The 72,089-nt window shown below is 41.7% G+C and overlaps 1 protein-coding gene and 1 non-coding gene across 3 annotated transcripts; both read right to left on the bottom strand.

Moving 5' to 3' along the window:
• Window positions 1-40,139: 40,139 nt before the first annotated feature.
• On the bottom strand, window positions 40,140-40,246 carry LOC120857168. The gene has a single exon (XR_005719625.1). It is a non-coding gene; the product is annotated as a U6 spliceosomal RNA (small nuclear RNA).
• A 5,070-nt stretch (window positions 40,247-45,316) lies between these two features.
• Window positions 45,317-50,068, bottom strand: S1PR1 (sphingosine-1-phosphate receptor 1). 2 transcript variants are annotated; one of them, XM_040232203.1, is made up of 2 exons: window positions 49,711-50,068; window positions 45,317-48,021 (listed from the first exon to the last, which is right to left on the bottom strand). In XM_040232203.1, exon 2 carries the CDS (start codon window positions 47,857-47,859, stop codon window positions 46,711-46,713), a length of 1,149 nt encoding a protein of 382 aa, XP_040088137.1. In that variant the 5' UTR covers window positions 47,860-48,021; window positions 49,711-50,068; the 3' UTR covers window positions 45,317-46,710. The 2 variants fall into 2 exon arrangements, with proteins under 2 accessions (XP_040088137.1, XP_040088138.1); XM_040232204.1 differs by lacking the exon at window positions 49,711-50,068 and adding an exon at window positions 48,252-49,680.
• Between the last annotated feature and the right edge of the window lie 22,021 nt (window positions 50,069-72,089).

Below are 72,089 nucleotides of genomic sequence, written 5' to 3' on the forward strand. Positions count from 1 at the left end.
ACTCTGATGTAGTATTGCCGTAGCCACTGGGCACCAAACTCTGTGGTCAGATGGAAACTTTTCCCAGTACCTGCTGGCTCTGGGGTCCCCCCTTCCCTCAGAACTTGCCTCACCCCTAGTGTGACAATCCCATTCTAGATCCAAGTCCTTTGCTACAAGTACTTGGGATGAAAAAAAGCTTGTAGTAGTCTCATGACCTTTTGCTTTTCTGTGATGTCAGTTGCAACTTCTCCTTTTTCATTTCTATTTTTATTCATTTGAATAAATGAATTTTTTGTTGTTGATGAGTTTGGCTAAAGGTTTATCACTTTTGCTTATCTTTTCAAAGAACCTTTTTTTAGTTTCACTGATCTTTCCTATTGCTTTCTCCATCTCTATTTCATTAATTTCTGCTTTATGACTTCTTCCCTTCTACTAACTTTAGGTTTTTGTTCTTCTCTCTTTAGTTGTCTTAGGTGAAGTTTAAGTAGTTTACTAGAGATTTTTCTTGTTTTCTTGAGGTAAAGCAGTACTTTGTTTACATGACAGTTAACAATTTACAAAGATCTTTTGCACTATCTCATTATCTCACACCAAAGTCATGATGTAAAAAAGAATCAACATCCCTATTTTATAGATAAGTGCAAGTGACTTAGTCAGGATGACCAACTGTCCCAGCGTACCCAGGATTAAGAGGTTTCCTGGCGTGCAGGACTTCCAGCACTGAAACCAGGACATGCATGCCAGCTCAGTCATGTCTGACTCGGCAACCCTATGAACTGTAGCTTGCCAGGCTACTCTATCCATGGGATTCTCCAGGCAATAAAACTGGAGTGGGTTACCATTTCCTTCTCCAGGGGATCTTCCCAACCCAGGGGTTGAACCCATGTCTCCTCATAGGCAGGCAGATTTTTTACCACTGCACCACCTGAGAAGCCCAAAACAGGACAGTCCTGGGAAAACTGGATGTTAGCCAGGCTAGGTCACATAGCTAGTAAGAGACTGAGCTGTCAATAGGATTTGAAACCAAGGCACCTAACCTAGTACCATAATGTGCTTAGTTGCTCTGTTGTGTCTGACTCTGCAATGCCATGGACTATAGCCCGCCAGGCTCCTCTGTCCATGGGGACTCTCTAGGCAAGAATACTGGAGTGGGTTGCCATGCCCTCCTCCAGGGGATCTTCCCGACCCAGAAATCAAACCCAGGTGTCCCACACTGCAGCAGACTCTACCGTCTAAGCCACCAGGGAAGACCTAGTACTGTAACGCTGCTGCTGCTAAGTCACTTCAGTCATGCCCAACTCGGTGTGACCCCATAGACAGCAGCCCACCAAGCTCTTCTGTCCGTGGGATTCTCCAGGCAGGAATACTGGAGTGGGCTGCATTTCCTTCTCCTTAGCACTGTAATAGTTGCTCTCAATAGGTGAATGAATGACTCCTACCTGGTCTGCTCTCTACTGCATCATACGCCTCTCATAAACAACAACCCCTTCAGTCAAATATAAAGGTCTTATTTGCCTTCTTCTTTCCCCCTGAAATGGCAATGAGAGGAAAGGGCAGAGGAAACACTGTTTTGCATGAGAAAAGCATCCTTGCATTAACTCCCATGTAGGAATAAACACCAAGAGCAATAATGTCAAGAAAGGGATTAATTAAGCAGAGTCTGTGATTATCTTAATAAGAACTTGAAATCAAAAGTGGTTATGAATGGGTCACTGACCCAACCAATATACATACTCTGCCCCAGAATAATCAAAGCTGATGAATATATGAATATTCAGTACATGTAAATTTGAAATCCTAGAATCAGATAACAACACAAGGTTGTAAGAGATATGAAGTGGTCAGTATATCCCTTTAAAGTCATGCCTAGCCTTACGGAAACCATCTCAGAAAAGATTAAATCTGTGCTCCTTTTAATGATCTCTAATGAAAGTCCAAGAGCTTCTTCACATAATGATTTTAACACCTACCCAGGACAGAGGGAGAAGAGAAAAAGAGATTTGTAGAATGCCACCACCTAGCTCACTATGGAGAATCTGTCCCTTTTTCTTCACCCACCAAGTAACTCTTCATCCCTCAATAACACAGAGAAAAAGAAAACACCCAGCAGAGTCTGTGGTCCCATACTGTTTCTGGTGATGACACTTATCTGAAAAGGGGCAAGGGTTTCTATTTGTTGTTGTTGTTGTTTAACAACATCGGCATTAAAGGTATCAAACTGTGGCCCCTCCAGGGCCAAGGCTAACTTGGGATTTTGTGCAAATCACAAAAACTCAGCTATTCCAAGGGGTCCTTTAGAAAAGATGTCCCATCCTCAGAGCTGTCACAGTGCCCCCTCTGTGGCACACAGCTTGACCTCTTGACCAGCTGAAAGAGGGCTGAATGTCAGCCCCACCTTCTTATCCTCTGCCAGACTCTCAGGCAGAGCACAATCTCCAGTCACTGCAACCCCACTCCCCAACTCCCTGCCCAAGCCTCTGCCAGCTCAAGCTCTCCTCTGTCACCCAGAATGCAATTATCCTCCAAGACTGTGTCTAACCTTTTGTCTGACATATTTCCTTTCTTAGCTTATATCACTTTCTGGGATAATTAATTCTCAAGACTCAACCCCACTGTGGCTCCCTGGTGGCTCAGATGGTAAAGAAGCTGTCTGCAGCGCAGGAGACTTTGGTTCAGTCCCTGGGCCGGGAGGATCCCCTGGAGAAGGGAATGGCTACCCACTCCAGTATTCTTGCCTGGAGAATCCCATGGACAGAGGAGCCTCGCAAAGCGTCAGACACGACTGAGTGACTCTGAGCACTTTGAGTGAGCACCTGCTGCACTTTGGGGACACCAGGTGGCTGACAGGGTAGCTGGTCCAGAGGACCCCATGTTTTCTTCAGGCTTCCCAGGTGGCACCGGTGATAAAGAACCTGCTTGCCAATGCAGGAGATGTAAAGGACACAAGTTTGATCCCTGAGTGGGACAATCCCCTGGAGAAGGAAATGGCAACGCACTCCAGTATTCTTCTCTGGGAAATCCCATGGACAGAGAAGCCTGGTGGGCTACAGTCCATAGGGTGGCAAAGAGTCAGATATGACTGAATTGACTTAGCACGATCTCTATATGCATCAAGAAACTTCTGAATATCCATCATTCATTCAACAAGCAATTTACAAGATGCCTATAGATGGTGAGTGCGTCAGTCACTGTGCTGGAGGTTGAAGTTAATAATGAAACAGTTACAAGAGGAGTACTTGAGCTCATTAGCGGAACAGGGAATTTTTAAAAGTCATTCCTGGAAGAGAGAACAGCATCACACACTGAAGAAAACAAATGCTCAGATAACTACAAGTTAGTTCAGAAGGGCTGGAGACAGGAAGTTATTTAGGAGTTGGCAACCATGAGCCTGGATAATTCGGTACTTTTCCAGGAAGTTTTCTCCATCTTATCCCTAGAGAAGCAATAGCTTCAGTTCTCTCACTTTGAATAAACATAAAGCAACCAAGGCTTCCTACTCTTTCTCTTTTATTTTCCAATTTCCAATGCTTTCCACTGATGGAGATATTTTAACCCCTCCTGGCATGTTCTTTTTCACCCGTCTTCTGTACTTACCCTACCTATAAATCCACATCAGTGTTTGCTGCCGATAACCACTGGGAAGGGTGGAGTAGTCAGGGTTTCCTGTTGGCCCAGGAAGAAGAGAAAACAAGAGGTAATTGCTCTGCACTATGATTAAGCCACTATGAGTTTCCTTAGAAGTCTGGTTAACTTATCTCAGCAAAACATCAGATACCTGTCTCTGCTAAGCACAGCCTCTTCACTGAGGGAACAGAATCCTTTACATTCCCAAAGATGCTTTCCAGTGGCAGACATGGAGCCACACAAGGGACTGGCTGCATTCAGCCAATATGAAGAGCAGCACAGAGACAGGGAAGGGACTGGGGGAAAGGCTGATGAGACCTGCCAGGGAGGAGCGGGGAAGAGGCTCTATGGGAAATATCACTGGCTTTGAGCATGATTGTGGGCCTAATGCCGTGTGCCTGGCCTCCCCGTGGGCTCAGCTAGAAGGTATCCCCACAGGCTTTCCCTCACTGCCAACCTGAGCTGGTTAAAACAGGGATAGAATCTGACTCAAGGGCTGTCAACCCAGGTTGGACAGTGACCTGTGATGCTACCCGAGAGTGATGACAATGATGATGGCAACAATGACAGCTCTGACGCCTTGAGGGCTTACACTATGCTGGTAGATAGGTTATCTCATTTAATCCTCACAACAACTCTCTGAGGTAGATACTATTATTATCTCCCTTTTACAGATGAAGGTTCACAAGTCTCTTAAAATCAGAGGATTAAGTCAGACCCTTGTGTGTCTGATACTGGACTCAAGCTCTTGCTTACCTTTCAGTATTGTCATTCACTAATTTATTTATTTCTTCAACAAATGCATCTGAAAACCCATGGTTAACCAAGCACTGCACTGTGTGCAGATACATGGAGCCCCCATGGAGCTTACACTCCACAGAGGAGGTAGATAAACAGCAAATACTCAGCAAAAATAAGTACAGTTTGCATTAAATGCAATTTAAAAAGATAAATGGAATGTTATGGGAGAGACGCATAGAAGAGACCTCATACACTGATGGTCAGAGAAGGTCCCTCATTACACTGAGATCTGAAAACTGTGACAGAGCCAGCTTGAGGTGTCCTGAAGAAGAGGCAAGGGAGCAGCATGATCAGAGCAATCTTTCAATGAAGAGACGAGCTCAGTGTGACTGAGTGTCTATGGAGAGTGGCAGGGACCAGATGGTTGCAGGGAGGGGAACTCCTTCCAGGACCTGAAAGTGGACGCTTGTCTAACACTCGGAAATGAATTGTCCAAGAAGACACGTGTGCCGACAAAGCGATAGGTTTTATTGGGAAGGGATTCTGGGAGGAGAGCAATAGGGTGAGGGGAACTGAGGTGGACTGCTCTGCCACGTGCCTCGAAGTCTTGGGTTTTATGGTGATGGGATTAGTTTCCAGGTTGTCTTTGCCCAATCATTCTAACTCAGAGTCCTTCCCTTTGGAACACACATTGCTCAGCCAAGATGGATGCCAGCGAAAAGAATTCTGGGAGGCGGTTGGACACATGGTGTCACCTTTTGACCTTTCCTGAACTCTTCTGGTTGGTGGTAGTTTATTAGTTCCATGTTCCTTACTAGGACCTCCTGTCATAAAACAACTCATGCAGATGGTTACTATGGTGCCTGCCCAGAGTGGGCGGTTTCAGTCAGTGTGCCTCCCCTAACAAGATGAAGAAGCTTTGTAAATCCCATCAAAAGAGTTAGAATTGTCTTCTAAATGCCATGGAAAGCTATTGGAGGTTGTCAAGAAGTAGAGCTAAGTAGATTTGCTTTTAATTTAAAAATAGAGAAAGCATAGAGTGGTAATTAGAAGTATAGACTCTGACGCTCAGTCTCCGACTCTTTGCGACCCCATGGACTGTAGCCTACCAGGCTCCTCCCTCCATGGGATTCTCCAGGCAAGAGTACTGGAGTGGGTTGCCATTTCCTTCTCCAGGGGATCTTTCCGACCCAGGGATCAAACACTGGTCTCCTGCATTCCAGGCAGACGCTTTAACCTCTGAGCCTCCAGGAAAGCCCCGAAACCAAGATGGCTGTGTTCAAATCCTGACCGATAGTTTACTACCTATGTGACTGTGGGCAAACTTACCATGCCTCAGCTTCTTTATTTCTAAAATGCAGAAACTGGGAATTCCCTACTGGCTAAGACTCAACACTCTTAATACAAGGGGCCCAGGTTCAATCTCTGGTCAGGGAACTAGAACCCATATGCAGAAACTAAGAGTCCACATGGTGCAACTAAAGAACCCACATGCAATGAACACTGAAGATCCCACATGCTACAACTGAGACCTAGTGTAGCCAAATAAATAAATAAATGTGTTGGTTTTTTTTTTATAAAATCAAAATCAAAATTAAATAAAAGCAGAAATTAACAGTACCATGGGGCATCTCTGGTGGCTCAGATGGTAAAGAATTTGCCTGCAGTGTAGGAGACCTTGGTTCGATCTCTGGGGTGGGAAGATCCTCTGGAGAAGTAAATGGTAACCCACTCCAATATTCTTACCTGGAGAATTCCACAGACAGAGGAGTCTGGCAGTCTCCGGTCCATGGAGTCGCAAAGACTTTGACACAACTGAGCAACTAACACACACAACAGTACCTGCCTCAGAGTGTTATTAAAAGGATTAAGTGAGTTATTATTTGGAAAGCACTTAAAATGGTACTTGGTATGAGCTGTGACTGCACAGGTGCAGGAGGGCCTAGAGGAGCCATCCCACGTTGAAGGTCAGGAAGGGCGGCGGTAAGGAGATACCCCTCATCCAAGGTAGCTGTGCTTGCTGGAGCAGCCGTGAAGAGATACCCCACGCCCAAGTTAAGAGAAACCCAAGTAAGATAATAGGTGTTGCAAGAGGGCATCAGAGGGCAGACACACTGAAACCATACTCAGAAAACTAGTCAATCTAATCACACTAGGACCACAGCCTCATCTAACTCAATGAAACCAAGCCATGCCCATGGGGCAACCCAAGACGGGTGGGTCATGGTGGAGAGGTCTGACAGAATGTGGTCCACTGGAGAAGGGAATGGCAAACCACTTCATTATTCTTGCCTTGAGAACCCCATGAACAGTATGAAAAGGAAAAATGATAGGATACTGAAAGAGGAACTCCCCAGGTCAGTAAGTACCCAATATGCTACTGGAGATCAGTGGAGAAATAACTCCAGAAAGAATGAAAGGATGGAGCCAAAGCAAAAACAATACCCAGCTGTGGATGTGACTTGTGATAGAAGCAAGGTCTGATGCTGTAAAGAGCAATATTGCATAGGAACCTGGAATGTCAGGTCCATGAATCAAGGCAAATTGGAAGTGGTCAAAGAGGAGATGGCAAGAGTGAACATCGACATTGTAGGAATCAGTGAACTAAAATGGACTGAAATGGGCGATTTAATTCAGATGACCATTATATCTACTACTGTGGGCAGGAATCCCTCAGAAGAAATGGAGTAGCCATCATGGTCAACAAAAGAGTCCAAAATGCAGTTTTTGGATGCAATCTCAAAAACGACAGAATGATCTCTGTTCGTTTCCAAGGCAAACCATTCAATATCACCATAATCCAAGTCTATGTCCCAACCAGTAATGCTGAAGAAGCTGAAGTTGAACGGTTTCATGAAAACCTACAAGACCTTTTAGAACTAACACCCCCAAAAGATGTCCTTTTCATTATAGGGGACTGGAATGCAAAAGTAGGAAGTCAAGAAACACCTGGAGTAACAGGCAAATTTGGCCTTGGAATGCAGAATGAAGCAGGGCAAAGGCTAATAGAGTTTTGCCAAGAAAATGCACTGGTCATAGCAAACATCCTCTTCCAACAACACAAGAGACGGCTCTACACATGGACATCACCATATGGTCAACACCGAAATCAGATTGATTATATTCTCTGCAGCAAAAGATGGAGAAGCTCTATACAGTCAACAAAAACAAGACCAGGAGCTGACTGGCTCAGATCATTGACTCCTTATTACCAAATTCAGACTCAAATTGAAGAAAGTAGGGAAAACCGCTAGACCATTCAGGTATGACCTAAATCAAATCCCTTATGATTATACAGTGGAAGTGAGAAATAGATTTAAGGGCCTAGATCTGATAGATAGAGTGCCTGATGAACTATGGACAGAGGTTCATGACATTGTACAGGAGACAGGGATCAAGACCATCCCCATGGAAAAGAAATGCAAAAAAGCAAAATGGCTGTCTGTGGAGGCCTTACAAATAGCTGTGAAAAGAAGAGAGGCAAAAAGCAAAGGAGGAAAGAAAAGATATAAGCATCTGAATGCAGAGTTCCAGAGAATAGTGAGAAGAGATAAGAAAGCCTTCTTCAGTGATCAATGCAAAGAAATAGAGGAAAACAACAGAATGGGAAAGACTACAAATCTCTTCAAGAAAATTAGAGATACCAAGGGAATATTTCATGCAAAGATGGGCTCGATAAAGGACAGAAATGGTATGGACTGAACAGAAGCAGAAGATTTTAAGAAGAGGTGGCAAGAATACACGGAAGAACTGTACAAAAAAGATCTTCATGAGTCGGATAATCATGATGGTGTGATCACTCATCTAGAGCCAGACATCCTGGAATGTGAAGTCAAGTGGGCATTAGAAAGCATCCCTATGAACAAAGCTAGTGGAAGTGATGGAATTCCAGTTGAGCTGTTTCAAATCCTGAACGATGATGCTGTGAAAGTGCTGCACTCAATATGTCAGCAAATTTGGAAAACTCAGCAGTGGCCACAGGACTGGAAAAGGTCAGTTTTCATTCCAATCCCAAAGAAAGGCAATGCCAAAGAATGCTCAAACTACCGCACAATTCCACTCAACTCACATGCTAGTAAAGTAATGCTCAAAATTCTCCAAGCCAGGCTTCAGCAATACATGAACCATGAACTTCCTGATGTTCAAGCTGGTTTTAGAAAAGGCAGAGGAACCAGAGATCAAATAGCCAACAACCCCTGGATCATGGAAAAAGCAAGAGAGTTCCAGAAAAACATTTATTTCTGCTTTATTGACTAGGCCAAAGCCTTTGACTCTGTGGAGCACAATAAACTGTGGAAAATTCTGAAAGAGATGGAATACCAGACCACCTGACCTGCCTCTGAGAAATCTGTATGCAGGTCAGGAAGCAACAGTTAGAACTGGACATGGAACAACAGACTGGTTCCAAATAGGAAAAGGAGTGCGTCAAGGCTGTATACTGTCACCCGGCTTATTTAACTTCTATGCAGAGTACATCATGAGAAACGCTGGACTGGAAGAAATAGAAGCTGGAATCAAGATTGCCAGGAGAAATCTCAATCACCTCAGATATGCAGATGACACCACCGTTATGGCAGAAAGTGAAGAGGAACTAAAAAGCCTCTTGATGAAAGTGAAAGAGGAGAGTAAAAAAGTTGGCTTAAAGCTCAACATTCAGAAAACGAAGATCATGGCATCCAGTCCCATCACTTCATGGGAAATACATGAGGAAACAGTGGAAGCAGTATCAGACTTTATTTTTTGGGGCTCCATAATCACTGCAGATGGTGACTGCAGCCATGAAATTAAAAGACACTTACTCCTTGGAAGAAAAGTTATGACCAACCTAGATAGTATATTCAAAAGCAGAGACATTACTTTGCCGACTAAGGTCCATCTAGTTAAGGCTATGGTTTTTCCTGTGGTCATGTAAGGATGTGAGAGTTGGACTGTGAAGAAGGCTGAGTGCCGAAGAATTGATGCTTTCGAACTGTGGTGGTGAAGACTCTTGAGAGTCCCTTGGACTGCATGAAGATCCAATCAGTCTATTCTGAAGGAGATGAGCCCTGGGATTTCTTTGGAAGGAATGATGCTAAAGCTGAAACTCCAATACTTTGGGCACCTCATGCAAAGAGTTGACTCATTGGAAAAGACTTTGATGCTGGGAGGGATTGGGGGCAGGAGGAGAAGGGGACGACAGAGGATGAGATGGCTGGATGGCATCACGGACTCAATGGACGTGAGTCTGAGTGAACTCCAGGAGTTAGTGATGGACAGGGAGGCCTGGCATACTGCGATTCACTGGGTCTCGAAGAGTTGGACACAACTGAGTGACTGAACTGAACTGAACTGAACTGAATGACCACATTTTTTTTTAATGAATAAAAAAAGATTAATAGATGTCTTTGGGACTTTGAAGGTGGCACAATGGAAAAGAATCACCTGTCAATGCAGGAGACACGAGTTCAAACCTGGATCGGGAAAATCCCCTGGAGGAGAAACGGCAACCCACTCCAGTATTCTTGCCTGAAGAATCCCATGGACAAAGGAGCCTAGCAGGGTACAGTCCTTAGGATTGCAAAAAGTCCGACAAGACTGACCATGCACACGCACAATAGATGTCTTTACTCATATGTCAATACAAACACATCATATAATAAAAGCAGAATGCAAGAGAAAAAACACGTTTTTCTTTTAGTGAAGTCTTTTTGCTTTCTTCTTGATTCTTTATCTTTCTTGACTCACGCTACTAACTTGTCCTGCCTAAGATAACATGGGTGAGCAATTCACTGTTTCCTACCACACCATCCTAAAGAGGCACACTTTGGATTTATGGATATATACATAAACATGGCATGCTTTTGTCTTTGTCTTAGAAGAACTAAATCATATTATATACATGTTGTTCTCAACCAACACTTTCTTGTAGAAATCCCTTTAATATAACTGGTACAAGTCTAATTCATCATATTAATCACTCTATCATGGTCCATGGAAACAGATGCATCATAATCATTCAGCTATTCCCTAATTGATGGACATTAATTTGTTCTTGATCCATTTACTATTATTAACACTGCCTGTTGCAACCTCCTTACATTGTGAGGCTTTCACCTCTGTGAGAAAGATTCCTAGGAATGGTTTTGCTAGACTAGAGGACATCAGTTCAGTTCAGTCACTCAGTCATGTCCTACTCTTTGTGACCCCATGAAACGCAGCACACCAGGCCTCCCTGTCCATCACCAATTCCGGGAGTCCACCCAAACCCATGTCCTTTGAGTCAGTGACACCATCCAACCATCTCATCCTTCTCATCCCTTTCTCCTCCTGCCTTCAATCTTTCCCTGCATCAGGATCTTTTCAAAAGAGTCAGCTCTTCCCATCAGGTGGCCAAAGTATTGGAGTTTCAGCTTCTTTAGTTCTTCTTCACTTTCTGCCATAAGGCTGGTGTCATCTGCATATCTGAGGTTATTGATATTTCTCCTGGCGATCTTGATTCCAGCTGTTTCATCCAACCCAGCATTTCCCATGATGTACTCTGCATATAAGTTAAGTAAGCAGAGTGACAGTATACAGCCTTGATATACCCCTTTCCCTATTTGGAACCAGTCTGTTATTCCATGTCCAGTTCTAACTGTTGCTTCTTAACCTGCATACAGATTTCTCAGGAGGCAGGTCAGCTGGTCTGGTAGTCCCATTTCTTTAAGAATTCTCCAGAATTTGCTGTGCTCCACAGAGTCAAAGGCTTTGGCATAGTCAATAAAGCAGATGTTTTTCTGGAACTCTCTTTCTTTTTCTATGATCTAGCAGATGTTGGCAATTTGATCTCTGGTTCTTCTGCCTTTTCTAAATCCAGCTTGAACATCTGGAAGTTCATGGTTCATGTATTACCGAAGGCTGGCTTGGAGAATTTTGAGCATTACTTTGCTAGCATGTGAGATGAGTGGAATTGTGCGGTAGTTTGAGCATTCTTTGGCATTGCCTTTCTTTGGGATTGGAATGAAAACTGACCTTTTCCAGTCCTGTGGCCACTGCTGAGTTTTCCAAATTTGCTGGCATATTGAGTGCAGCGCTTTCACAGCATCATCCTTTAGGATTTGAAATAGCAAAACTGAAATTTCATCACCTCCACTAGCTTTGTCCATACTTATGCTTCCCAAGGTCCACCTGACTTCTCATTCCAGGATGTCTGGCTCTAGGTGAGACCAGAGCCATCACACTAGCACTATTATCTGGATCATGAACATCTTTTTTGTGCAGTTTCTTCTGTGTATTCTTGCCACCTCTTCTTAATATCTCCTGCTTCTGTTAGGTCCATACCATTTCTGTCCTTTATTGAGCCCATCTTTGCATGAAATGTTCCCTTGGTATCTCTAATTTTCTTGAAGAGATCTCTAGACTTTCCCATTCTATTGTTTTCCTCTATTTCTGTGCATTGATCACTGAGGAAGGCTTTCTTATCTCTCCTTGCTATTCTTTGGAACTTTGCGTTCAAATGGGTATAGCTTTCCTTTTTTTCTTTGCCTCTCGATTCTCTTCTATTCACAGCTATTTGTAAGGCCGCCTCAGACAACCATTTTGCCTTTTTGCGTTTCTTTTCCTTGGGAATAGTCTTGATCCTTGCCTCCTGTACAATGTCACAAAACTCCATCCATATTTCTTCAGGCACTCTATCAGATCTAATCCCTTGAATCTATTTCTCACTTCCACTGTATAATCATAAGGGATTTGATTTGAACCAGATGTTCAAGCTGGTTTTAAAAAAGGCAAAGGAACCAGAGATCAAATTGCCAACATCCGCTGGATCATGGAAAAAGCAAGAGAGTTCCAGAAAAACATCTATTTCTGCTTTATTGACTAGGCCAAAGCCTTTGACTCTGTGGAGCACAATAAACTGTGGAAAATTCTGAAAGAGATGGGAATACCAGACCTCCTGACCTGCCTCTTGAGAAACATATATGCAGGTCAGGAAGCAACAGTTAGAACTGGACATGGAACAACAGACTGGTTCCAAATAGGAAAAGGAGTAGATCAAGGCTGTATATTGTCACCCAGCTTATTTAACTTCTATGCAGAGTACATCATGGAAAATGCTGGGTTGGAAGAAGCACAAGCTGGAATCAAGATTGCCGGGAGAAATCTCAATCACCTCAGATATGCAGATGACACCACCCTTATGGCAGAAAGTGAAGAGGAACTCCAAAGCCTCTTGATGAAAGTGAAAGAGGAGAGTAAAAAAGTTGGCTTAAACCTCAACATTCAGAAAATGAAGATCATGGCATCTGGTCCCAGTACTTCATGGGAAATATGGGGAAACAATGGAAACAGTGTCAGACTTTATTTTGGGGGGCTCCAAACTCATTGCAGATGGTGACTGCAGCCATGAAATTAAAAGACACTTACTCCTTGGAAGGAAAGTTATAACCAACCTAGATAGCATATTGAAAAGCAGAGACATTACTTTGCCAACAAAGTCCGTCTAGTCAAGGCTATGGTTTTTCCAGTGGTCATGCATGGATGTGAGAGTTGGACTATGAAGAAAGCTGAGTGCCGAAGAATTGATGCTTTTGAACTGTGGTGTTGGAGAAGACTCTTGAGAGTCCCTTGGACTGCAAGGAGGTCCAACCAGTCCATTCTGAAGGAGATCAACCCTGGGATTTCTTTGGAAGGAATGATGCTAAAGCTGAAACTCCGATACTTTGGCCACCTCATGCGAAGAGTTGACTCTTTGGAAAAGGCTCTGATGCTGGGAGGGATTGGGGGCAGGAGGAGAAGAGGACAACAGAGGATGAGATGGCTAGATGGCATCACCGACTTGATGGAAGTGAGTCTGAGTGAACTCCGGGAGTTGGTGATGGACAGGGAGGCCTGGCGTGCTGCAATTCATGGGGTTGCAAAGAATTGGACATGACTGAGCGACTGAACTGAACTGACTGATACCTGAATGGTCTAGTGGTTTTCCCTACTTTCTTCAATTTAAGCCTGAATTTGGCAATAAGGAGTTCATGGTCTTTGCCACAGTCAGCTCCCAGTCTCTTCTCCATCTTTGGCTGCAAAGAATATAATCAGTAAGTCTGATTTCGGTATTGGCCATCTGGTGATGTCCATTTGTAGAATATTCTCTTGTGTTGTGGGAAGAAGGTGTTTGCTATGACTGGTGCATTCTCTTGGCAGAATTCTATTAGCCTTGCCCTGCTTCATTTTGTACTCCAAGGCCAAATTTGCCCGTTACTCCAGGTGTTTCTTGACTTCCTACTTTTGCATTTCAGTCCCCTATAATGAAAAGGACATCTTTTCTGGGCGTTAGTTCTAGAAAGTCTTGTAGGTCTTCATAGAACCATTCAACTTCAGCTTCTTCAGCATTACTGGTTGGGGCATTGATTTGGATTACTGTGATATTGAATGATTTGCCTTGGAATTGAACAGAGATCATTCTGTCGTTTTCGAGATTGTATCCAAGTACTATATTTTGGAGTGTTTTGTTGACTATGAGGGCTACTCCATTTCTTCAAAGGGATTCTTGCCCACAGTAGTAGATATAATGGTCCTCTGAGTTAAATTCACCCATTCCAGTCCATTTTAGTTCACTGATTCCTAAAATGTCCATGTTCCCTCGTGCCATCTCCTGTTTGATCACTTCCAATTTACCTTAATTCATGGACCTAACATCCCAGGTTCCTACGCAATATTGCTTTTATAGCATCAGGCTTTACTTCCATCACCAGTCACATCCACAACGGGGTGTTGTTTTTGCTTTGGCTCCATCTCTTCATTCTTTCTGGAGTTATTTCTCCACTGATCTCCAGTAGCATCTTAGGCACCTACCTACCTTGGGATTTCATCTTTCAGTGTCTTATCTTTTTACCTTTTCATACTGTTCATGGGGTTCTCAAGACAAGAATACTGAAATGGTCTTCCATTCCCTTCTCCAGTGGACCACGTTTTGTCAGACCTCTCCCCCATGACCCATCTGTCTTGGGTGGCCCTACATGGCATGGCTCATAGTTTCATTGAGTTAGACAAGGCTGTGATCCATGTGATCAGATTGATTAGTTTCCGGTGATTGTGGTTTTCAGTCTGTCTGTCCTCTGATGGAGAAGGGTAAGAGGTTTATGGAAGCTTCCTGATGGGACAGACTGACTGAGGGGGCAATTGGGTCTTGTTCTGATGGGCGAGGCCCATTAAAGCTTTAATCCAATTTTCTGTTGATGGATGGGGCTGTGTTCCCTCCCTGTTATTTCTGTTCGGTTCAGTTCATTTGTGTCTGACTCTTTGCCTTGGACTGCAGCATGACAAGCCTCCCTGTCCATCACCAACTCCCGAAGTTTACTCAAACTCATGCCCATTAAGTCAGTGATGCCATCCAACCGTCTCATTGTCTGTCATCCCCTTCTCCCACGTTCAATCTTTCCCAGCATCAGGGTCTTTTCAAATTAGTCAGCTCTTCTCATCAGGGGGCCAAAGTATTGGAGCTTCAGCTTCAACATCAGTCCTTCCAATGAACACTCAGGACTGATCTCCTTTAGGATGGACTGGTTGGACCTCCTTTCAGTCCAAGGGACTCTAAAGAGTCTTCTCCAACACCACAGTTCAAAAGCATCAATTCTTCGGCACTCAGCCTTCTTCACAGTCCAACTCTCACATCCATACATGACCGACTACTGGAAAAACCATAGCCTTGACTAAATGGACCTTTGTTGGCAAAGTAATGTCTTTGCTTTTTATTTACTTATTTTTTTAATTATTTATTTATTTTTTATTTTGTCTCGGCTGGTCAAAACTTCCCTGCCAAGGAGTAAGTGTCTTTTAATTTCGTGGCTACAGTCACCATCTGCAGTGATTTTGGAGCCCCCCAAAATAAAAAATCAATTCTTCAGCCCTGTTATTTACCTGGGGCCAAACTATGATGGAGGTAATGAAGATAATGGCAACCTCTTCCAAAAGGTCCCACTGCTACACTCAGTGCCCCCAACCCCGGAGCAGGCCACAGTCAACTGACGCCTCCGCTAGAGACTCCTGGGCACTCAGGAGCAAGTCTGGGTCAGTCTCTTGTGGGGTCACTGCTCTTTTCTCCTGTGTCCTGGTGCACACAAGGTTCTGTTTGTGCTCACCCAGCGTTTGTTTCCCAGTCCTGTGTAAGTTCTGGCGGCTCTAGGGTGGGGTTGATGGCGACCTCCGCCAAGGGGGCTTATGCTGTACCCAGGTCTGCTACACCCAGAGCCCATGCCCCTTCGGCAGTCCACTGCTGACCCGTACCTCCAGAGGAGACAGTATAGAGTCTACACTCTTTTAATCTCAGGTGGTCAGTCTCCTAATCTTTATGAGCATCTCTGGTTTCTTTAATCTTGCCTCAGGTGTTTTCTTGGCTGCTCCTCCCTTGATTAGCAACTGTTCCTGTTTGTCTTCAGATCTCATGGAAGGTCATGGAGGCTGGAGTCTTGCCCACAAGGAATGGGGGACTAAAAAGACCCCAGTGCCTGGGAGCCCCACAGAGCCCCACTCAGTTTCAACATCCCAGCGGGTTTATTATTGTAACTCTATAATAAGTCTTGAAATTTGTTCTCTTTTTGTGTCAAGTTTCTCTTGGTTATTCAATATGCATTTCCACATGAATATTCAAGACAAAAAAATCTTTTCAGATTTTGACTGGAATTGCATTATATCAAACTGTATTTTGAAGTAGTTTGTCTTATTTCTGCTTTCATTTGAGAGAACTCATCCTTGAAACTAGCTGGGCTACTTCTTTTTTCATGCAATGTGGATTACTTGATGTATCTCTAACAACTTTTTCCTTTGGGAAGATTTTTCTTCTCCACTGTCTTTCAAGGGCAACTCCGATTGTAGGTATAATGCTGCTGCTGCTAAGTCGCTTCAGTCGTGTCCGTCTCTGTGCGACCCCATAGACAGCAGCCCACTAGGCTCCTCTGTCCCTGGGATTCTCTAGGCAAGAATACTGGAGTGGGTTGCCATTTCCTTCTCCAATGCATGAAAGTGAAAAGTGAAAGTGAAGTCGCTCAGTTGTGCCCGACTCTTAGTGACCCCATGGACTGCAGCCTACCAGGCTCCTCTGTCCATGGGATTTTCCAGGCAAGAGTACTGGAGTGGGGTATCATTGCCTTCTCCAAGCTATAATGCAACTGCTGTTTCTTTTTAGCTGGCAAGCGTAACCAAGACCAACTGTTGACAAAGGAAGCTCAGGCTTTTTCATCCTCCCTCAGCTGATGGGAGATCCCTAATAAGGTTATAGATGTGAGCTGAAGCAGGAACACCTATGCACTCTACAGAGTGACAGTGTTGTGTGCTCATGCCCTCTGGTCACACTCTGGCTTGATCACAGATGAACCATTTTGACAGACTGCTGCTGGTCTGGCCCCAATTTATAATTTCATGAGCCCCATGACTGACATTTCCAGTGTAGTTAGGTGTCAACCATTTGGCCCAATGACAAGGTTGCTGGCACCATAACTTTGACCTATTGAAGTGCTCTTTCCTGCTCTGGGCCCTATTCAAAGCGAGGGGTATTCCTAGGTGTATAACACACTGCCCCCAGAACCCAAAGATACCTACTGTGCCCCAGGAACCTAAAGAAGGCACTATATCTCCTCCTTTGTGGTAGAAGGTACAAGATGTGTCTTTTATTCTGGAGGGGATAGTCCAGCAGACTCCTGATCATGGGAGCCATGAAAACGTCACTGAAGCATCAGGTCCTTAAAACCCTTTTTTAAAGTATTTTAAATTGTAAACCTTGAAGTTATTGGGATTATATATATATATGTATCTACACATATATTCATTTGTATATACATACACCTATGTACAGGAGAAGGCAATGGCACCCCACTCCAGTACTCTTGCCTGGAAAATCCCGTGGACGGAGGAGCCTGGTAGGCTGCAGTCCATGGGGTCACTAAGAGTCGGGCACAACTGAGCGACTTCACTTTCACTTTTCACTTTCATGCATTGGAGAAGGAAATGGCAACCCCCTCCAGTGTTCTTGCCTGGAGAATCCCAGGGATGGGGGAGCCTGTGGGCTGCCATCTATGGGGTCACACAGAGTCGGACACGACTAAGTTGACTTAGCAGCAGCAGCAGCAACACCTATGTACACATACATATATATATACATATACACCATACATATACATTTATTCAGTTTTGGTTGTGCTGGTTCTTCATTGCTGTGTGTGGACTTTCCCTAGTTGCAGGGAGGAGGGCTCCTCTTTGCTGTGGTGCAAGGTTCCTCATCGTGGTGGCCTCTTTTGTTGCAGAGCACAAGCTCTAGGCCCTAGACTGCAGTAGTTGCACCACATGGGGTCAGTAGCGGTGGTGCATGGCACTGCAGCAGGTAAGATCCTCCAGGCCAGGGGTCGAACCCATTTCCCCTAGATTGGCAGGAGGGTTTCTAACCGCTGTACCACCTGGGAAGTCCCTTGAATCTTCATAGTGCGTATTTATCTTCCATGTGTCTTATGAAGTCTTCTAGCGTACTCTTTAGTCTTCCCTAGTGGCTCAGAAGGTAAAGAATCTGCCTGCAATTTGGGAGACTTGGGTTCAATCCCTGGGTTGGGAAGATCCCCTGGGGAGGGCATGGTAATGCACTCTAGGATTCTTGCCTGGAGAAGCCTGGCGAGCTGCAGTCCATGGGGTTGCAAAGAGTCAGATACAACTGAGGGACTAAGCACAGCACAGCAGTGCACTCTTCAATCAGCATGATGTAATTGACAGAATTAAACCTTATCATTTTCAGTGGGATTTCCCAGTGTTCCAAGCATCTTCAGACTACAGAACTAGAGAAAGAAGAGAGTCAGCATAGTCCTGGATGAAAGCTTCAATTGAATATTATGTCACATAAGTAAAAACTATTTCTGATCCTCTTTCTAACTGGAATTTTTAAAAGCATATTTCCTAAATCGATTTCCATATACCATTTATCTAAGGCCTTATTGACCTATTTTGTCCTCTTTATCTAGCAATAAAACCTCATCCAGCCTAGTAGCTGCAATCAGGGTACACTTGTATGAGCTTGTGGTTTTCTGCAACATTCCCAGAAACTTCCAGCTTTTGCAGGGCCTGGTGATTTAAATGAAGATGTGATAGTAAGTAGTGACCATCACCCCTGCATCCTTTAGGCCTTTACTGCTGCTGCTGCTGCTTAGTCGATTCAGTCGTGTCCGACTCTGTGCGACCCCATAGATGGCAGCCCACCAGGCTCCCCCGTCCCTGGGATTCTCCAGGCAAGAACACTGGAGTGGGTTGCCATTTCCTTCTCCAACGCATGAAAGTGAAAAGTGAAAGTGAAGTCCCTCAGTCGTGTCCGACTCAGCGACCCCATGGACTGCAGCCTCCAGGCTCCTTCGTCCATGGGATTTTCCAGGCAAGAGTACTGGAGTGGGGTGCCTTGGAAAAGGTCTTTACTGGTGGCATGAATCTCTGCCCTCTTCCCACTCCCAAGATGCGATTTTCGTTTGTTTTTTTATTTTTGTTGGTGAGGTCTGGGGCAATTTCAGAGGTTTCCACTTGGCTTTCTTTACTGTGATATTTCTTTCTCCACAAGCCAATGACTCAATATGCCTTTAATTGCTGGTGTGTCAATCTACTTGGGGATTTGAGAAATGAATGGATGGGTCTGGGGACCTAGTGGATCCCCTGTCACTGGAATTTAGCCAGGAAATTGTTTGTTCCCCAGCTCTTATAAATCTCTACTCTAATGGTGGGGCCACCAGGATAACACTCCCTGGATCTCTGGGTATCATCACAGACTCTATTCCCTGCAATGTTGAGATACTGCATTTCCCTAGGGAGCTCCTGAATTAAGCTGATCCTTCAGTGCTATCCCAAGCTGGGGTAAGGAGGTCAAGCCAGTTTGTCCCCATGTCGATTAGTGACCGGATGCAAGCTGCCCTGAAGGGAACTTATACAAGGACATGCAATCCTCTGTTCTTGAAGGAACATTTGGGTGGTACGTCACAGTGTCTACCACAGAAATGCTCTTGGAAACCATGTTGGTAAGGGAGTAGGGGAAGTATGACTGGGCAGAAGGAGAAGTTGAACTGTGATAAGTTGTAACAGAGAGCTCTGCCAATTCTACAGGGAGCTCTGCAACTGGCGTGGCCCTTCGGAGTTGGCCTGAACTGATGGCCTTTGTCCCCTTGCTTCAACCATCATTGGAGGCAGGCGTCCTGGGGAAAAGGGTATAATCTTGGGCTGAGGACAATACTCAAGGAGGGAATGAACTGCAAGCTGCCAGCAGCTCAGCTAGAGAAATGAGTGCCTTAGTCCTGAAGGGAATATCTGGGTGGTGAACCACAGTCTCCATAATAGAAGTCATCAGCGTGTAGATGATAATTTAGACCATGGATGGGCTCACTGGGGAGAAAAAGCAGAGAGTGAAATGAAAAGGAGTCAAGACCTAGCCCTACGTCAAACTATTAAAAGCTAGCTAGAGAGCTGGTGAAAAAAATGGAGAAAGAGCAGCCACTATGGTAGAAGAAAACCCAGCAGGTAGGGGTGGAAGGTGCAAAATAGGTGAAGGGGGTTAAGAGGCACAAGCCTCCAATTATGAAATAAGTAAGCCACGGGGATGTAATACACAGCATAAGGATATGGTAAATAATATTGTAATAATTTTGTATAAGTGGATACTTGACTTATCATGGTGATCATTTCATAATGTATGCAAATGTCAAATCACTATTTGGTACACTTGAAACTAACATAATATTGAACACCAACTATACTTCCATTTAAATAAATAAATAAATGACACAAAGAAAAAAAGAGGAAAAGAAAAAATGTTACTAAAACTAAGACGAACGGAATGGTTCACCATGTGGGGTGATGCTGAGAGGCTGAACATATAAGACACAGCATGCCCATTGCCTCGTCAGCGTGGAGATTATTGTTAAGGTGTCGTCACTCAGTTGAGTCCAACTCTTTGTGACCCCATGGACTGTAGCCCATCAGGCTCCTCCATCCATGGGATTTTCCAGGCAAGAGGACTGGAGTGGGGTGACATTGCCTTCTGCAGGGGATCTTCCCGACCCAGGGATCGAACCCAGGTCTCCTGCACTGCAAGCAGATGCTTTACCCTCTAAGCCACCAGGGAAGCCCGGAGATCATTGTTAACTATGACCAAATCTCTTCTAGTGGCCAGTGGAGACAGAGGCCAGATTACAGTGTCTGAAGGATAAAATGCATCTCAAGCAGGAGAAACAGAATATTAGCAAAATGTTTTTGAGTTTTACTGGCAAAGGAAACAAAAATATGTGGGGGTAGTAGCTGGAAGGAGATAACAGTTCAAAGAGGATTTTTGTGTGTTTTTAATTTGTGCTTGCTTTTTCATTTGATAGCTACTATAGGATGTTTCCATGTTGAGGGAAGAGATGGATGATATTAGAGAAAGGGTAAGAGAAGAAATAGAGTCAAAGTCTAGTGGGCAGAGGCAATGGGTCCCAGGGCAGAACTGGAGAGACTAGAGAGATTCTGCTAAGAACAGCAGTACCAGGAGAAAAGAAGATGGGGAAAGATATGAGCAGAAGTAATGATTTGATAGGGAGACAATAAAGACGTTCTGAAATGATGCCTTATATTCTCTGAATAAAATATAACTGCCTTCAGGGTAAATAATATGCTTGCACTTGCAGCTCTCTTCCTACCTTAAACCATCAATATAATGGCCCAAGGCTCTGCTACTTATCACTACACAGGAAGAGAGAACAAGGTGTGGCTTACAAAGCTGGTAGCCCTGGGCACGTCACTTTGGTTTTTTGCCTTCTCTTTTTTCTTCCATTTAGAGTCATCTGTGCCAACTCTCAGATTGGTAAACAGAGGGTGGGGCTAAAGGTCGAAAGGTGACGGATCTCAATCTGAACTCATTGGCTTGATCAGCTACATTTCTTCATTTTAATCAGGAAATCCTGGAGTGACCAAGTCAGCAAGAGCACTTGTGGGGTGACAAAGAAGGGAGGGAGGGGAAGGAGAAGAGGGAGGAGTCCTGTAACAAGGAAGGGAGGGGCTCCTCTCTCTGTCTGGGCTCAAAATGGATCTTCCTTTCTTTAGTACACACTTCAATTTCTGACAAACTTTTTTCCTTTGAGATTCTGTCGGTTTTATCATCTCTTTCCTGACTAGAGGGGATTTCATTGCATTTACAGATAAGATCGGTTGGTTTCCAGATATAGCCAAATTGGTCTACATTCTATCTTGTTACATTGTAAAACATACAGATATTTGTGGTAAGACAAAGGATATAAAATATAACTATAAAATGTGTTTATAGACATGGGAAATAGTCCTAATACATTGTTTAGCAATAGATGCAGATTTTTTTAATGTAGGTCAATACATATGTATGGAAACATTTATATATCTTTAAATGGCTAGCATATATTGAGTGATTATTATGATCTAGATATAAAGTTAGCTCTGAGTATTGAAAATGAAGGTGATGTTTTCATTTCAATATTTTATCAGTAGTTATTAAGTTTTCTATATCCATTACTTTTGTAAATAAAAAAATAACTAGAAGTTCATTTTAGGGCCAGTATCCAGTCCCTGGTAAACCCTATCATTTACATAAAAATTTTGTGGTTCCTCTTCTCTCTGCTTGCAAATTATACTTGTATCAGACATATAAGGTTTAGGAGTTCTTTCCTTCTGCATTAGTGTGACTTTGCTCTGCTCTTTTTAACCTGTGTCATTGCTTTGGGGCTGAGTTTGGAATGCCCCATAGAAGCTGAATATCTCCTGGGTATATTACTAACAACCAACTTCGGAAGCAGAGCAACAGTGTGTGTGTGTGCGTGTGCTCAGTCATGACAAACTTTGCAACTCCAGGAACTGTAGCCCACCAGGCCCCTCTATCCATGGAATTTTCCAGACAAGAATACTGGAATGGGTTGCCATTTCCTTCTCCAGGAGATCTTCCCAACCGAGGGACTGAACCCACATCTCTAGGATCTCCTGCCTTGGCAGGAGTCTTATTCCAAGCAGGAAGAGTTATCCTGGCAACCAAATAACAGTAGAGGTTTTGGTTTTGGAAATTTTTTTTTTTTAACCTCTGTTTTCTATAAATTTAGTTTCCTCTTATAGAGTTGGCCTGCCTCCTAAATGTTGAGAACCGCATGATTCAGTGAAGGCTGCTGACACTGACGGGCATATTGTTAAAATTGCTGGAAATCTTTGTTCTATTTTTCTCTTCAGAAGTTGAGATTTATCTGAATATTGGCATCCCACAGTTCCTATTGTTTCCCTGTTTTCCTTTGGAAATCACAACTGAAAGGGCTGGCAACACATCCCTGAAGGTGACATTTTAAAGAGAGGGAGTGTTTGTAATCCTTGCCAGAAAAGAAAGGCCCAGAGAGCCACTAGAACCATGCTTCCTGATTTGTCCAGTAGGTTTCTGGACCACCCTCTTGGCTGATCTTCCTAATATGATGCTATTTTGCCATGGTTCCCAGGGAGTTATTTTCCTGAAATGATTATGCTTATTTGACTTATAGGAAAAGAAGTCTAAATTTTCTTTTGGGAAGTGACTCCTGGTCCCTTAAGTCCTTTGAATAAAACCCTAATTTGAACTGAAAAGGAAAAAAAAAGTACAAGAAAACACAGAGAGAGGCTAAATTGTTTTTTATTTGCTCCCTTGTACCTCCTCTGTATCCCTGTTTGCTTCTGATTTCTGATTTCCTGGTGATTGTCTGATTGATTACTCCTATTAGTCAACTAGTGTTCCTCCCCTTCAATCCGAAAGTCCATTTTCTGGTTAAGAAGGGCAGGGCTGGACCTGGTAAAGGAGCCTAAGCCTTGGTCACAGCTAGAAACATGACTCAGAATGCAAGCCCTTTTCCAAGGGGATTGATGACTGCTTCTTTGTGAAGCTCGGCAAATTCACTACATTCTGCCTTCCCGCGCCACCATCAGTTCTGGCAGCTCTCAAAGCAAGTAAAGCCGAGTATTGGTGAGACTGCCAAAAGCAGATCCCTACTGAACACACCTCTTCTCTGCTCAATTCTTTGTAGGATATTAAAAGGATAATCTTCAAAAATTGTGACACTGTACTATACACCCATAACTTATATAATGTTGTACATCAACTATACTTCAATTAAAAATAGAGTAAGGGACTTCCCTGGTGGTCCAATGGCTGAGACTCCTGGCTCCCAATGAGGGGGGCACAGGTTCAATCCCTGGTCAGGGAATCAGAACCTGCATGCTACAACTGAAAGACCCCACATGCAGCAGGTAAATGGCACAGCCAAATAAATAAACAAAGTTATTTTTTAAGAAAGAGAGAGAGAAAGTAAACAGTCTCAGCCAGATACACACACCACTGTCTGTCACCTCAGGTTGTACGTCATGGATGGGTCTAAATGTACGTGCAGTTTTGCAGGGACCCTGTTATTAAATGACATGGACACAAAACTCATGGGTACAGATGTTACGTGACTCACCAATATCCCTGTTTATACAAACAATTTCTTAAAAATTTCTTAACATTTCTTAAAATTTAACAGTGAAGAAACATTACACATTGAAGTTGGTCTTCACTAACACCTCATGTCCATCAGTAACCAGTTATTCCTTCCAAGTGCCTCTGACATCACTAGGAGCGACTTTTCCTGAAAGGGCACAGCAGCTTGAGGACAAAGAATCATGTATCTCAAAATAATAGAAAAACTTGAGGAACTAGCCTTGACTTCTACCAAGCTATAAAGGCTCTGCACCCTCAACCCTTCCTCTGAAACAGGAACCTGGAGATCTTTCTTTGTTCTGAGACGGAGAGCTCATTAGGAATCTTCCTTGTTTCCCTTAAGAACAACCCAATTAAGGAAATTGGAAGGGAGAAGGAACGGCAGCAGGAGAGGAAAGAGATGAAAAAATATGCTCCAGTTTTAGTGTACACACTCTTTTTGAAAGCTCTCCTTTCATTTCCCTCCCTTCCCTAATATTTAAGATGTCAAACACTTAACCACTCTGAGCCATCATTTTGATCTGATACTAAATTCTTCCTAGATTCAAGAGGATGCTAAGAAAGAACTCATAGCAAATAACTATGCATTTTTAGATAGAATCCACCTTTCTTCTCATTTCCGAAGACACACACATACAGGTTTTTGTTTGGTTTTTTATTGAGCCATCCATTAGTTTTAGCAAAACCTCAGAGAATAGAAAATATACTGGCACGGCTCCACACACCACGTCCAAATGCTGTAACAGCACAATTATAATTGATGAGTGAGTTGGCCATCCATGAACAGAGGTTGAAAGCAAAGTTCAAAGGGCCCTTCTTGTGGTAGCCAGGATTTTAGAGATTAGGATTTCAGTGTATCTTATTTTCAATAACTTAATGGGCAGAGTATGTGAGGAAAGATATAAGAAATGAAGCAAGAAAACATAAACAAAAGGAAAAAATAAGAGTGGTAAAAAATGCTAAAAATGGGAAATTAAACATGATTTTAAAAATTAATAATAACCTTAACAGAAAAGGGAAAAGTAATTTGGCCTTCAAGGACAAAACAGAAGGATGGAAGAGGAAGTGGTTAAATTAGCCCAGAGGAAAAAAAAAAGCCCGATGGAACCAAAATAATAAGGAGATCTCCACTGTTAGCAGTTTTGCGTGGCTGAAATCTGTGAGTTCTTTTCATTTCCTGACTTGTTCTGCCCTCTTTACCAACACCAAGAGCAAAATAAGGAGTCATCAGACCATTAGTCAGCACTTCTAACAGAATTGCATCAACGATTAATCATCTCTGAAAAGGAGTTCCCCATTCTTCCCTTCAAAGTACAGTTCCCCCTTGTTATACACAAGAGATTGGTTCCAGGACTCGCCCAAAGATACCAAAATCCACAGATGCTCAAGTGCCTTAAAGAAAATGGTATAGTATTTGCATATAACCCTGGTGGCTCAGAGGTGAAAGAGTCCGCCTCCAATGCAGGGGACTCGGGTTCGATCCTTGGGTCGAAAGAGTCTGCCTCCCATGCGGGAGACCCGGGTCTGATCCCTGGGTCGAAAGAATCTGTCTCCAATGCGGGAGACCCGGGTTTGATCCCTGGGTCAGGAAGATCCCCTGGAGAAGGAAATGGCAACCCATTCCAGTATTCTTGCCTGGAGAATCCCATGGACGGAGGAGCCTGGTTGGCTACAGTCCACGGGGTCGAAAAGAGTCGGATAGGACTGAACGACTTCACTCACTCACTCACTCACTCACATTCTCCACTATACTTTAAGTCATCTCTGAATTATAGTACGAGATACAATGTAAATACTACGTAGTTGTACATACAAGGTAAATGCTATGTAAAGAAATAGTCACCAGTGTGTAGCAAATTCAAGTTTTGGTTTTTGGAACTTCCTGGAAATTTTTTTTTCTCCAAATATTTTCTATCTGTGGTTTACGCAGATCCCATGGATATGGAGGGCCAGCTGTAATGATTTTTAGGCTAGTTATCATAAGATAATTTTTGAGTTCCATTTCAGAGTTATTGTAGGATAATTCAATTTATATAAAATCTTCACCTAAAAGCCTAAATATTTTTTTCAAAGCAGCTTGCCTTAGTGGAGTGGGTTTTGAGGCCACTGAAATCTGGGTTCAGGGTCTAGCTCTTCCAGTTATTGTTTCAGCAGTGTGTTTTTTTTTTTCCTTATTTCAATTTATTGAGTTGATTATTTGATAGTCTGCCTTGCCCAATAAATGAAGTTTCTTCAAGGGCAGAGATAGTTTCTAATCATGCTTTTCATTTGTTTAATAGTAGTTAACACAGAGTAAGTACTACATAACGTTTAACAAATGAATGGATGATCTATTCATTTTTTTTCACCTGATATTTGAGTTTTTAAAAAGTATTAACATGTTCATTATGTTCAGTGCTACTATATTATTATGTTCTGGGAGCAAGGGATGGATGAGTAAAAGCTAATCCTTGCCTTCAAAGATTTATAATATGATAGAGGAGAAATTCATACAATTAAATATCAAGCAAGCCAGACTGTAATACATGCTATAAAAGAGATTTAAACAGATCTCTATGAGAACACAGAGAAAATAAATCTGCCAAAATGTATGAAGCTTTAAAAAGGCAGAGATTATTTGAAATCTGCCTGGAAGGTAGTTTTGGATAAAATGGAGAACTAGAGAAAGGATGGTTCTATTGTCTTGAACAAAAATGTTTTAACTTCTTCGAGCTTCACTTTCTTCCCGCACACAATGGAGATTCTTAGGATTAAATGAGGGAGCCAAATAAAAGGAGATTTCTCACCTCTACTAAGTAAAAGATTCTGGATAAAGTATAGCAGTGATTATCAGCACATTAAGGAATCAATGTTCACACACGTAGAAGGACAAAAGAGAAAGGCCTGGAAGAAGAGCTGAAGGGAACAGGCTGTCACTGTGGACACGTGGACAAGAGAAAGGGTATGCATTCCTGGAAGTGTGTCCAGTATGAGAGCAAAGAGAAAAACACCAACAGCAAGAAGAGGATAATGAAGAGGAAGAAGAAAGACTCAGTTGGGTGGAGGAGAAGTGTGACTTAGAAGCATGTAATTTGCCACTGACTCCAAATCAATATAGTGAGCGACCTTTGCAGGACCATCAGCATCTGAGTGCAGGCCAGGCACCTGAACCACAAAGCCAATAAACAGTGGGTTCCTTCACTGCCACAGTTCATGATTCCGTGACAAGGGTAAATTTTTACATTTTTGAAGTGCTTTTCTCTTTTTATCTTCCTGAGTGGAAATCTTTGCACTGGTCTGTCTGAGGTAATGTTGTGCCCAGAAGGAAGATTAGAACTTAACTATACAAGGAGAACAAGACAGAGTCATGTTCTGTTTCTGTCATTCAAAAAAATAGGGTTATGCAAGCCTCTTAAAAAGGAATTCACTCTATCCTTTGTGAGGCCTGAGTAGTTTAACCACCAGGCATGGAGGTTTCAGATCATAGAGGTCTACCACAATAAGAAAAAAAAAAAAAAGTAACCTGTTAGTCAGGTGAATGAAGTCAGGAAAAAAAGCTATCTGGTCTTTGCTGATGTGGGGAGTGGTGGGAGGTAGCAAGGGAGGAGGAGAGAGGAGTAAAATGGCCAAAGTGGTCCTCAGCTCCCCTTCTGCAGTTCTTTCAAGATTGGCTCAGGCAGGGAAAGTAAGGTTAGTTACTTCTGAAGGCTGAGCAGAGGTTACTCTTGAACAGACCCCCCTCCACGGACTCTGAATGAGGCAGTCCTGCATGTGACAAATCCCTAGACAAGCACAGGGACCTAGCCTGCCCCCATCCAGGCAGTACAGCCAGACAGAGAGATGTAGAGATGTAGAAACCTCAAGCCCTTCTGGTCCTCAGAGGCAGGCAGAAAGGCAGCAAGACTTCAAAGGGCCCTCTAGCAGATGGGAAACTGAAACGAGAGCAGGTCAGCTAGAGTTCACGCCAGACTTTGACCAGGAGGAGATCCACCATAGGTCACACCCACCAAAGTCGGCCACAAACACCCACAGGGCCAGCAGCCCAAGTGGACGACAGCCTGGAGAGCCAGGGGGCAGGCAACTGTGCCTGAGGACATCGCCTCCTCCCACCACCCGAGGTTGTAGGAGCCTCAGCCCGTGCCCCTGCTCCAAGCAAGCTAGGGAGGAAGAGGTGATCTGTGAGCCTGGCCATTATCAGCCAAGGGGAGAAAATATCCAATATTGAATGGGACTACATTTAAAAAAAAAAGGTTTTTTTTAATTGAAGTATAGTTGATTTACAATGCTGTGTTATTTTCAAGTATACAACAAAGTGACTCAATTATACATACACATATATATTCTTTTTCAGATTCCTTTCTGAAATAGGTATAGATTATTACAAGATATTGAGTATAGTTCCCTGTGATGTTCAGGAGGTCTTTGTTGTTTGTTTTATATAATAGTAGTGTGTATATATTAACCTCCACCTCCTAATTTATCCCTCTCTCCCTGCCCCTCCTTCCCCCTTTGATAACCTCGTTTGTTTTTTTATGTCTGTGAGTCTATTTGTAAATAAATCTGTGTCATTTTTTTATTTTCCACATACATGTGCTGTCCTATGGTATTTGTATTTCTCTGTCTGACTTTCATTATCTCTAGGGGAATGGGACTACATTTTAACCTGGATGTGTATTTACTGTTATTCCTCCCTCCGGTCAGGAGGCGAGAGCTTGAGAAGAAAGCCAAAATAGTATAGACAATAAAGGTCATTTTTCTGCACATCCAAGCTGCACTGTATGTTAAATTCTGTAGTTCCGTCATATGTTCTTTGTTTGGTTTCCTGTGAAAGGCGATGTAAGCACAAAATGCGTTTGGTGTTAGGACTTCCAAAGGAATGAATTCTTTGAAAGAACGATATTCACCCTAAGTGTCCTGGCTTGACTCAGGAGGATCAAATGACAGACAAGGAAAGAGAGTGGAAAGGGAACTGTCTGTAGGTAATGATTTTGTCTATTTTCTTGATGTGTTGGTAGTGTCTGGAGCATAATAGTGAAAGTGAAAGTCACTAGTCCATGGAATTCTCCAGGCCAGAATACTGGAGTGGGTAGCCTCTCCCTTCTCCAGGGGATCTTTTCAACACAGGGATCGAACCCAGGTCTCCAGCATTGCAGGCAGATTCTTTACCAGCTGAGCCACAAGGGAAGCCATAAGTGCCCCATAAAGTTGTTAAATGAATGAAGAAATTAACAAAAATCGACTAGTACTTATTTTGTGCCAGACATTATAAACATGATCTTATTTAATTTTCACCATAGCCTTTTGAAGTTGTCATTATCATCAAGATTTGATAGATAAAGGACTTCAGACAGGTTGAATAACTTCTCCAGGGTCACACATCTGTGTGTGGTGTGGATAGAATTCAAGCACGGGTCAAACTGACTACTGTGACTTCTCAATGTATTTCCTCCTGTGGAAGGAAATCTTTTCATATAGAAGAAATTTCAATGACATTTTCACCCCCTTTTTTATATTACAAGGAAAATCCTGGTGTTCTTCTCCATGACCAGATGGCTGTGACCACTGCAAAAATAATCCCTACCTACCACAAAAATGATCCTTCTGCTAAGAATGTAACACCAATTTTATGGCAGCTGCTGTGTCTAAATTGAAATGTTAATAATTATCTGGATAAAAGAAATCACAAGAAAGTAGAAGAGGCTCTGTGTGAAACCAAAATGCAATCCCAGAAAAATAAAAGGAAAGGAAAACGGAAATCATAACAAAAATCAGAGATTTAACTAAAATAGCATCTTTGAATGTCAAAAGAACTCTTGAGCTTTGTGTAATCAAAATAAAGAACAAAATAGACCAAACTGCATGAAATAAGTCCTTTCTTGGGTTTCCAGTGACGTTACAAACCACAAAAGACTCCACCATTTTTTAAATTACAGCATGAGGTTTTACCCTCTGTTGGGTTCTTTGGTCAAGCAGTAACATCTATATTAACATTTCATACACCCATCTGCTTTGATCTGAGATTCCCTCTAAGTTCAACAGACGTTCATTAGCAGTGCTGCAGAAGCAAAATCATTGTCATTTCAGAGACTTGCACTCCACTTATTCCAGTTGCAAAAATTAGCAAGTGCCAATAGCCGAAGGGTCTAAAGAAAACCTGGAAGGATCTAAAAGAAATAAAGCTGGATGCATAACACTGGAAATACAACCAGCAACACAAGTATTTCACTTTCAGTCATGGGTCTTGCTAAAAAGACTATGATTTCCAAATATTTACTAGTATAAGGAAATGAGAAATGATGAGGAACCAGGAGCAAGTCACTAATCTCTAAAATATATGACTCTCGAAGGTCCCTTCCAACTCAACAGATCTTTGATTATGAGTCTGGGAAGCCTGAAGAAGTTCTCTTGGCTTCTCTGGGTAATGGAAAAGCATAGCCCACCTTCTTGGAGATTGTGTGTGTGTGTGCATTCTCAGTCACTTGGTCGTGTCCAACTCTTTGCGGTCCTATGGACTATAGCCCACCAGGCTTCCCTGTCCATGGGTTTTTCCAGGCAAGAATACTGGAGTGGGCTGCCATGTCCTCCTCCAGGGGATCTCCCCAACCCAGTGATGGAACCCACGTCTCCTGTGTCTCTTACATTGGCAGGCTGATTCTTTACCACTGAGCCACCTCATTAGCTTAAGATTCTTCATGCTAAGGGAACAGGTAGTGGATAGGACTGTTGTTCATAGGATTATAGTGTGTAGCAAGCAGAAAAATGGGAAAGTCAGACTTGCTCATACACTTTTTAAAGCTTTCAAATTTTAAAGTAATTTTGGAAAAGGAGGATAAAGAGAGCCAACATTTGGAAAGTACTGTAGCATCCAATGCCCATGACAGATGCTCTCATTATGCTACTACTTTGTAAGAGATGGCACTTTTTTGAAAGGTTGAGATGCTAGTGTTTCAGTATCCATCATCACCATGCAGTCTGAGAGCTGGAAACTCTCCTCCAGATATGCGGTAGCCTGCAATGATCACATACACCAACCAAGAAGACTCCCTAACACAAAGTCCCAGAACCCAATCTAGCCAGTTTCCCAACCCCACAAGAGTTTTCATATCCCAGAAAACTGCTTCACTGTGAGACTGATGGAGCACCAATGGCAGATCTCAAGGGACGAGCTCAGTTATTTCTACTTAAATTAAGTGACAAATAGGCGCCCTTAGGTCATCTGTGAATACTATCATGTGAAGTTTGGTCTGTATGAGATTATTCTGAAATTAAATCAGCTATAAGCATTTAAAACTCAGACTACATGTCAGAATCCCTATGTCCATCTCCCATAGGAACATCTGAAAACACTGGGCTCTTATTCTCAGCTGGCAACATAGGACTGGAGGAGGTAAGGATGCCTCACTGAGATGGACTTTCTTCTCAAGTTGGTCTCAGTCTTACCTGACTCACTTCATTCCAGTAGTCCTCTGCCTGCTTCCCAGAGGCATTTGAGAGCCACCACTGACTCGAAGATCTAAATAGACTAGGAAACCTTCCATAGGCCACCACTCAGCAGCCAGGATGCAAGGCCTCAGGATCTAAGTGGCTACCTTAGCATCTAATCATGAAGCTGATCTATCAAGATCCCTGTGCAAGGGACTCCTGAGAGCCAAATGATGGAAGGATGCTGGCAAGCTTAGTGCTGGCAAACAGGTTATTGGTCTTTACAGCACTGACAAGGAATGAAGACCAGGCTAGAAGCACTGATTCATTATTGAAATGGTTTTTCAACTGCTCTGCTCTGCCATTCATGGTATATAAAATGTCCTTTTATAAGATATCAGGTTAATTAGCCAAACAGCATATGGAGTTCAGTTCAGTTCAGTCACTCAGTTGTGCCCAACTCTGCGACAGCATGGACTGCATCACACCAGGCTTCCCTGTCCCTCACCAATTCCCCAAGACTACTCAAACTCATGTCCATTGAGTCAGTGATGCCATCCAACCATCTCATCCTCTGTTGACCCCTTCTCCTCCCACCTTCAATTTTTCCCAGCATCAGGGTCTTTTTGAATGAGTCAGTTCTTCACATCAGGCAGCCAAAATATTGGAATTTCAGCTTCAGCATCAGTCCTTCCAATGACTGGTTGAATCTCCTTGCAGTCCAGGGAACTCTCAAGAGTCTTCTCCAATACCACAGTTCAAAAGCATCAATTCTTCAATGCTCAGCTTTGTTTATAGTCCAACTCTCATATCCATACATGACTACTGGAAAAATCAGAGCTTTGACTAGATGGATGTTTGTTGGCAAAGTAATGTCTCTGCTTTTTAATATGCTGTCTAGGTTGGTCATAGCTTTTCTTTCCAGGAGCAAGTGTCTTTTAATTTCATAGCTATAGTCACCATCTGCAGTGATTTTGGAGCCCCCCCAAAATAAAGTCTCTTACTGGTTTCATTGTTTCTCCATCTATCTGTCATGAAGTGATGGGATCAGATGCCATGATCTTAGTTTTCTGAATGTCCAGTTTTAAGCCAACTTTCTCACTCTCCTCTTTCACCATCATCAAGAGGCTCTTTAGTACTTCATCTTCTGCCATAATGGTGATGTCATCTGCATATCCGAGGTTACTGATATTTCTCCCAGCAATCTTCATAACACTTTGTGCTTCATCCAGCCTGATATTTTGCACGTTGTACTCTGCATATAAGTTAAACAAGTAGGGTGACAATAAACAGCCTTGATGGACTCCTTTCCCAGTTTGGATTCAGTCTATTGTTCCATGTCCAGTTATAACTGTTGCTTCTTGACCTGCATACAGATTTCTCAGGAAGCAGATCAAGTGGTCTGGTATTCCCATCTCTTTCAGAATTTTCAATAGTCAATAGTCAATTTGGCATAGTCAATAAAGCAGAAGTAGATGTTTTTCTGGAACTCTCTTGCTTTTTCAGTGATCCAGTGGATGTCGACAATTTGATCCCTGGTTCCTCTGCCTTTTCTAAATCCAGCTTGAACATCTGGAATTTCACGGTTTACATACTGTTGAAGCCGGGCTTGGAGAATTTTGAGCATTACTTTGCGTGTGAGATGAGTGCAATTGTGTGGTAGTTTGAGCATTCTTTGGCATTGCCTTTCTTTGGGATTGGAATGAAAACTTTTCCAGTCCTGTGGCCACTGCTGAGTTTTCCAAATTTGCTGGCATATTGAGTGCAGCACTTTCATAGCATCATCTTTTAGGATTTGAAATAGCACAACTGGAATTCCATCACCTCCATTAGCTTTGTTTGTAGTGATGCTTCCTAAGGCCCACTTGACTTCATTCAAGGATGTCTGGCTCTAGGTGAGTGATCACACCATCATGGTTATCTGAGTCACGAAGATCTATTTTTGTATAGTTCTTCTGTGTATTCTTGCCACCTCTTCTTAATATCTTCTGCTTCTGTTAGGTCCATACCATTTCTGTCCTTTATCGAGCCTATCTTTGCACAAAATGTTCCCTTGGTATCTCTAATTTTCTTGAAGAGATCTCTAAACTTTCCCATTCTTTTGTTTTCCTCTATTTCTCTGCATTGATCACTGAAGAAGGCTTTCTTATCTCTCCATGCTATTCTTTGGAACTCTGCATTGAAATGGGTATATCTTTCCTTTTCTCTTTTGCCTTTCGCTTATCTTCTTTGCTCAGCTATTTCTAAGGCCTCCTCAGACAACCATTTTGCCCTTGTGCATTTCTTTTTCTTGGGAATGGTCTTGATCCCTTGCCTCCTGTACAATGTCACAAACCTCCATCCATAATTCTTCAGGCACTCTGTCAATCAGATCTAATCCCTTGAATCAATTTCTCACTTCCACTATATAATCATAAGGGATTTGATTTAGGTCATACCTGAGTGGTCTAGTGGTTTTCCTTACTTTCTTCAATTTAAGTCTGAATTGGGCAATAAAGAGTTCATGATTTGGGCCACGGTCAGCTCCCGGTCTTGTTTTTGCTGACTGTATAGAGCTTCTCCATCTTTGGCTGCAAAGAATAAAATCAATCTGATTTTGGTATTGACCATCTTGATGTCCATGTGTAAAGTCTTCTCTTCTGTTGTGGGAAGAGGGTGTTTGCCATGACCAGTGAGTTCTCTTGACAAAGCTCTATTAGACTTGGCCCTGCTTCATTCGGTACTCCAACGCCAAATTTGCCTGTTACTGCAGGTATCTCTTGACTTCCTACTTTTGCATTCCAGTCCCCCATAATGAAAAGGATATATTTTTTGGCTGTTAGTTCTAGAAGGTCTTGTAGGTCTTCATAGAACCATTCAACTTCAGCTTCTTCAGCATTACTGGTTGGGGCATTGACTTGGATTACTGTGATATTGAATAGTTTGCCTTGGAAATGAACAGAGATCATTCTGTCATTTTTGAGGTTGCATCCAAGTACTGCATTTCAGATTCTTTTGTTGACTATGAGGGCTACTCCATTTCTTCTAAGGGATTCTTGCCCACAGTAGTAGATATAATGGTCCTCTGAGTTAAATTCACCCATTCCAGTCCATTTTAGTTCACTGATTCTTAAAATGTTGATGTTCCCTCTTGCCGTCTCCTGTTTGATCACTTCCAATTTACCTTGATTCATGGATCTAACAACCCAGGTTCCTATGCAAAAGTGCTCTTTACTGCATTGGACTTTACTTCCATCACTGGTCACATCCACAACTGGGTGTTGTTTTTGCTTTGGCTCCGTCTCTTCATTCTTTCTGGAGTTATTTCTTCACTGATCTCCAGGAGCATATGGGCACCCACTGGCCTGGGGAGTTCATCTTTCAGTGTTCTATCTTTTTGCCTTTTCATACTGTTCACGGAGTTCTCAAGGCAAGAGTACTGAAGAGGTTTGTTATTCCCTTCTCCAGTGGACCACGCTTTGTCAGAATTCTTCTCCATGACCTGTCTGTCTTAGGAAGCCCTACAGGACATGGCTCATAGTTTCATTGAAATAGACAAGGCTGTGGTCCATGTGATCAGTTTGATTAGTTTTCTGTGATTGTGGTTTTCATTCTGTTGGCCCTCTGATGGAGAAGGATAAGAAGCTTTTGGAAGCTACCTGACAGGAGAGAATAATTGAGGGGGGAAATTGGGTCTTGTTCTGATGGGCGGGGCGGTGCTCAGTAAATCTTTAATCCAATTTTGTGTTGATGGGTGGGACTGAGTTCCCTCTCTGTCATTTGACCTGATGCCAAACTATGGTGGAGCTAATGAAGATAATGGTGACCTCCTTCAAAAGGTTCCATTCGTGCACTGCTGCACTGAGTGCCCCCAACCCTGCAGCATATGGAGACTTTTCAACAATATAAAGGAATATTTCACCCTACTTAAGGAATTCAAATAGAGCTTCACAAAACTAAATGCTTTCTAGATCCTACAATTCTCTTCCATAAAGATAAGCCCAATTCCACGGACAATACTGTAAATCACAAAGATCCTGATCTTAGCAATGTTTGACAGACAGATCCTCATATTCCCCAAACCCATACTTGACTCATTTCAGTGGAATTAGGTTTGTTTCTCTGCAGCACTCTTCCTCAGTGTGTGATGGTCATCAGCCTGAGTGCCAGCCCTGGAATCAGGTCTTGTTTGTGGGAATGGGCTCTAGTACACGTAAACTTTTATGTTACTAGGATACATCCCATTAAAGAACTTATGCTTTGTTATCTTTTTCCTAACTTGGCCAAGGCCTCTTCAATCTCTTTTTAGATTAAGTGAAAAGCAGAACTGTGTTTCGAGTGGCTGCTAATGCTTCCTAGTGAAAGTCATGGGGTATGAATAGTGTTCATGGAAAAATGTTATTCAAGTAGGCAGCCACCAACCCCAGGGATATCCTCCTGGTTCAAAAATACAGGAAGCAAGGTTACACCCTCAATTTGTACCCCCCTTAAGTTTGCCAGAAAAAGAATTCAGCAAGGGAAATGACGCTGCCAACTTTTATTTGCTTTAGGCAGCATGTTACAACCCTCTGAACTAAGGGTTAAAGCTGTGGACCTCCTCTAAATTACAGAAAAGTTCATGGAATGACATACAAAGAGTGGAGCTTATAACACAGAGAATCTATAGAAATCCCTGATATCTTAGACTTCTTTTGTATGAAATACACATTGTGCTTTTTCCTTCAGATATATTTAAATGGGAATAGGGAGGAAGTTAAAGTGCTTTCAACAATAAGAATATGTTCAGATTACTTTGTTCCAAATGGAAGTTTCCTGCTAGTCTCCAGTGCATTCTTAATTAATAATGAAATACAAAATTTAAAGTGAACTTACTGTGGTAACACTGGCACACAATTCTGTATGAGTCAAAATTCTGCAAACCACCTAATAATTTCACCCACAATGCCAGACTCAACCGTGACACGACTCAGGGCAGTTTTGGTGGCCTGAAAACTGGCCTCACCAGGGAAGGGATTGACATTCAGTTATTTAGTGGTTTTTCAATGAAATTCATCTCTTGTGTACTTTGTTTTTGTTTTTTTCAGTGTTTAATTTCTCCAAGTTCTCCATAGGTTTATTCTGTTAGACAAAATTATGTATAAATAATTATTTCTTTTAAGACTCTGATAAAACCATATAGCAATTCCAAAATGCCACTTTTCTATGAATCAGGGAAGTCTATTTTAAAGCACAAAGAAAAGTATATGTCAAAAAGCCTCTTGATGAAAGTGAAAGAGGAGAGTGAAAAAGCAGGCTTAAAGCTCAACATTCAGAAAACTAAGATCATGGCATCTGGTCCCATCACTTCATGGGAAATAGATGGGGAAACAGTGGAAACAGTGTCAGACTTTATTTTTGGGTGCTCTAAAATCACTGCAGATGGTGATTGCAGCCATGAAATTAAAAGATGCTTACTCCTTGGAAGGAAAGTTATGACCAACCTCGATAGTATATTGAAAAGCAGAGACATTACTTTGCCAACAAAGGTCTGTCTAGTCAAGGCTATGGTTTTTCCAGTGGTCGTGTATGGATGTTAGAGTTGGACTGTGAAGAAAGCTGAGCACCAAAGAATTGATGCTTTTGAACTGTGGTATTGGAAAAGACTCTTGAGAGTCCCTTGGACAGCAAGGAGATCCAACCAGTCCATTCTAAAGGAGATCAGTCCTGGGTGTTCTTTGGAAGGAAAGATCCTAAAGCTGAAACTCCAATACTTTGGCCACCTCATGTGAAGAGTTGACTCATTGGAAGAGACTTTGATGCTGGGAGGGATTGGGGGCAGGAGGAGAAGGGTACAACAGAGGATGAGATAGCTGGATGGCATCACTAACTCGATGGACATGAGTCGGAGTGAACTCCAGGAGTTGGTGATGGACAGGGAGGCCTGGCATGCTGCGATTCATGGTGTCGCAAAGAGTTGGACACGATGGAGAGACTGAACTGAACTGAACTGATTCCTTAATTTAAAAATACTTTAGGTTTCCAGTGTTGAACATTGTGTTAACACATTTATTCTAACTTTTTTTTTTCTTTAGGGAGGAGTTAGTTAATTCATTCCTTTTTTTTTTTTTTCTGAGAAGACAAAAGATTAAACAGTATTTTTTCCCTTTACTGAAAGTCTGATGTGAACTTAGGCAACCAAAATCCCATACTGCTAGGAATTAGTTGCTGTGTGGGTTAGGTATTAACACATACTTCAAATTTACACTCTAGTGTCTTCACTAGTATTTATCTTACACTTTGTGAGAATATCCAACACTGACCTGTTTACAAATCCACTAGAAAGCCTGATGAATATAGAAAGATACCAAATAAACAACCCCAGAAATCTAAATCTGCTTGTCTTCCAGGTTCCATGGCATAGCTCCTGTCCCTGTAGAGCACATTTAAGGGAAGGATAGTATAATCCAGACATCTCTCTTTCTTTTTTTTTTTTCCCAGACATCTCTTTTACTTTTCCTCTGGTAAAAAGCCCAGTAACTAAACTGCTTGTATTGAACTTTCTAGAAAGTGAAAAGAGAATGGAAATCTATTTGACACAAATAACCTACAAATATTTAAATTACTTCAACCCATTTCAATTTTGGCTACTCAGGATCACAATTCAAAAATAGCTGATTATGCAAAAAACACTGTCTAAGCATAATTTTAAAAAGTAAAACCTGACAAAATGAATACATAAAATGAGATCATGTATATAAAACTGCTTTTCAAACTTTGCTGTTATAAGGGTCATTTTGTCCCTTTAAATTAGGAGGTCCTTCAGGTATGTCTTCTAAATCCCTTGTAATTTTGCAACTCCTACTATAGTGCTTATGATAGTATAATAATTTAGTTGGGAACAGTATTGACAGAAAATACTCAGATAACTGAAGGATTTTATACATTGAATAATCTAGGTAATTCTTTAATACCCTAAATTTGCACTACACGTGTGAATGGGGAATATGAAAATCCGTGTTTTTCTAAACGCTGCCTTAACCAGCATCTAGACAAGGAAGAGAAACCAAGAACTATTTCTGTAGGTGGCCACTGAAGCTAGCTGAAGCAGAACAGCATGTGAGACCTAACCACCATTTCTGGTGCCGCAAAAACCTGCAGAAGCTGAGTGAGTGAAGAATCTCGAGGCATATGATAGTTAATACCTTTCAAGTGATTTAGCACTCTCCTCTTATTTTAGAACATTTTTACTGGTAACTTAAATTTGTTTTTCTCTGAAGTGTCTAGACAGGCACAAAAGAAACCCTGAAATTAGAAAGATGTTTTCCTTTGTACAAAAGAATGACACCACCCAGTCCTGCCACCAGTAGTCCTTTGAGGGGTAGATCCGGTCATGGTGAGTAGGCATCTGAGCTACCGGCAGGTGCAGTGGGATTGGTGTGTAATATTGGGATGTGGAGTCCTTGAGAGCTAGCCCCAGCTCCCTGGCATCAGTAGTCGTCGAAACATGCAATACACAAAAGACCTACTTAGGATTCTTTCTCTAGTCCTTGAGAGGATTTGTGATTGTTCACTTCAGATGAATTTGCTCACGATATTGATAATTAAGGATGTGCGTCATGTTTCCTCTTCAGTTATGCATTTTTCTCTCTTTTGCATCCAGGTTAAATAAGCACACCACCTAAGACTTACTCAAATGTAGACTTCATTTGCCCATTTTACCCAAGTGCCTCCACCCAACATAGGTCACAGCAGGGTTCTAGAAAAAAAGCACAAAGTGAAATGAGATAGCAACTAAAATAATATTGAATGCTTTGATTTCACATGGGACCTAGAACAATCTGAAAAATTGAATACAAGGGATGTAATGTAAAACATGATGAATATAATTAACACTGCTGTATGTTATATAGGAAAGTTGTTGAAGTCCTAAGATGTCTCACCATAAGGAATTTTTTTCTGTCTTTAATTTTATATCTACATGAAATGATGTTCTCTCAACTTACTGTGATACTTATTCATGACAAATGTAAGTCAAATCACTATGTTCTACACCTTAAATTTATAGTGCTATGTCAAATATATCTCAGAAAAACTGGAATTAAAAACTGAATACCAATACCAATATTTATAACAGAGTTCAATAACATAAAGGACTTCTCTGTAGTCGGAATCTAAAAGTTAATTCCCCATTTTTTAGTTTTAAGTTATTTAGAGATGTTGGTGAAATAAAATCCAAAGACCAAATTTGCTAACATTGATCATATTTATTAAATTAAATTATTTAACACTACTTGAAAACTGAATACATTCATTGGAAAACTCTTGGAAAGAAGAACTGTTTCTTGCTTGTATCAGCTGTATCTCTTCTCCCAAAGAGAAGGAACCACAGAAGCACTATAGTTGGAGGAATGGCTCCTGTAAACTCTATGAAGGAAGGGATCTTGTTCATCATTTGCCTGGTCCTGACGGCACACAGCCTAGGGCAGGCATTCTTGCTGAAGGTACAGGTGCATGGGCGGGTGCACCCATCAAGAAGGGTGGGACCAGGAAGCAGAAGCCCCATCGGTGCTTCCTCTAGGGTTGTTCTCTCTGCCCTGGTTTCAACAAAGCAGCAGAAAAGTGAGCAATAATAGGATTCAAGCTCTAGGAAAGTAGATGAGCAACTACTTACCTTCTCCACTCCAGTCAGCACTGTAAGCACTGTCTCCTCTTCCCTGTCCCCATCCTTCCATGCATCAGATCAGCCTGGCCCAGGAGCACTGCAGCAGCGGAAGCAGCATCTGCCCAGCTACTCCCAGAGCAGGGGAAGGAAAGAGTCCTCAGACAGCACAGAGCACAGGAGAACAAGCTAACTAGCCGCAACAAGCTTAGAAAGCCCTCAAAAGCATCAGCTCAGTGGATTAACAACTAGGTCCTATTATACAGTACAGGGAACTTGATTCAATATCCTTTGTATTTTTATTTTTATTTTTTTATTTTTTTATTTTTAAATATGGAACGCTTCACGAATTTGCGTGTCATCCTTGCGCAGGGGCCATGCTAATCTTCTCTGTATCGTTCCAATTTTAGTATATGTGCTGCCGAAGCGAGCACTCCTTTGTATTTTTAAATAAAAAATTTTAATGTATATATATGTATGTATGTATGTATGTATGTATGTGTGTATGTATAATTGAATCACTTTGCTGTACAGCAGAAATGAATACAACATTGTAAATTAATTATACTTTAAGAATACATATATGTGTGTGTGTGTATATATATACATAGAGAGAGAGAGAAAGAGAGAGAACATTTGTTGTTCAGTTGCTAAGTCATGTCCTTCTCTGTGATCCCATGGACTGCGGCACGCCTGGCTTCCCTTGTCCTTCAGCATCTCCCGGGGCTTGCTTAAATTCATATCCATTGAGTCGGTGATACCATCCAACCAACTCATCCTCTGTTGTCCCCTTCTCCTCCTGCTTTCAATCTTTCCTAGCATCAGAGTCTTTTCCAATGAGTCAGCTCTTTGCATCAGGTAACCAAAGCACTGGAGCTTCAGCTTCAGCATCAGTCCTTCCAATGAGTATTCAGGGTTGATTTCCTTTAAATCAACTATGCTTTAATAATACATATATGTGTATACATATACATGTATAGAGAGAGAGAAAGAGAGAGAGAGCATGATATCGATTTCTTTTGTGTCTCTGCCTACTACCAATACTTCTAACAATGCAGATCTTGCACCCAAGACAAGTGTTATGTGACTAACTATCCTTTACAGGTTTGGTCAGGTGGTTTGACACACTCCAGTTTGTCTGTCACCTACTAACATGTTTCAGAATCCTTGCCTTTGTGTAAAAGTCCATTCTTCATTAGGTACTTTATAATGTACCATATACACCTAAAACTGAAATCTGACTGTTAATAAACTTTCATTGTGAGAGTTTCAGTTATAACCCTAGACTCTTTCAAGACACAGAAATTCTTCAGAGATTACAAATACCAATACTAGGCCAAATTTTCATCCTATAGAAGCAAAGAGAGTATCATCAGGTCAGTTACTTAGCATTTTAATATTTTGGTTCTGGGAACTTGGAGGATAGTAAAAGAGCATGTGTGCCTTTTGTGGAACATTTTGGGACTTTTGCCACATCTACTGAACCCTTTGAAAACTTGCTCTATAATTTCACAGAGAAAGTGCCAGTTGCATAGCCCTCATACTCAAAAGTAGAAGTTTACCAAGGTGACTCTTTTTTTTAATTCCACAGATCTTAAGAATATGGTTGGATAGGTTTAGACAAATGCATACACCAAGTAATCAACACCTTAAAAAATTAATAAGAGAACATTGCTAACAACCTAGAAAGTGTCCTCATGTTCCTTTTCAGTTTGTCCTCGTCCCCCAAGCAATCACTGTTCTGATGACTTCTATCTCCATTAATTAGTTTTGTCTGTTCTTAAATTTCACATAAATGGAATCATATAGTATGTTCTCATTTGTGGCTGGCTTCTTTTGCTCAAAGTAGTGGTTTTGAGATTTGCACAGATTGCTGAAAATAGCAGTAATAGTTCTTTTTTTAATTGCTGAATAATAGTCCATTCTGTGAATTTATCACAATGTGTTTATCCATCATTAATTAATACAGAAGCTGATTGGGCACATGCCAGCAGTTCAATAAAACAAATGCAGCAATTCCTATTCTTTCAAATTTGCAGTTTATACTTGGCTTTTGCTAATGATTATACCCAGAGTTAAATCTGATTTGTAAATCCTTCAACCCTCAAAGAGAGTATGGAAAAAAACAGGAATCCCTTGAGAGTCTGAAGAATCTGAGCAGAAAGCAGGAGGAGTAAGAGATAGGCGGTATTAGGGCAGATATCTTTAACATGAACCAAGTTTGCTCTAGGTCCTGGCTCTTGTCAAAGATTGTGAAAAGACTGAATTAAATACAGGTATAACCCTAACCATCTCTCAGTGTTATCTTCCTCTTATCTTTCCTAGCTCTTTGACCACTGGTTAAAAATTCTTTTTCTCTGCAGACAATCTAAAGACTTTCAGTTATTCAAGAAAGCCATGCTTGCTTGAGTAGTCTGCAGTTTCAGTTAGAACTGCAGTGAAGGCAATGGTGTATATCAAAAAGTATTTTGAGTCCCTTTCCTTGTGACCAAGCACACATCAAAAAAGCAGGAAGGAAGGCTGGAGGAAATTACACAATTTATTATGATTTCTCATCATCAAGAGCTCACTGTGTCCACAGGGAAAGAATAATAGTTCCTATAAAGGTTTCTTTTGGTTATTTGTGATTCCTCCCTCAAGATCTTTACAATCTATTTTGAGAAAGCATAGACAAGTGTGTTGGGAAACACATGAGATCAATCTAATTTGATCTAATTAGTTAGATGTCCACAGAAAACATTTTTCCAGAAGACCCTGGAGCAACCAGTATAAAAAATAATAATTGAACACTATATTGAGATTATAGAAACTCACTATTGCAAATATTATGGGTATGGGTAAATAAGTGTTCCTAATCAGAGATTAATGTTTTTAAACCAGTGACTATTTACAAGATCAAATCTTTAATAGATTTGTAGGTAGAGTATTTTTTAATGTGTTATTCAAATATTATTCTTTATTTCTCAGTTGAAAAAGGAATTGTTAATATTTAGAATTACTTGAATTTCAAGTCCTCACTTTGTATGATTTCCCCAACAGGGTCTCTAATCTTTCTGAAGGTGTTATTTCAGAGTGGTATTTCCCACAAAGAGCTACATTTGTAGTTGCTTAGAAAACCTAACAGATCTCAGTGGGATATGGAGGCATGAAGAGTCAAAATCACGCAAAATCTGTAGACTAGGTTAAAAGCACTAGAAAAAGTATTGCACTGGATGTATTTTTAACGTACACCATGTACCAAGGGGAAATTAATCTAATTTGAAAATAAAGACCATTAAAATCTTTAGAACTCTTTTTACATTAGGGAAAAAAAATAAAGACCCCATAATCACAACTGTAGTGCTGATATTATTACAATAGAATATAATATCTAATTAGCATAAAGGCAAAACTCCTATCCTTATACACTTTTGAATTTATAACATCACTAAATCAACTTTTTTACAGAATTAAATTTTTCTACTTATTAAGAGACTACAAAGGAAGAACAAGTGTTGGCTTTTGTAAGATTTTTATTTGAATATTCTGTAAAATTATAATCACACTTAAAGTTGTGAGGAAGAAAGCATTATTTGATGTCATTTTGTAATTTTCCTGAATATTTATGAAGTGAAGTGAAATTGCTCAGTCGTGTTCGACTCTGCGACCCCAAGGACTGTAACCTACCAGGCTCCTCCATCCATGGGATTTTCCAGACAAGAATACTGGAGTGGGGTGCCATTTCCTTCTCCAGGAGATCTTCCCTGGAATATTTATGAGCCATAAAGTATTGTGCTGGTTGTCTGTTTTCCTCCTCTTAAAAACTCTACATGTTTGTTTTATTTTTTTAATCAAAACTTTATGGAGTTTATTTTAGTGTAAACATATAGGTACTGAGGGTTCCTTTTTTTTTTTTTTTCTTTCATCTTCAATTCTCAAAATATACTGAATTAAAAACCAGATATTTCTGGTTGGGATGCAGCCAAGAATTCCTTCATCTTAGCCATTGCTCTTAGCTAGAACTAGGGATCTGACCCACATCTACCAGGAAAACCACAGCCCATGACTACCCAGTTGTCTCGGAATGAACTGCACTGTCTGGAATTTCCGAAGAAAGCACATTAACTCACTGAGCAATGTGCTCTCAGGTGGGCAAGCGCAACTGGGCTCCCTGTCACTAATGAGCTCCCCACTCCACCTCAACTTCCCCACATCGTTTGAGTCACTGCTGTGCTTATAAAGATAAATCCAAGGGTACAGCCACTTTATCTTCCATAGAAACCCAAAATGGACACGGTTTTCCATTATGTTTGATTCTGTACTGAAAGGTCTGGGAAGTGAGTGTAACATGAACTCATTCCTTCCGCTTCAGCAGACAGATGGATAGAGACATTCCAGTTTGTTTCCAGTCTTTTGTCTTCGGAGCAGTTTTGGCATTTCCCTCAGGAAACTGGAGGTTGTGACCTAAAGGTTTCCTTAGTGAGCACGCTTCTGTTTCCCACAGTTAACCTTACCCAGAAATGACATCTACTCTATTAGGTGAGGTTTTATCTTCATGTCCCGACTGTGTCCTGTGAATATTCAATGACACTTGAAAGCACAAATTCTGAAAGCTAACAATAGCACTGAAGAGCCAAACATGCCAAAATACTTTGATATAATCCCCAGTGAAGATGACAATAATATCAAAACAAGAATTAAAAAATTCTGTGAGGCTTGCCATTTTATAGTTGGAGAAATTAATGACTATGGATGGTAAAGCTTTCAGACAGTATGAATCAAAATTTTTCAAATTAAAAGTGTATGCTATTCAGCCAAGATTCTACAACTTGTTACTTTATCGCTATTGAATAGTTTTATATTGTTCAGCTGGTAGACTGGGGGAAGCCAAGATGGTCTTCTGAAAGAAATAAGTAATTTAACAGTATCTCCCATAGCCATACTGCCACCTCCCAAGTATGCTGGTGGCAAGCCAAGAATATAAACTTCTGTGGATGGGTGTGAATTGACCAAAGTGTCATAATTTAACTTAGACTTACAGTGACATTATTGTACATCAATTATTTTAAAACCCATGTTTTTAGACAGATTTATTACACTATTGCTTCTGTTTTCTGTTTTTCAGCCAAGAGGCATGTGGGATCTTAGCTTCCCAACCAGGGATTGAACCCACACTCCCTGCATTGGAAGGCAAGTTTTAACCACTGGACCACCGATACTTAATTTAGTTGGGCTTGAATGTCATTTAACTCAAACAATTACATTTACTTGTCAATGTACTATTTAGAGGTTGGTGGTTTTCATCTCATTCTTTACTACTCCTCAAGGTTAACTTATTGAAGTTTCTCTTCCTGAAAAAGAGTGGTTTCTAAACAAACCACACTTTTTTTTTTCCACTCTCTAGTTTATCAAGATAAAATCCCATGAAGAATAACAGAAATTTGCCTTTAACTTTAACTCTAAAGAGGCACATAGTCAAATAGAATGTCTTACTAATAATTTTTAAAAAATGCTCTTCACCAAAGAATCTTTAAAAAATCAGTTTATTAATGTTTAAAAGTTGATAAAGCTATGTGCAAAATGATCCACATTGTCAGAAACCTATTAAATACTATTTTTTTTAAAAAAAGACATTTCTTGATTTAATTGCACTGGAAACCATACTACACAGACACCAATATATTTTTATTCTTTGTGACATTTATATACATCTTCAATTAACTATTCAATATACTGAAAAACTTGTCTTGTTCCCTACCAGTTAAAGTAATGCTTTACGGGCACAAAAGGGTGGTATTTTCTCAAGAAATGCACATTCAATGGTGTTAACACAGGTTAGGAAAATCCAATAAAATACTGAAACAAATACATTCAAAGATTACACAAAGTACTTTTAACACAACAAAATACAGCCATCCTGTTGCTTGAAATGGTTCCTACAACACTCTGAAAGAAACATCAACAAAAGTGCCAATGATAGATGTTGTATTGTTAGATAAACTCGTTAAAAAAAAAAACTCTCTTGGTTTACAAAGTCACCCCCCAACCCCGAGTCAGTTTTCACCTTCTTTTGCTTGTTTGTTTCTCCTATGACACTAAGGATACTGGCTGATGTCATTTAAATAAATGGGACTTCCTTATGCAGATTTCAGCCTCGATGGATATGATACTGCAACACATTTCATTGCAAAGGTTTTTGTTTTTTTTTTAAAGTGACTGCAATTAAATTCAAAAACACTCATCCAGCTTACATGGAAACTTTGGCCTCAGCAAGTAAAATTGCTTTCCAGCTCCAAACCATCTCCACCACCGTCTGCCTGCTGGATGCAGCCTGCCTGCTACACATGCTCAAGACTGGACCGCGCCACACCCCAGCTCTGAATGCCAGGGAGTCAACACATAGAGTAAAGGTATTCCGAGGAGGGTGTGAAGGGGAAGGGAGGGTGCGCAGCATAGTAGGTATGTAGAGCATACCCAGCGAAGCAGAAGTGCACACACTCACTTGCGTTGGAGACTAAAGTGAAAGAAAACATCTCCTCAAAGCTCTCCTCAGAGACGCTTTCACACGGGGACATTAGTCTTTGAGGAGGGGCCAAACGAACGCTTCAGGAGCTTGACAATGCTAGACCTTTGGCTCAGTGCAAAATCAAAGCTCCGGCAAGGGGAGGAAATAGATTCCAGGCGAGGACCTGATCTCCACCCTTCCCAGTGCATTGTTCACAGGAACTAAGTCTACCCACCAACACCAGGCACTACCAGGCTGTTCTGTCCTCCTTCACCCTCCCTCTGGCTTCGGACAGCTCCTCCCCGGCAGCAGTGGAGGCACAGAGGCTTGGTTGGTTTTTATTTTTTCTCCCCAAACACTGGGGTGGTGGGTGACCACGCAAGAACACTCCCCATGGGTCAGCAGTTTCCCCTTTTAGGAAGAAGAGTTGACGTTTCCAGAAGACATAATGGTCTCTGGGTTGTCCCCATCGTCCTTCTGGGGGTGGGAGGAGTTGTCTGACTTACTGCGGCTGAATTCCATGCCCGCGATGATGGGTCGTGTGAATTTACCCGCGGAGTCTCTGCTTGGGCACTTGCAGCAGGACATGATCCGGACGAAGGCCCGACGCATCTCCTTGTTGGACAAAGTGTAAATGATGGGATTGGTGCCGGAGTTGAGCACAGCCAACACCAGGAAGTACTCCGTTCTGAAGAGGATGTCACAGGTCTTCACCTTGCAGCCCACGTCGAGCAGGAGCAGGATGAAGAGTGGCGCCCAGCAGGCGATGAAGACGCCCAGGACAATAATCACAGTCTTGAGCAGTGCCAGCGACTTCTCAGAGCTGCGGCTGGCCTTGGAAATGTTCTTGCGGAAGGTCAGACGGCGGCTGCGAGTCCTGACCAAGGAGTAGATCCGGCAGTACAGGATGACAATGGAGAGCAGGAGTAGAGTGAAGATCGTGGTGCAGAAAAGGATATAGTGCTTGTGGTAGAGCGGCAGCACGGTAGAACAGCTGGGCAGAGTGCTGATGCAGTTCCAGCCCATGATAGGCAGGCCCCCCAGGATGAGGGAGACGACCCAGCAGGCGCTGATGAGCAGGAAGGAGCGGAACCTGTTGCTCCCATTGTGGAGTTTCATCTTCAGCATAGTGATGTAGCGCTCAATGGCGATGGCCAGGAGGCTGAACACGGAGGCCGAGAGGGCCACAAACATACTCCCTTCCCGCAGAAACCACTGGGCGGGGGTTAGCTTGTAGGTGGTGGCCCCAGACAAGAGCAGGTTGGCTGTGTAGGCCACTCCCGCCAACAGGTCTGAGAGGGCCAGATTGCCGATAAAATAGTACATGGGTCGGTGGAACTTCTTGGTTTTCCAGATGGTCAGCAAAACAAAGATGTTCTCTAGGATGATGAAGCAGCAGATAAGAATGAACACCACTGAGATCATTTTAATGCCATTGTCCTTGTCCGCGCTGATCTTCAGCTTTCCCGTGTAGTTATAATGCCGGACAATGATGTCGTAGTTGACATAGTCGGAGAGAGGGCTGTGGAGGGCCTTGACAAGCGGGATGCGGGTGGACCCCATGATGCGCAAGGTCCCGACACCCGGGGCGGCGCTTCTGCAGATGAACGCTAGAGGGCGAAGCGGAGCGAGCCTTCACAGGCAGCCGGGGTGGTTCAAGGAGAGAGATCCAGGCTTTTTTTGTGCAGGTTTTCTTTAGCTGGAGAGGGCCTCGGAAACCACAGCCTTAAACAAATCACAAAGAGCAGAGAGTCAGGGAAAAAGCCACAGCACATTGGCGTAATTCATTCTAGCGAAGGCATTGCTCCAGTTTTCTTGCTGTTGATTTGTTTTAAGGAAACTTGGGGAGAGCGCTGGGGGAAGGATTTTTAAAAAAAAAAAACATCAAACTCTCATTTCTTGGGGGGAAAAAGGAAGAAGGGTGAGAGAGAGAAAGAAAGGGGAAAAAAAATTACCCAAGCTGAAAACTCCGACTCGACAAGATGAAAACGTCCCCTTATGGTTACATACACCCAAATGGAAATGGGAAAACTGGAGGTGTGAGCCCCATTTAATTCCACCCCTACGTCCTCAACACACACACACACACACACACACACACACACACACACACCTCCGCCTCTCCCAACGCTGTCCCCACCTCCACCAGGTTTCCAGCTCCAGTAGAAAAACTAAAGCCTTCACCAGCTTCGCGGCGGGCTCACCACTAGCTCCTAGTCACACCTTCGAAGAGACCAAACCACCAATGTGAGACGCACACCTCTGTGCTCCGGCACTACCCAGCTAAAACCCCCTCCTAATTGCCATGCAAGAAGTTAGATTTGCACGAAAATCATTTGACAGCGTAAGTCACTTTTTAGGCTCTATTAATAATCTCTAGGAGCAGGTGTGCTTAGGGTCCGAAGGCGCAGCACAGTGTGGGCAGCCAAGCCCGCCCTGGCCTTGCGGTAAACAGGAAAGCTTTAGCGCCTCCGTGAAGCAACTGCCTTTTCATTCTTCTTCTTTTTTTTTTTTTTTCCGCGCAAGTCAGTGCAAGAAACTATAAAAGTACTCAGTAAAAATCATTCATAAGCTATTGCAATAAATCCCAGAAGTTTCGTACACCCATTGATTGCAAAAGGAGTATTTTTTAGTTACTGTGGATATAGCCCAAACACGCATACAAAAAAGAGAAATTAAATTACAAACGCTAAAAATACACGCCACTGCGTTTCAAATTCCGAATGCAAAATTACTCTCCAGAAACTCGTACAAACAGAAGTCTGGCGGTTCGTTGCTAAGCCAGTTTTATTTACTGCCCTCCCTCAATACGTTGCCTCGTCTCAGAGAACTACAAAGTGTGGAGGGGATGAAACATGGCACGTGTGAGCAGAAGTCTACCCGTAAGTTGTTTAAATGTTTCAGGGTAACATTCAGGGTAGCAAATACGGTAAAAGTGGAATTCTCCAGACTACAGCAATTCCCGGGACAGCAGAGGCTGCTCGCCGCCCAGTAGTAGCGCCCAGTAGTAGCTCCGCGTTTCCCCCCACCTAATTCCACACCCGCTCGCTCGCAGGGCAAGTTTAAGCCCTTACCTCATCTCCCGCAGTCTTTGTCTATAGGATTTCCCAAAATAAGCGCCTTCCCTCCCACTCCGCAGACCCACCGCAACTTCCTCTATCCCCCAACCCCAGATGGTTCTACAAAGAGGACTTAACCATTTTCCAAACTTTTTAGTTAGCCCAGAACAATCCGATCCGGTTGGGCGCCTGAGTAGCCCAGAGATGCTTGTTCTCAGCACCCAGAGATGGATGGTTTAAAAGTGTTGCTTTGCTTCTCTCCGGTTTGAAAATCTTGTTTCTGCCTCTGAAGACCTCCGGTCGCGATGCTCCCCCGCTCGCCCGGGTCCGCGCCTGCCCAGCGCTCACGCCCTACCTGGCTCAGGCGGGACGCAGCTGCGTTCGCGGAGCTCCGGGTCTGCCCTGAGCGCTCGGCATCTTGCTGCTGCCCGGGACTGACGGCGTCGAGCTCTCAATTTACTCGAGTCGGGGTCCCCTCCCTCCGCAGCCGCACACTCCAATGGCCAACGCTCTTGCCGTGGCCGGGCAGACCGGTCAGCTGAAGTCGCCGAGCGCCCCGCTGAGGCTGAGTGGCTTCTTTAGGAAGAGATGAGGAGTGAGTGCCTCAAACCCCCGTGCCCCTCCGCTCGCGCCTGGGGGCCGCCGGATCTGTGCAGCTGAGACTCACTGTCCAGGAAAGATCTGCGGCAGAAACACACAGACAAAAAAGAACCCCTCCTCCCCAAGGGAACCAAAAAAAGAAGGGGGAAAAAAAAAGAAAGAAAGAAAGGGGGCGGAGCCTGGTGCCCCCTGGACTCTGAACGTATAAATCACGGCCCTCGCCCTGCTATCCGCCGCTCCCTGGCGGTGGAGACAGTTCTCCCCAGCCTTAGAAAAGAAGGGAGTTGACGCGCTTTTGGAAACTTTTCTCAAGAAGAGTCTTGGGAGACAGAGGACGGCCTGGCCAATCTAGTGCGCCTTTCTGGTCCCCTAACCCCGCAGCCCGTGGGGGATCGGAGTCCGAAGATTGTGGCCGGGCGCTCCGGGCCGCCACCCCCACCACGACCCCAGGCGCTTCTGCGGAGGCAGGGGGAAACCAGCTCCGCGACCCCGCGAGTCCCGGTCGTGTTCCCGGGACGGGATGCTGGGAAGGGGCTGCCAGAAGGATGGAGGAGAAATGGGGCCCGGGTAGAAGAATGGTCTGGGAGGCTCCTCCGCTTCAGCTCACCTCCCTCCCTTACCCTCATCCTTCTGCTGCCTCGAAACTTGCGGTCTGAGGGACAGAAAGTGGCTTTCGCGGGGCGCACAGTGAAATGGGCCAGCTGGGGGCGAGGTGTTGTGCGGGGGTTCCCCTCACTCAACTGGGCGCAAAATCAGGCCTTGTGTCCCAGATTCTAGCCAGTGGTGAGGTCTGTGAGGAGGTGGGCAGCTGCCGGGGCCCGAGAGTTTAAACAGCTTGGGCAGCTCAGGAGTTTCCAAAGAGAAAGGGCTGCCCGGCGCGGACCAGCCTAGGACCGGCAGCTGCCCAGCCTGGGGCCGGAGCCCTTGTCTGTCTTTCTACTTCGGAGGCGCAGCCTCAGTGCTCACAACTCGCCCACTGTTTCCTTTCGCTTGCATGCTGCTTCAGAATGTGAGACTGAGAGTCGGCCTTGGTCAGCTCCGCCTAAATGGTAAACTGAGGGCCCTTCTGCCCTGCCCTTCTGCTTGAGGCTTTGCAAGACGGTTTCCACCCAATCTCTGGTCTCACCGGCTTCCCATCCAGGCAGATGTCAACGCAAAACTTCTCCGTTGTGAAGTTTCAATTAACACAGTACAGACACACCCTGTACCTGAATGACTCAGAAGGAGGCTGAATGAATAAACAACAACTCCTGGCTTCTGGGATCTTATGACTTTGCAAAGGAAAAAAAAAAATCAAATGACAGTTAGAATACAGTTTCCCCAAAAGCTCTCATCAACAGCCTTGGGCCCAGCACACACCCTCAAATTCAACAACAGTAAATTCGTAAGACAACAGAAACCAAGATAACGGTCCTCTAGAATAAACTCTGATTGGGTTTGAGGATGTGTTTCTCATAAAAGGGATGATATATTGAGTCTGCTCAACACAACATAATGTGTGGACTTGGCAAACTTCACCCCATCCACTAATTTATGAGTTCTTTAAAGAGAAAAGAATTAAGGTAAATGGTACACCCAGACTATATCAGGCATGTGGTAGATTATTTAGTTTAACACTACTGCTCTGTGAAGCAAATGTTGTTGGTCATTTTGTTGATGAAGGAAATGTCACCGTTTAAACCACGTATTTTCCAGCTAATGAGTCGCTGAGCTAGGTTTGAAAACTCAAACACTACAGATGCCATGTCAAATGCCTTCAGTAAACAGTTAAGGGGTTCTGTATGTATACAACTGTCTGATAATGAAAGTCCTTTAAAACCGCTTATTTCCTGACTATCAAGCTTCACACATATTAACACATTTTATCCTTACCTTACTTTTACTTACCATGATCCTACACAAGTTAGGTACTATGTTTTTTGTTTGTTTTTGTTTGGATTTGGGTTTGTTTGTGTTGTGTGTTGGGGGGGGGCAGGGGCGAGGGGGCTGTGCCATGCTGCATGTGGGATCTTAATTCCCAACCAGGGATGGAACTCACGCCCCCTGCATTGGAAGCACTGTCTTAACCACTGGACCATAGGGAAGTTCCAGGTTAGGTGCTATTAAGATCCTAATTTTACATACAAGGAAACTGAGTCCCAAACAAATGAAGCAACTTGGTTAGCGTGGGCGTTGACCATAGACAAGCTGCTGATTTCTTAACCGCTACCCCCAACCACCACAATAAACCTCAACCATGTCAAAGAATTATGTGGGGGAAGTCAGTCTTTTTTTCGTGAATACTGTTGGAGGACAACATTCAATACTGATTCAATTATTTAGAAGACCTCAAATACTTTGCAGATGATTACTTAGCAATATTTATCCTTAGTGCACAGCTATGAGATATAAAATGTAGGTGAGCATTCAGGTAAAATTAGAAAGCAGTCACAGTGATTTGCAACAACGGCTTCCCTGCCAGTTTGGTTCCCACATTTGTCTCTTCCCATCACTCTCATAAGAGGCCCCAAGAACTGTATCCTCAAGCTATCTCCTGGCTGTTAGTCCAGCTCCCTTTCAACTGTTGCCTGGAAGATAAGCCCAGTGTTCCTACCTTCTTCCCCACACACTGAGCTTACCATCTGACGCCCATCACGTTGAGGTGGATCCATTCCAGACTTCTTATTTCAAAGCAGCTTTACTGTTCTTTATGCATGTTTTGGGAGAGCTGGGTTCAGTCCCTGGGTTGGGAAGATCCCCTGGAGTAAGGCAAGGCAGCCCACTCCAGTATTCTTGCCTGGAGAATCCCCATAGACAGAGGAGCGTGGTGGGCTACAGTCCACGGGGTTGCAAAGAGTCAGATATGACTGAGCGACTAACTACATGCATGCTTTAATGTCTCTCTTTAAGGGCTGCTAGATAAAATGTCATGCAATATTTGAGACATATACTGAAATAATTATGTTGTTTTAATCTGCAATTCAGATTTCACTGAGTGAATGGTATATTTATTTGCTGAATCTGGCAACCCTACTCTCTTTCCTAAAGGCTCCAGTCATTTTCCAACTTCATTCTTCCCCCTAGTCTCCTGCAAAGATCCAACTCTTTTCTTGTTCATTTGGTCATAGGAGAATAACTAAACTCTTACTTCACGGAGAAAAAGAGTATCAGACTTATAAATTCCAGTTTAATAATAATTTCACCCACACTTACCTCCTTTCCACAACTCTACTCCTGCCTATATCATCATGCTGCTTTCCCCTAATTTTCTAAGGTGAAATCCTGCATAGGCCATCAGTATGTGTGTATTTAGTTGTGTGCAACTCTTTATGGTCCCATGGATTATAGTCCACAAGGTTCTACTCCAAGGGATCTTCCTGACCCAGGGATTGAACCCGCATCTCTCATGTATCCTGCATTGAAAGGCAGATTCTTTACCAATGATGCCACCTGGGAAGCCCAACTATCTAAAACTTGGATAAATCATTCCTTCTCTCTTCTGTACTTTCAATTATTGCCCTCTGATGACTCTTCCCTTTCAACTTACCTTAATATTCATGTGTTTCCTCTACTCAGAACTTACTGTCTTCCCTTCATACTGGTCCCAGTATCTTTCTCTTCTGTTTGCCAACATTCAGAACTATGTAATGGAATATGACTGAGCTTTGGAACCAGACAGACTTGGGTTCAGCATTAATTCTGCCAGTTCCTAACTGTGTGACTTTGGGCAAATTCCTTTAACTTCCTGGAGCCTTAGTTTCCTCATCTCTAAAATGGTCTAATGGTATTTCTTTCAGGAGTGTGAGGGTTAAAGAGCTTCATGTGTGTAAAGAGTATTATAGTAAATGCTTCACCCTCCCACCACCTCTATCTCTATAAGATTCATTGCTTTTATTACCTCACTTACCATTCACTTTCCTTTTTGATTATAAAACAAAATTATTTTCATAAAATTAATACCTGCACATGTTTTAAAAAAAATTAGAAAACTCACAGGGAAGAGCATTAGTCCTCCTCCATGACCCTCTAATCTTTCCAACCACTTTAGAATCTTATTGATCTTCTTCTAGTGGCTATATGAGCTCCTAAGTCCACTATTTTATGCCTCCACTTCTTGATTATCAATTTTATACAGTATCTATAGGTTTTCTGCTATGTTGAAAGAGTATGAATTTACTTACCCTTAAGAAATGTGCTTGTGCTGTAAGCTTTCAAAATTCTTGCATGCCTGCAATTTTAAAAATTCTACTTTTACACTTGACTAATATTTTGGCTGAATACAGAACAAGAGAGTGTAAGTAATTTTCCCTGAGAATTGTGAAGGCATTATTCCCTTGTCTTTTAATTTCTAGTACTACTGGTAAAACATTTCAATCTATTCTGATCAAAACCTCACGTGACTACATTTGGTTGTTTTAAGAATTTTCTCTTTCTCCATAGTGTTCCAGAATTATACAACAGAATTATAATTTGATTTTCCAAGTGTTTTCCTAGAAAGTCATCTGAAATTATTTTTTGGGTAACTTTATTTTCTCTATTCTCTCTTTCTAGAACTTCCACGCTTCAGATTATGGCCCATTTGGACTGATCTTTTAATTTCCTCATATTTAAACTTCAGTACTTTGGCCTGATGCGAAGAGCCAGCTCATTGAAAAAGACCCTGATGCTGAGAAAGAATGAGGGAAGGAGGAGAAGGTGGAAACAGAGGATGAGATGGTTGGATGGCATCACTGACTCAATGGACATGAGTTTGAGCAAACTCCAGGAGATAGTGAAGGAGAGGGAAGCCTGGAGTGCTGCAGTCCATGGGGTTGCAAAGAGTCGGACACGACTAAGTGACTAAACAACAATATTTTCTATTTTTTTACATGTTTGCCTTGTTTTCTAATTTCTGGGAGTTTTCTCAACTTAATCTTTTAACTCTTCAGTTAACATTTCCCTTGCTTTTATCAGGCCTTTAATTCTAAATGCTTTTTCTTTTATGAGCATTTCAGTTTTATATAACCCTGTGCTGTTGATGGCATTTTTCCTATTTTCTTTATTTCTTATTTTCCTGTTTGTTTTGGTCTCAGCCCTTTGTGTCAGAGGCTTTTCCCACTGTCAGATAATCTCTGGCTATCTCTTCATATTGCAACAGAGTCACTGAAAGCTAATTTAAGCTCCTTGTGGGGAGTTTGTTAATGGAAAGATGCTGGGTGATCAGGCTGTGTTCTTTTGTTGGAGGATCACAAACTAAGCACCTGGAGATCTCTTTTCCTAAGCCAGTCAATTTCACCTTGTCTGCTTTCTAGTATTTTCCCAGGTGAATCAAGGAAAAGCAGGAGAGAGAAGTAGGGGGACTCTTAATACTCAGTATTTAGATTTGAACTGAATCACAATAACGGGGATCCCCACACACATACTCTTAGCTCTGCCACGTGTCCCAAAGACTCTCTGATTTTGGCTCCAGGAAACTTGCAGCCATCTGCTGAAATGGGGGTATTGGTACTTGTCTTGTAATACAAGTTGCAAATAGTGGGCTAGAGATATGGCTGCTAATTTTAATTTGATTTAAAAAGTAATTTTATTTAAAAACCTAAATGGAAAATGAATGAGAAGTAAGAGGTTGAAAGCAATGAGTCTAGCAAGGCTAGAGAGAGGCAGGTGGGAGGTGATATATAGAGCATCTTTTCTCTAGTAGATGTTTCACACTCACTCCTCTTATTTTCAGATCATCATTTACACCAATTTTCAGAAATACCTATAGTTTCCATCTCCTCACATTATTTATCTATAGTGGGAGTTTGCGCTTCCCAGGTGGCGCTAGTGGTAAAGAACCTGCCTGCAAATGCAGGAGATGTAAGAGACCTGGGTTCAATCCTTGGGTTGGGAAGATCCCCTGGAGGAGGGCATGGCAACCCACTCCAGTATTCTTGTCTGGAGAATCCCATGGACAGAGGAACCTGGTGGGCTACGGTCCATGGGGTCACAAAGAGTCTGCCATGACTGAAGGGACTTAGCACGTATGTACCCATGGTGGTGATGTAACTTGCCTCTAGAATTGCCCTGCTTCTAGCACAAGGTTCAACTTTCTCTAGTCTGACAAGCCATTAACACACATTAATTTGTTTTCCAAAATTTAATTGGTATTGTCAGAGGCGATTAACCTTGAAGCTAACATAGCTCAAACTTTCCTGTCCTGCTTCCAAGGTCCTGCTTCCTTGGAAGGAGTCCTAGCAATATGTCCACATGGTTGTATAAATACGAAAAGTAAGCCATTTTATCCATGACTAAGTTTCTTGTTTCTTTCCATTAGGAAGTCTCATCTGTTTCATTTCCTGATGTGTAGGGGTGCTTTTGGAGTTACTGTAGGCATTTTGGGGATCTAGCTAAGGGGAAGTTGAGCTGCATTTAGTTTGAGTAAAGGATGGGGGTCTACATTTAGATTCAATGTAGAAGGATATGTGAGTGAAATCGGGGCTTCCCAGATGGCTAGTGGTAAAGAACACACCTGCCAATGCCCACTGCTGGAGACATAAGAGATGCAGGTTCAATACGTGGGTTGGAAAGATCCCCTGGAGGTGGGCATGGCAACCCACTCCAGTATACTTGCCTGGAGAATCCCCTGGACAGAGAAGCCTGGCGGGCTACAGTCCATAGCATCACAAAGAGTCAGACATGAGCAAAGTGACTTAGCAGGCATGGATTCGAGAGAGATCACAGTTACTTCCAAGTTATTACTAGCTATCCAAGTGTAGAACTGATTTTCAGAATTTCCACTGCCCTCAATGGCTATTCATGCTGTCATGATATAAAATGTAAGTAGTGCTTGTACAAGCTTGCCAAAGATAGAATATGGATCGCCAGTCTTTCCATCGCACTTTCAGTTCCTCCATTTGGAATTCAGAAAGGGGAGGGATCCTGAAGAAATCATATGTTAAACATACTTTGACACCTACTGTATTATATATCATCAGATGTGCCTTGAGAATAGTATATGTAACATTAAAAAAAGTTGCTGGCTTAAAAAAAAAAAAAATGTAAGGCCAGGGTCACATGACTCTAAGCTAGAAGCTAGTCTGGGAAATACTTTCCAAGATGTCACGTGTGACATGTAACCGGAGCATTTGATTCTCACTGATCCCTCATGAAAACAGAAGTTCTCTTCTTTCCAGAATATTCTTGATGACTTAGTATATATAATTATTAAACACATCATATACTTTTTTTCCGCTTTTGATGGAATTCACCCAAAAAACATTGATCGGAACTTGTGTATATGTCCAGTATTTGTAGGGTATAAATAACCATTGCAATTTGGAAATAAGTTTAGGACTATGTCAATAAAATATATGAGAAATTACAGACTCTTCATTTGGGCATATATAAAAGATACTTTATTCTGTCGCCTATACATTTATTTATTGAAGGATTGAGAGAAAATTCATATTAAAATTTAATAGAATATGAAACAAAAACAATAGAATGGGCAATTAAATAAACAGAAATTTTTCTGATGCTGAGGAAGAAGTAATATCAGATCATACCAAGACCATAATATGTTATTAAAAGGAAGATACATGTTTTGAATAGAAGCAATGAATATGTTTATGGATTATTGTTGATAATCCATATAATGAAGAGTAAGTAACCATAAAAAACTAGAAAAAGACAAGTTTCCTGCTGACTTGACACACAACTAACATGGGCAAAAATGTTATAAAGTTCAAGATATGTTACTGTGACATAAAGATACTAATAACAAATGGTTTATGATCATCTCCATCTAAGTACATTTGCAATTAGTCAAAACACAAGAAAACTTGAAATGTTTTAAAGTCCTATAGTTTATATATGAAAAAATAGGCAGCTACTTTCTTAAATTTGACAGCAGTCCTAAAAGCTTGTATGACACCACCAAAAGTAATGTCGAAGCTAAAAGAAGTTCTTCTAACTCATCAATTTAAAAACTTTCTTTGAGCAGTATGCTAGAGGGAAGACTAAATTGCCTTTCTATTCTAGTGATAGATTTAACATTTTATCACATGAAGAGTAGGTGGAAGGCAATATAGCCAAAGAGGTAAAAAAAAAAAAAGTATCAAAAATTCCTAAGGCAGTTAATAAAATCACTGCTATTTTTTTGATGTCATGATGTCTGCTGGCTTTTTAAAATTAGCAGTTTGTTGTGACATCTTTTATTCTGTTCATTTTCAAATCTGATTTTGTGCTCTTTTTGTCAGTGAGGACCTGCTATTTTGTAAGCTCCTGCCTTGCTCTTGTTTCTTCTTCCATTCTCTTTGCCCCAATAAGTTTATTTTACTGCATCTGGTAGGATTGAAAAAGGGAAAAAACATGTACAAACCTTCATGTTTTGACAGAAATTTCCATTCATGATTTTTAAGATAGTAATTTTTATTTTAATCAAGATGTGTATATAATTTTTAAATGAAATATTTCTATAAAAGTTGTTAATTTAAGGACTTCCTTGGTGGTCCAATAGTTAAGACATCGTGTTTCCACTTCAGGTGGTATTGGTTCAATCCCTGGTCCAGGGAGATCCTGCATGAGGTGTGGACCAGCCCTCCCCATCCACCCCAAAAAAACAGAAACAGACCCCCCAAAAGTTATTAATTTATGAAATAATTCTCCCCCGTCCCCATTCTTTGTCCTCAGTGATAACTACTTTTATCTCTTTCACTTTTCCTGTGTATATTTGCTTCCATGCCCTCCCCTGGTGGCGTCAGTGGTAAAGAATCCCCCTGCCGGTGCAGGAGACGGAGGAGACAAGGATTCCATTTCTAGGTCAGGAAGACCCCCTGGAGAAGGAAATGGCAACCCACTCCAGTATTCTTGCCTGGAAAATCCCATGGACAGAGGAGCCTGGGGGGCTAGTCTATGGGACTGCAAAGAGTGGGACATGACTTAGCAACTAAGTAACAAACAATTTGCTTCCATGTTTTCTAATAATGTACCTATGTTGATTTTTGGATTTTTTTTTCTATTTTAATAATTATGTGTTGACTTTATTCTTTCAATATTAGGATTTAGCTCTCATACCCACTCTTCCCCCAACTCCTTTCCAGTTTCCTGTCCCCAAAACACAGATCAAATATTAACTTTTATATTATTGCAACTATTCAAATTTTACTCACAGCTTAGTCATGTGTGTACTATGACATGTTTACTTTCAAGTATACCTTTTGCTTTTTCCTAGATTTAAATATTGTTATTTTCTTTGTTCATTCTCTTATATGCTTATTACTAATTCGTTCCCTTACTTTCAGGGCATTCAAACACCTGAGAAAATATAGCAGATTAATGGGGACATCACTCCTGAGTCCTCTGTTCTTCTCTCGAGCCTAACTGCTGCATGGTTATTGCCCTGGGTTGTCCTCCACTTCTCTCCTATTTGGGGCCTCAATTCCTGGCTCTGCTTCATTCTTTATGCCTTCATATTGATGGAGCACAGCTGCCAGGAGTTTCCTGGTTGAAGGTATATGGAAGATAAAATCCTTGAGAAGTTGAACATACACAAATATTCTGCCTTAACTCTTTAGTCAGAGTGTGTCTGAGTATAAAATTCTGCGTCAAAAGCTGTATTGTTTGATGATGTTTCAGGCACTGTTGCATCATCTTCTAGCATCCAGAGTTGCTAAGAATTGTGACCCCTCCTCACTCCCTATCCTTTGTGTGTCTGCTGTGTTTATTGCCTTGTCCTGTCCCACCCCACAAGGCCTTCCCACAGTGTAACAATTTATACCTCCCCACCAAGGGTGCACTCTCTGCTGCCTCCAACTGAACCTGGTGGCCCTTTTTAACCAGAATGAGGTACAAATGATGCTGAGTGACTTCCAAGGCTAGGTCATAAAAAGAATATGGCTCCCTCCTTCTGCTTGCTCTTTCTTGCTCTTAGCACCAACACCATATTGCAGACACTACATGCAAAGAGAAGAGAAATAGAAATGCTCAGGGTACCATTTGTCCTCGTTAAGATTTTAGACACATACAAAGACCATGAGGGCACTGTGTGGATAGCTGAGCTTGCTAAGTGGTGGACAGCACTGGAAGATAACCTGGCTGAGCCATTTCACTGGGAGACCCCTGTCAGTAGCTTTAGGCTTTTTTCTCCTGGGGTACATATTTATTGAGAGGAAAAAGTCTTTCACCCTCTTTCCCAGAATATATAAACTTGATTGCAGCATCCTAGAAAAAGAGAAAGAGAATGGACCTGGGGTGTCTCACTGTTCAGCAGAGACTTCCACTTAATCCATCCATTTGTACTGTAGAGTTCCTTGGTCAAGGTCATTTGGTAATAACAAGGATCTACTCTAGAGCAGAGGAAACTCTTACTCCATAGTCTGATGACCTATATGAGCAAATGAGCTGAAAATGAAGGAATATATGTATATGAATGACAATAACTTTGCTGTACACCTGAAACTAATGCAACATTATAAATCAACTATACTTCAATAAAATACCCCACAGCTTCTGGCCCAAGCTTGAAGAGACAGCCATTCTGGTTATGCAGGGTTAGGGAAAGTCATGGTGAGGCAGTATGAGGTGATGAGGTGATGATAAACGCTTCTTTTTTTCTTCAAGTTTCTTTTCAGCTTTTAATTTTTTATATATTAGTTATGCGTTTGCTAGTTGGTTTGGTCACTAAGTTGTGTGTGACTCTTTTGACCTCATGGACTGTGGCCTTCCAGGCTCCTCTGTCCATGGGATTCTCTAGGCAAGAATACAGGAGTGAGTTGCCATTTCCTTCTCCAGGGGATCGTTCTGACCCAGGGATCAAACCAGGGTATATGTATATAGTTGATTTATAAGAGTCTAACTGCTTCTGGGAAAGGTCAGTTTTCATTCCAGTCCCAAAGAAAGTCAAACTACCGCACAATTGCACTCATCTCACATGCTCGAAAAGTAATGTTCAAAGTTCTCCAAACCAGGCTTCAACAGTACATGAACCGTGAACTTCCAGATGTTCAAGCTGCATTTAGAAAAGGCAGGGGAACCAGAAATCAGATTGCCAACATCTGTTGGATCATTGAAAAAGCAAGAGCGTTCCAGAAAATCATCTACTCTGCTTTATTGACTATGCCAAAGCCTTTGACTGTGTGGATCACAACAAACTGGAAAATTCTGAGAGAGATGGGAATAGCAGACTATCTGACACCTTCTGAGAAATCTGTATGCAGATCAAGAAGCAACAGTTAGAACCGGACATGGAACAACAGACTGGTTCCAAATTGGGAAAGCAGTACATCAAGGCTGTATATTGTCACCTTACTTATTTAACTTATATACAGAGTACATCATGCGAAATGCTGAACCACAAGCTGGAATCAAGATTGCCAGGAGAAATATCAATAACCTCAGATACACAGATGACACCACCCTTATGGTAGAAAGCAAAGAAGAACTAAAGAGCCTTTTGATCAAAAGTGAAAGAGGAGAGTGAAAAAGTTGGCTTAAAACTCAACATTGAGAAAATGAAGATCATGGCATCCGGTCCCATCATTTCATGGCAAATAGATGGGGAAACAATGGAAACAGTGAGAGGTTTTATTTGGGGGGGGGTCCCAAATAACTGAAAATGGTGACTGCAGCCATGAAAGTAAAAGATGCTTGTTCCTTGGAAGAAAAGCATGCTAAAAAGCAGAGACATTACTTTGCCAGCAAAGGTCTGTCTAGTCAAAACTAAGGTTTTCCCAGTAGTCATTTATGGATTTGACAGCTGAGCACTGAGGAATTGATGCTTTTGAACTGTGGTGTTGGAGAAGACTCTTGAGAGTCCATTGAACTGCAAGGAGATGCAACCAGTCCATCCTAAAGGAAATCAGTCCTGAATATTCATTGGAAGGACTGATGCTGAAGCTGAAACTCCAGTATTTTGGTCACCTGATGCGAAGAACCAACTCATTGTAAAAGATCCTGATGCTGGGAAAGACTGAAAGCAGGAGGAGAAGGGACAATAGAGGATGAGATAGTTGGATGGCATCACCGACCTGATGGACATAAGTTTGAGCAAGCTCCAGGAGTTGATGATGGACAGGGAGGCCTGCATGCTGCAGTCCATGGGGTTGCAAAGAGTGGGACACGACTGAGCAACTGAACTGAACTGAACTGCTTCTAAAGCAGAACTTTCTGTTTTCACCTTAACTTTCAACCCCACTTTCAGAGATACCTAAAATCCCCAATTCTGGGTTTTTCTGGGGTTCTATATCATAACTCAACTTCTTTTGGGGCTTCCCCTGTGGCAGGCTTAGTTTTCAGTTTTCTTAATTGTACTAAGTAAGTTAGCATCCATTTCAGTTTCCAGAATTCTGTTATTGTCATCTCTCGTCATTTCTTTCTCTTTGTTTATGAGAGAGAAAAAAAAAATCCCGTTACTATAATGTCAGTGAAGTGTCAGGAGAGGAAGGAAGTGAAAGTGTCCAATTTACTATCTCTGAAGAGAGGTCATTTTTGATTTGCTCTTAAATCCTAGCAGTAAGACTTCTGCTGCAGTCATTCTCCTGAGTTTGCCCTTTCTGAGAACAGAAGTGACTAACCAATAAAGGCCTCTCAGGAATCCCCACTTATGGGAACTTACTATAACGTTTGGCACGGTTGACTCCCTCGCGTTAAACTCTACTTTTATAGCGCTGCTCTCTCTCATTCTTTTCTGACTCAAGATTTCTCTTTCCCAGAACTCTTAACTGCCTTCTCTTTTTCTATATTACCTCAAATAGTGCTGTGTGCTAAGTTGCTTCAGTCGTGTCCGACTTTGTGATCCCATGGACTGTAGCCTGCAAGGCTCTCCGTCCATGGGATCTTCCAGGCAAGAATACTGGAGCAGGTTGCCATTTCCTTCTCCAGGGGGTCTTCCCAGCACATGAATCAAAACTTTGGGTCTCTTACATCTCCTGAATTGGCAGGCAGGTTCTTTACCACTAGTACCACCTGGAATATGCTTATCCCCCAAAATAGGAAATAATTACATAATCTGTGTTATGTTCCAGGTACTGTACTAAATAAGCATTTTGTTGTATTAAACAACCCATTTTACAGATGGAAAAACTGAAGCACAGAAAGATTGAGTAATGTGTCCAAAGTCCCAGTTTTTCCCTACTGTGCCTATTGCCTCTTCAAGTGTTATATCCTTGGTCTACCATCTTATTCATTCATACTTTTTTGTTTTATTCTCATCTACTTCTAAGGCTGGCTTGATCTATCACATGTAGACAAATCTGAACTGTACATTTTTAGTCTCCCTATCTCTTAAGCTGTAGATTCGAGTCTCAAATATTTATTGCAAACCCCTTTTTGAACAGTTCATTCCCACCTCAACATAAAAATATCCAAGGCCCAACTATCTCATTTTCACCATTCTTTTTTCAGAACAACTCAACTTACTCTGTGTCATGCATATCAGTTAATAGCAAGCATTCATCTCATCAGACAAGCTAGAATATTGAGTCCATTCTGACTGCTCCCTTTCTCTCACCCTCTATGTGAAATTTACTGTGAAGACTGTTGTCTTCAAAAGTGAAAATGTTGATCACTCAGTCATGTCTGACTCTTTGCAACCCCATGGACTATAGCTTGCCAGGCTCCTTTGTCCAAGGAATTGGAATTCTCCAGGTAAGAATCCTGGAGTGGGTTGCCATTTTCTTCTCCATAGGATCTTCCCAACCCAGGGATCAAACCCACATCTCCCACATTGCAGGCAGTTTCTTTACCATATGATCCACCAGGGAAGCCTGTCGTCCTCTGATTGGGCATCTGAATTCATTTCTTCATCATCCTTCAAATGTCATTGTTAGATTCTTACCTCTTGTTTATAAGACCTTCCTCCTAACTGGCTTCACTGCCATCAGAATTGTTTTTCTAAATGCCTAAGATCTGTTTGTTCTCTGTATTGAGGCTGGACAGGTAGTCTCCATGGGAGGGAAGGGTTCCTTACATTACAAAATGCTAACAGAGAATCCCTTAAAGAATCATCCCATGTCTATGTTTATAGGTCAATAAACACATACCAGGAAAAGCTAAGAGCTGTGATGTTCCAAACCACTGATGATTAAGTACCAATCAGAAACTAAACTAAAGCAATCCTGGAGTCACAGAGGTAAAAATAGATCTTTGTTTATTTATTTATTTTATTTTTTACTATTTATTTGGCTGCATCAGGTCTTAGTTGCGGGATGTGATCTAGTTTTCCTACCAGGACTCGAACCCAGACCCCCCACTTTGTGCATTGAAAGCATGAAGTCTTAGCCACTGGACCACTAGGGAAGTCCCTGGGCCTTCATTTATTTATTCAATAATTAGTAACCAAACACCTACTGTAAACAAACAGACATTCTTCTAGGAATTGGCACTGCAGCCTTGAGAAAGACAGATAAGTTCCCTTGTACCATGGAGTTTATATTCCTTGATACAAGTAAATAAGTTAAGATGTCAGAAAGCAACAAGTAACATGCTGAGCATGAAGGCAGGATGATATGGCCTTGGGTTGTTGCTCTAAGTGGCAAGGATTGGCCTGTCTGAGATGCTGGCTTTGGATACCAGTGCACCATGGCAGGCTCGGGCTCCCTGGCCCAGCATCGGAAAGGCCTAAAAAGAGCTCTGCCCTGAGAACAGTAGGCCCAGTGAGAGGAGCTCTGAAGTAGGCATCATGGGACAGATCCAAGGGACTCAGTCAGTGGCCTAAGGCAAGACTCCCCCACTCTCTGGACCTCTAAGGTCCTTTCCACCACTAGCATTTCTTTACTTGCCTTCTTGGGTCCTGGGTCCCCCAAAATAATCTTCTTCCATTACTACCTCTATTCTTCCAGTTTAGGACTTCAACTGCAAAGCCTAGCTGGGCCTCTCCTCCCTCTTCATAGAACCTTGGTTGTCTAGTGGTGGGGAGAGCACCAGGCAGCCAGGGCATACGGTATGAATGCAAGAAGCAGCTCTTGGCAAACATGTGACTGGTGGGTCGCTTAACTGGACAAGGCTGGAGGATCTTGAGAGGCATCAGAAATGCAGAGAAGCTGCACTAACATTCAGTAAGACTGCCTTCTCCTGAAGGAGAGTAATCTCTGTCCAATTGAAGGATTACACATCTGTAAAGTAATATGTGAGCAAAATCTGAGTATTCAGAATGAAATTTTTAAATGAAGAACAGCAAAAATGACTCCTTCTTTATATATATTTATTTATAAGTTATATATATGTGCATATATACACCTTGTTATATATATCTATATAAGGCTGAGAGCCAAAGAACTGATGCTTTCAAACTGTGGTGCTAGAGAAGACTCTGAAAGACCACTGGACAACAAAGAGATCCAACCAGTCCATCCTAAAGGAAATCAACTCTGAATATTCATTGAAAGGACTGATGCTGAAGCTGAAGCTCCAATACTTTGGCCACCTGATGCGAAGAGCTAACTTATTGGAAAAGACCCTGATATTGGGAAAAATTGAGGGCAGGAAGAGTAGGGAGGGAAAGGGGATGAGATGGTTGGATGGCATTGTTGACTCAATGGACATGAGCAAACTCTGGGAGTTAGTGAAGGACAGAGAAGCCTGGCATGCTGCACTCCATGGGGTCGCAAATAGTTGGACATGACTGAGTGTCTGAACAAAAACAACAATATATATTTATATAAATACATATAACTTCACAGTAAATAAAAATTTCAGAAGGAATTTTGCTTCATATAAACAAAATCAAATAAGTTTCCAGCTTTGAAAATCCATTCAACAGTTGATCTTTCTCATGAATCATTTCTCCAGCTATTTTAGAAACAAAATGAAGACAGATTCACCAACAAATATGTTATGCAACTGTTTTTAAAGTTTCCAAATTCACCTTACAGGTTTGAAATTAGCTGTCTTTTACATTTGTATTTTCTTTTATTATGTCATTTTCACAAGCCTCAGAAAGATCCAATTATTCACATGAATTGCAGAGGTAATTAAGGGCACTCTAGGCTATGATTTTCTCTCTCCATTGTGCATTGCTGAGATGAAACATAAAGACAGCATCTTGTTCTGCATTGCGCAGCAGACTAGGCCATGAGGAGGAAAAAACAGTGATTGCTGCCACATTTATGTGTTTATTTTTAAGAAGATTGAACTGAATTGTGAGTACATAAATATGAATTTTAAATTGATAAGAAATCCAAAGGCATTTTAATTTCACAACTCTGGCTGGCAAATTGAAGATATTACTGTGTTTTTAAAGCAAAGTAACAACTTCTGTTTGTTCTCCCATCTAAGTATTAAGCAGCGATTGCCATTCTTATTTTACAGGCCAGGGAAAATGCCGAGGGAGAAAAGTGAGTTGTCAGAGGTCTCACAGAGTCTATAGCAGTGTTGGATGATAAATTATACTTTTATCTCCTTACCAATGCTTGAAAAATAATGAAAATGTTGAAGAGATGAAGGAAAAAAGAAAGAAATGAAAGGAAGGAAAAAGAGAATAACTCAATGAGTATTTGTTATTCTACATTGCTTACTTATTTATTGTCTGAGCCTCCAAATGGAATGTAAGTTCCATTAAGACAAATATTTTGTCTATCTCTTATACTGCCCTATATATACTAGTACCTAGCATAGTGCCTGACACATAGAGACGCTCAATAAATATTGATGATGAGTTACTGAATAAAAGTGTCTCAGATTAATCCGGAATTATTTCACATGGAATGGATCATTTGAAAACGGCTAGATTATAAATCAGTGTTATTTTGATTTTTTATTTCAGTTTCAAATTAACAGTGATATAGAACTATCGGTCCATGAAAAAGACGTGAAGGAAGCTAAAATGCATTACCACTAAGAGAATAGAGAATAGAATTGCTGTGTGATTCCAATCACATGACATTCTGGGAAGTTATGGTGACAGTCAAAGATTAGGGGTCATCGGGGATTAAGGAGGTGGAAGGGCTGGACAGGCAGAACACAGAGGAGTTTGAAGGCAATGAAACTCTTGTACATGGTGCTATAATGATGAATATATGTCATACGTTAAACAATTGTCCAAACCCATAGAATGTACAACATCAAAAGTAAGCCTTAATGTAAACTCTGAACTGTGGTTGATAATGAAGTGTCAGCACAGGTACAGTTGTAGCAAATGTACCACTCAACTGGAGGAGGTTGGTAGCGGGAGAGGCTATGCACACGGAGGCAGAGCATATACGGGTGATTTCTATACAGTCCATTCAATTTTGCTCTGAAATATAGTCTAGTAAAAATTTTTTTAAATTGAAGAATTTCAAAAAAAGTTTCCAAGTTGCCTCTATCTGTGGTTCCTGTTCCTAGAGACAGTAACTTTTTTTTTTTCATTTTATTTATTTATTTTTATTTTACTTTACTTTACAATACTGTATTGGTTTTGCCATACATCAACATGAATCTGCCACGGGTGTACATGTGTTCCCAATCTTGAGCCTCCCTCCCACCTCCCTCCCCATACCATCTCTCTGGGTCATCCCGGTGCACCAGCCCCAAGCATCCTGTATCCTGCATCAAAACGTAGACTGGCGATTCGTTTCTTAGACAGTAACTTTAGTCTCTCTTTGTTCCATTGTTTTAACTTCATTGAAGGATGCTAACCTTCCTTTCTGAGGTATCCTGGGACACTCCAAGTTTTTTTTCTATATATTTGAAGTCAAACTATCTTAATTATACCATCTCATTTTGAGAAAAGTCTGTCCAGTACATTTTTCATAACGATGTAAATTTTATTTACATAAATTACAAAGAATATATTTCCTGAAAATTTGTTAATATCAGCATTGCAAAATCGCATTGATCCTTCTTACCTAGAAAAGGCTGAATTAGATTAGTGAAACATATAAATTAGAAAGCATTTTAAAAGTAAATTCATCCTAAATTCTTTAAAATTGCATAAACTACATGAATGAGGGTAACCAAGTATTGTTCAGGAGATGGCTTTGACTAAATTAAAGGAATGGGAAAAAACCAGGTCTCATATATGTGAGGTAAACAAATGTCTCTCAAGAGCTTAGGGATCTTAACATGTATACCCAGAGCCCTTAAGCATTGTTTAGACTCAGATGGCTTAGTACACTGTCTTCACAGGTTATGTCACCCTCAGTCCATCCTAATTCTTATATGTTGCATTGTTTATAATTTTAAAAATCTCTTTTCTGTGGTGGGAGAGAAGTTGTTAATTGAACAGAGAGACAAAAGGATAAACAGATAAAAAATGACGTGTATGTTCCCACAATTGAGTCAAGGATTTTCAACCACTGGAGTTTTCTCCCTATCATTAAATTCAAATTGCTGAAAACTGAGGAATTCAGGAAGGTTATGTGGTAATTACTCTCCTGGTGTCCTCCTTATTTGAAATAAAAGTGTATTACCTTAGGTAATTTAAATATTTATATGTTATTATATGTTATGTATATATTAGACATACATAAGTATATGTATGTTTATACTTATATTAGATATGAATGTAAACTAAGTAATAAAAAGGGAAACAATTAAAGCTTGCTATTTACATACATTAGAAATTAATGATGTGCCAATCCCTCAGCCCCTGACTTTTGCACTTGCTGTTCTTCCTGGAATGTTCTTACTATCCTCAAACAGCTCCCATCCTCACTCCATTCAGATCTTAGATCAAACGTTGTTTCCTCAGAGAAGTCAGACTGTCCTCTATCCACAAATGCACAATTTTCTCTACACTTCATCTTCTTAAACCTACTTATTTTATCTTTTTAAGCCTAAAAGGTTTGTTGTATTTTTTCTTTATATTATTTAAATTAACACCCTACACGTGATTTGCATGTCTCCTCCTACCAGAGTGTAAACTCTAAAAGTGAAAATTTTGTTGATGGGCCCAGAAGAGTTTCAGAGACAGCAGTCACTCATAATTTTATTGAATGAATGAACAAAAAAAATCACAGAAAAATAGTGATATTTCTCCTTAAACACCAAACAAACTTTTTTTTTTTGAGAAAGTGAACACTTTCTGATTTGAAAAAAAGAAAGCAAGTCTCATAAAAAGCCAAAAAAAAAGCATCAGAACCTCTAAACCTTTAACTGCATCTAACACTGACCTGACCTGGTATCACCCTTGTAAGAAAGTGTTTCTGCTAAATTACTACTAAATTACTAAATTTAGTCAATCCAGTGAAAGAAATGGTCTTAACTAGTTGTTTTTGCATATAAAAAGCAACAGATTATATAGTAGAACTTTTGTAACTTTGTTCTGTACTTTCTGAGTCTCCTGTAAATGTGTTATTATACTTTTATAATTTAAAAAATTTAAAACAAACAAAATGGGTTGTTTGGTTATAGTTTTTAACCACTGATGCAACTTCAGGTAATACAGCCTTGAATCTGTAAATGAAAAACCCAGTGGCTCAAAGTTGGCCTATATGCTAACTGAACACACAAATATCCAATATTGTATATATGCTAATGCTAAGGATATCAAATCCCTGGCAATAGCATACTCACAGTCCAGTGGGGACGACTGAGGAATAAACAAGTATATACTGTCTAGCACGGTGAGTCTTGTCATCAGCGTGTGACTCCATATCCCCAGCTGAGCTTGTGTTCTCATGCACCCGCACTGAGAGAGATTTGCTTCTTGTAGAGACTAGTAAGGCCTGAGCTGTCTGAAACTTGGCCTCAGATACTGAAACCTTTGCAGAAATGGAGACAGAGCAGGAAAAACTCATTTCAAAACTGCAAGCAATCTTCTGGAGTATTTGACAGTACGTGTGTGAGTCTCAGAGTTGGACTAGACTTAGCGACTGAACAACAACAAATATATATGAGTCAGCTTTTTCTCTTATTCTTGAAAAACCAGCAAAATGGGCCCGTCAGTTATGCAAACGAGAAGTTAAAAATCCAAATCAGGAAAGGTCATTTTTGAGAAACTGCCATTAGTGAGTGAAACTTCTGTTGCCACAAAGTAAAAACAAGCAAAGATAACCTACTTAGTGCCTCCAACTGAATATCTCAGACTCAGTGTAACTAAAGTGGAACTTAGTTGCCTTTTCCTTCAAAAACCCCCTGAGCTCCACAGCCACCCCCAACTGCCTCCCATCCTCCAGTTCTCAATAAATAATACCACTAGTTAGCCAGTGTCATCCTTGGTTGTTCATTTCCTTTTCCATCAGGTCCAATCCCTCAGCGAGTTCTGGCATCCCATCACCAAAACACATCTTGAGTCATCCACTTCTCTCTTACTCCAATGTCACCCCTGGGTCGAGCTGTCATCACCTTTTGCTGGATCACTGACATGCTTCTTCAGCTTCCACTCTTGCTCATCTCCAGTCCATTCTCCACTGAAGACCCAGACAGAGTCTATTTTTTTTTTTTAATGTTTTACTTGGCAATTTGACTTTTCTATTTAAAAAATTTTATTTTTTTAGAGCAGTCACAGCAAAGTTGAGTGGGTGGTGCAAGGAGTTTCCATACACCCCTCATTCTTGCACACGTACAACCTCCCTCACTATCAACATCTCCCACCAGAATAAAATCTTTTACAATTGATGAACCAATATTGACGTATCATCATCACCCAAGTCCATAGTTTACATTAAGATTCACTCTTGGTGTTGTACTTTCTCTGGTATTGACAACTATATATAAAGATATATCCACAATTATAGTATCACATGGGCTTCCCAGGTGGAGCTAGTGGTAGAGAACCCGCCTGCCAAAGCAGGAGATAAGAAAGGTGGGTTCGATCTCTAGGTCAGGAAGATCCTCTGGAGGAGGGCATGGCAACACACTGCAATACTCTTGGCTGAAGAATCCTATGGAGAGAGGAGCCTGGCAGGTTACAGCCCATAGGTTTGCAAAGAGTCGAACACTACTGAAGTGATAGCACGCATGCACACACGCATAGTATCATATAGGATAGTTTCACTGCTATACAAGTCCTCTGTATTCCTCCTATTCATCACCCCCTTCCTACTAACCCCTGATAATCATTAGTCTTTATTTTTTTATGTCATTTTATTTATTTATTTTGGCTGTGCTGGGTTTTCGTTGCTGTGTGTGAGCTTTCTCTAGTTGCAGCAAGCTGGGGGCTGCTGTTCCGTTGTACTGCGCGGGCTTCTCATTGCTGTGGCTTCTCTTCTTGCAGAGTGTGGGCTCTAGGGCAACAGGATTCAGTGGGCTCTAGAGCACTGGTTCAGTAGTTATGGTGCATGGGCTTTGTTGCTCCATGGCACGTGGGATCTTCCCAGATCAGGGATTGAATGCGTGTCTCCTGCACTGGCAGCCAGATTCTTTACCAGTGAGGTACCAGGAAACCCTCCACTAGTTTTTTTAACTGTCTTCATAATTTTGCCTTCTCCAGAATGTCACAAATTTGAGATCATACAGTGTGTAGCCTTTCAGATTGGCCTCTTTGACTTAGTAATATGAGTTTGAGATTCTTCCTTTACTTTTAAGGGTTTGATTGCTCATGTATTTTTAGTGCTGAATAATATCCATTGTTTGGATGTACCAGTAATTTATCCATTCACCAATTTAGGGACATTCCGGTTGCTTCCACATTTTTGGCAACTATAAATAAATCTCCTACAGATATCTGTGTGCATATTTTTATGTGGACATAACAGCTCATTTGGATAAGTACCAAGGAACACAATTTTTGGATTACATGGTAAAAGTAAGTTTAGTTTTGTAAGAAACTACCAAATTGTTTTTGCATTCTCACCAGCAATGAATGAGAGTTCCTATTGCCTCATATTCTCGTCAACATTTGATGCTATCAGTGTTTTGGATTTTGGTCATTCTAATAGATGTACAGAAGTATCTCACTGTTGTTTTGATTTACAATTCCCTAATGATAAATGATGTTAAATATCTTTTCACATGCTTACTTGCCATCTGTATGTCTTTTCTGGTGAGATATCTGTTCAGGTCTTTGACCCAGACCTATTTTTTAGGTGAGTTGTTCATTTTCGTATCACTGAATTTTAAGAGTTCTTTGTATATTTTTGATGAAATGAAGTGAAAATTGCTCAGTCGTGTCCAACTCTTTGAGACTCCATGGACGATAGAGTCCATGGAATTCTCCAGGCCAGAACACTGGAGTGGGTAGACTTTCCCTTCTCCAGTGGATCTTCCCAACCCAGGGATCCAACCCAGGTCTCTCACATTGCAGGCAGATTCTTTACCAGCTAAGCCACAAGGGAA

The sequence above is a fragment of the Oryx dammah genome, unplaced genomic scaffold, assembly GCF_014754425.2.
Source record: "Oryx dammah isolate SB20612 unplaced genomic scaffold, SCBI_Odam_1.1 HiC_scaffold_28, whole genome shotgun sequence".
NCBI lineage: Eukaryota > Metazoa > Chordata > Mammalia > Artiodactyla > Bovidae > Oryx > Oryx dammah.

Excerpts from the sequence above, each read along its gene's own strand:
- S1PR1 (XM_040232203.1), bottom strand. The coding sequence starts at position 47,859 with ATGGGGTCCACCCGCATCCCGCTTGTCAAGGCCCTCCACAGCCCTCTC.